The sequence below is a fragment of the Juglans microcarpa x Juglans regia genome, chromosome 2D, assembly GCF_004785595.1.
Source record: "Juglans microcarpa x Juglans regia isolate MS1-56 chromosome 2D, Jm3101_v1.0, whole genome shotgun sequence".
Classification (NCBI taxonomy): Eukaryota; Viridiplantae; Streptophyta; class Magnoliopsida; order Fagales; family Juglandaceae; genus Juglans; species Juglans microcarpa x Juglans regia.
The window spans coordinates 27,578,947-27,651,035 of NC_054596.1; the positions used below are offsets into that span (position 1 = coordinate 27,578,947).

General features: G+C 35.9%; 2 protein-coding genes across 4 annotated transcripts; both read right to left on the reverse strand.

Moving 5' to 3' along the window:
* Positions 1 to 3,379: 3,379 nt before the first annotated feature.
* LOC121249413 lies at positions 3,380 to 4,677 on the reverse strand. Its single transcript, XM_041148122.1, has 2 exons — positions 4,552 to 4,677; positions 3,380 to 3,724 (listed from the first exon to the last, which is right to left on the reverse strand). Exons 1-2 carry the CDS (start codon positions 4,675 to 4,677, stop codon positions 3,380 to 3,382), a joined length of 471 nt encoding a protein of 156 aa, XP_041004056.1.
* A 5,566-nt stretch (positions 4,678 to 10,243) lies between these two features.
* LOC121248042 (glucan endo-1,3-beta-glucosidase 12-like) lies at positions 10,244 to 13,411 on the reverse strand. 3 transcript variants are annotated; one of them, XM_041146400.1, is made up of 4 exons: positions 13,020 to 13,411; positions 11,174 to 11,691; positions 11,023 to 11,053; positions 10,244 to 10,947 (listed from the first exon to the last, which is right to left on the reverse strand). In XM_041146400.1, the coding sequence occupies exons 2-4, from the start codon at positions 11,664 to 11,666 to the stop codon at positions 10,701 to 10,703; spliced, it is 771 nt and encodes a 256-aa protein (XP_041002334.1). In that variant the 5' UTR covers positions 11,667 to 11,691; positions 13,020 to 13,411; the 3' UTR covers positions 10,244 to 10,700. The 3 variants fall into 3 exon arrangements, with proteins under 3 accessions (XP_041002334.1, XP_041002332.1, XP_041002333.1); XM_041146398.1 differs by having other exon boundaries at positions 11,174 to 11,686; positions 13,020 to 13,408; XM_041146399.1 differs by having other exon boundaries at positions 10,244 to 10,919; positions 11,174 to 11,686; positions 13,020 to 13,405.
* Between the last annotated feature and the right edge of the window lie 58,678 nt (positions 13,412 to 72,089).

Sequence of the window (72,089 nt, forward strand, 5' to 3'; positions counted from 1 at the left end):
TGTTGGACGGGGGGTGGGTACCTAGTCCGTGGACTTGGGACCTTACCCCGCAGCGAGTCAAGGGACCCGTCTTCTTGTGAGTGTAAAGACTCATTTTAACAAGTCAAGGGACATGTCTGTTTGCTAGTGTAAGGACTAGGCTTTGTTGGACAAGGATCGGGACCAAGTCCTGAGTCTTTCCCTTACCCCGCAGTGAGTCAAGAGACTCTTCTTCTTGCGATTGTAACGACTTGACTTTGTTGGAGGGAGTCAGGACCAAGTCCTGAGACTCGCCCTTACCTAGAATGAGTCAAGAGACTTGTCTTCTTGTTAGTGTAATGAGTCGTCTTTGTTGGACAGGGGGTCAGGAGCAAGTCCTGAGACTTGCCCTTACCCCGCAACGAGTCAAGGGACTCGTCTTAGCGAGCCAAGATACTCCTCTTCTTGCGAGTGTAAAGACTCGGCTTTGTTGGATGGGGGCTCGGTACCCAGTCTGGAATTTGGGACCTTACCCCATAGGGAGTCAAGAGACCCGTCTTCTTGCGAGTGTAAGGATTTGGTTTAGAGAGTCAAGGGACCCGTTTTCTTGGGAGTGTAAGGACTAGGCTTTGTTGGACGAGGGGTCGAGACCAAGTCCTAAGACTTCCCCTTACCCCGCAGCGAGTCAAGGGACTCGTCTTCTTACGAATGTAACGACTCAGCTTTGTAGGACGGGGTGTCAGGACCAAGTCTTGAGTCTTGTCCTATGGCTTGCCCTTACCCAGCAGTGAGTCAAGGGACTCGTCTTATTGAAAGTATAAAGACTCAGCTTTGTTGTACGAGGATCGGTACCCAATACTTGGACTTGGGAGCTTACCCCACAACGAGTCAACGACCTCGTCTTCTTGCGACTGTAAAGACTCGGTTTTGTTGTACTGGGGTCGGTACCTAGTACTTGGACTTGGGACCTTAGCCAGCAATGAGTCAAGGAACCCATCTTCTTGTGAGTGTAAGGACTCAGCTTAGTGAGTCAAGGGACCCGTCTTCTTGCAAGTGTAAGGACTAGGCTTTGTTGGACAGGTGGTCGGGACCATGTCCTGAGCCTGGCCCTTACCCCGCATCGAGTTAAGGGACTCGTCTTCTTGCGAGTGCAACGACTCAGTTTTAGTGGATGGGGGATCGGATCCAAGTCCTGAGATTTGTCTTGAGACTTGCCCTTACCCCATAACAAGTCAAGAGACTCGTCTTCTTGCTAGTGTAATAACTCAGCTTTATTTGACAGGGGGTCGAGACCACGTCCTAAGACTTGTCCTAAGACTTGCCCTTGCCCCGCAGCGAGTCAAGGGACTCGTCTTCTTGCAAGTGTAAACACTCGTCTTTGTTGGACGGGGATTCGGTACCTAGTTTGGAAGCTTAAGACCTTACCCCGCAGAGAGTCAAGGGACATATCTTCTTGCGAGTGTGAAGACTCGGCATAGGGAGTCAAGAGACCCGTCTTCTTGCGAGTGTAAGGACTTGGCTTTGTTAAACGGGTGGTCGGGACCATGTCCTCAGACTTGCCCTTACCTTGCACTGAGTCATGGGACTCATCTTCTTGCGAGTGTAAAGACTCGGCTTTGTTGGACGGGAGGTCAATACCCAGTCTGGGAAGTTGGGACATTACCCCGCAGCGAGTCAATGGACCCATCTTCTTGCGAGTGTAAAGACTCAACTTTTTTGGACTGGAGGTTGGTTGCAAGGGTAAGGACTCGGCATTATTGGACGAGAGCTTGGTACCTAGCCCGGAGACTTGGGACCTTACCCAGCAGCCAGTCAAGGGACTCGTCTTCTTCCGAGTGTAAATAAAGACTTGGCTTAGCGAGTCAAGGGACCCATCTTCTTCTGAGTGTAAGGACTCGACTTTGTTGAACGGGGGGTTGGGACCAAGTCCTAAGACTTGCCCTTACACCGCCGCAAGTCATGGGACCGGTTTTCTTGTGAGTTTAAGAACTCTGCTTTGTTGGATAGAGGGTCGGTACCCAGTCCGAGGACTTGGGACCTTACCCAGCAGCGAGTCAAGGGACTCGTCTTCTTGCGAGTGTAAAGACTCTGCTTTGTTGGACGAGGGGTTGGGACCAAGTGCTAAGATTTGTCTTGAGACTTGCCTTTTCCCCATAGCGAGTCAAGAGACTCGTCTTCTTACAAATGTAACGACTCGACTTTGTTAGACAGGGGGTCGGGACCACATCCTGAGACTTGTCCTAAGACTTTCTCTTACCCCACAGCGAGTCAAGGGACTCATCTTCTTGCGAGTGTAAAGACTAGCCTTTGTTGGAAAGGGGTCGGTACCCAGTCTAAAGGCTTGCAACCTCACCCCGCGACGAGTCAAGGGACTCGTCTTCTTGCGAGTGTGAAGACTCGGCTTAGCAAGTCAAGGGTCCCATCTTCTTGCAAGTGTAAGGACTTGGCTTTGTTGGATGGGGGTTAGTGCCAAGTCCTGAGACTCACCCTTACCCTGCAGCAAGTCAAATGACTCATCTTCTTGCAAGTGTAAAGACTCAGCTTTGTTCGACGGGGGGTCGGTACCCAGTCCGTAGACTTGGGACCTTACCCTGCAGCGAGTCAAGGGATTGATCTTCTTACAAGTGTAAAGACTCGGCTTTGTTGGACGAGGGGATCGGTACCCAATCCTGAGACTTGGGACCTTACTCTGCAGTGAGTCAAAGGACCCATCTTCTTTCGAGTGTAAGGACTCGACTTAGCGAGTCAAGGGACCCATCTTCTTGCGAGTGTAACTACTCGATTTTGTTGGATGGGGGGTCGGTACCTTGTCCAAGGACTTGGGACTTTACCCTGCAGCTAGTCAAGGGACTTGTCTTCTTACGAGTGTAAAGACTCTGCTTTGTTGGACGAGGGGTCGGTATCTAGTCTGGAGACTTGGGGCTTTACTCCGCAACAAGTCATGGGACATGTCTTCTTGCGAGTGTAATGACTCGGCTTAGCGAGTCAACGGACCCATCTTCTTGTGAGTGTAAAGACTCGGCTTTGTTGGACGGTCGGGTCGATACCTACTCTGGAGACTTGGGACCTTACCCCGCATCGAGTTAAGGGACTTGTCTTCTTGCGAGATGAACATCCAGGCGTTCTCATTCATTCATAGTTGTTCGTACAAAGTGCTACCTTACATTTCTACACATACTACTTCTTTATGTGTTCGGCATTTCAGGGGTGGTAGCTCATGTCCCTGGCTATTTTTTAGGCGATAGCAACCGGGTCGATTGCTCGTAGTTACTACGTACAGGCCCTCCCATCAGGGTCCCAACTTTCCTTCTTCGGGGGAAGTTATCCCAATTTGTCGCAACACCATGTCGCCTATCTTGAAGGAGCGTAGCCTGACCCATTTGTTGACTTATTGCTCCGCTTTTCACTTGTTATTTGTCGTCTACATCATTGCTTCTTCCCTTCTCTCCTCCAGGACATCTAAGCTCTCAGCTAGCCTTTCATTGTTAGCGTCCGGGTTGAAGTGTTGGACACGGAATGTGGGCATCCCGACTTCTACAAGAATTACCGTTTCGCTGTCATAGGTGAGGGCAAATGGTGTCTCCCCAGTAAGGGTTCGGACAGTGGCCCGATATGCCCATAACACGCTTAGGAGCTCCTCGGTCCATGACCCTTTGTGTGCCCCGATCTTTTTCTTGAGGGTGGAGAGTAGGGTTTTATTAGTTGCATCGGCCTGTTCGTTAGCTTGAGGGTGTCTTGGCGAGAAGTACTTCACCTTAATTTCGATCTTTGTGCACCATTCCCGGTAATGTGTGTAGTCGAACTATCTTCCATTGTCTGATATGAAGCTCTGAGGTATGCCAAATCGGTAGACCACTGACTTCCACAAGAATTTAGTGATGGTTTGGGTGGTGATGCTGCAAAAGACTCCACTTTGACCCATTTTGTGAAGTAGTCAACTATAACAATGACGAACTTAGCTCCCCCCTTACTACTGGGAATGGGCCAATTAGGTCCAGACCCCATTGGGCAAAAGGCCATGGGGCTATGATTGATGTTAGCTCCTCTGCGGGGCAGTGTGGAACCGGCCCATGCTCCTGACACTTCGGCTATTTCTTGGCAAAATCTTCTGCATCCTTAAGGGAATGGGGCCAGTAGTATCCGGCCCGGGTTACTCCCGTAGCCAGAGCCCTTCCTCCCAAGTGGCTTCCACAAATTCCTTCGTGAATCTCAGCTAGCACGTATTGGGTTTCGTCCGATAATAGGCATTTGAAGAGCAGCTCGGAGAAACCTCTTTTGTACAAAATTCCTTCTAACACAGTGAACCGAGCTGCCCTGTTCCTGACCTTTCGTGCTTCTTCCAAGTCACTAGGCAACTACCCCTCCTGCAGGACTTTCTAGATGTCCGTTGCCCACTCGGGAGGTGCAGGGGTCGTGACAGACACTTCCTCCCCGATGGAGGGTGGCATCGACTATTCTGAGTATAGTGTGTTTTGGAAGGGGGAGTTCTTCCTGCCCCGACGCAGCCCTTGTCAGACGATCTGCCTTATGGTTTTCCCCTCTCGACACCTATTGAAGGCAGAAGTAGCGAAAGCAGTCGCGCTCGTTGCAGACCAGCTGGAGATACTTCTTCAGCCTTTCTCCTTTCATGGGGAACTGCCCCAGTACCTGGCTAACTACCACTTGGGAATTTGCCCTCACTTCTATTTCTTCAGTTCCTAGTAACCGTGCAACTGTCATTCTGGCTAAGAGCGCTTCATACTCAACTTCATTGTTGATCGTTTTGAAGGTCAGCTTGACTGCATAGTTGTGCTCCTCTCCTTATTTGGTGATAATATGCACTCCCACTCCCCCACCAACCCAGCAGGATGAGCCATCCACGTAGACCTGCCAGGACTGTCCTTAGGGTGCGCTCGAAACTTCTTCCAGGAAGTTGGTGAACTCAACAACAAAATTTGCCAACACTTGTCCTTTGATTGCTGCTCGGGGCTAGTACTCCATATCGAATTTGCTGAGTTCAATCACCCATTTTGTGAGCCATCCAAAGGTGTCTGGCTTCTGCAATACTTTCTTGAGGGGGAGATCGGTGAGCACTTTCAATGGTTGGGCCTGGAAATACGACCTTTATCTCCTGGTCGCGATGACTAGGGCGAATACTAACATTTTCGTTCGGTGGTACCTTGCCTCTGCTCCGCGGAAGGCCCGACTCATGAAGTAGATGGACCGCTGCCCTTCTTCTGTTTCCCGGACAAATGACAGTATTCGGGGTTTCTCCTCAACCCTTCTCTCAGAGACCATGAACCCCAGAAACCCACCTATCTCCACTCCAAACCTACCTGTCTCCATTGCCAGAGGATGGAAAATGCTTCTCGTAGATCTGCCAAATGTTGTCTGGGCTCTTTGCTCTTCACCAACAGGTCGTCTACGTACACTTCCATATTTCGGCCAATCTGCTGTTTGAACATTCAATTAACTAGCAGTTGGTAGGTAGCCCTCGCATTCTTAAGGTCGAACGGCATTGCTTTGTAGTAGTACACGCCTCGATCCATTACGAACGTTGTCTTTTTTTCGTCATCCAGGTTCAACTTGATCTGGTTATACCCAGAATAGGCGTCCATAAAGCTAAGGAGGGGATGTCCTGCCTTTGAGTCCATGATCAGGTTGATACGGGGTAAGGGCAAGCTGTCTTTCGGACAAGTTTTATTCAAATCAGTGAAGTCAACACACATCCGCCACTTCCCATTAACCTTCTTCACCAAAACTACATTAGATAGCCATTCCGGGTAATGGACCTCCTGAATGAAACCTGCTGTTGGATCAACGCAAAGCTAGTGCTCAATGATGGAGTTGTCAATCATTGACATATCCTCATGGCTCCAAGCGAACACATCTCGGTGTTCGATAAGGAGAGATATCAGTGTCGTTCTTATCCCCAGGTCCAGCTTAGTCCCGATTTGGACACACTCCAAGGGCTCGTTGGGTTCTGCTTGTCGAAGGGCCTGTTCATCATGGATTTCTTCATCCCATTTGGTTAGGGACAAAGGTGAACCCTGCTTGGGAATTTCTTCTGTCCTTTCGATGGTCGCAACTACCTTGACTTCGTGTCTCAGCTCACAGTCATAGCATTCCCGGGCCAGGACCTGCTCGCCACGGACTTCACCCAACCCCCAAATCGGTGGGGAACTTCATTTTGAAGAGGTAAGTGGACTTCACTGCCCTCAAGCTGTTCAAGGTGGGGCGCCCCAGTATGATATTGTACGAGGATGGGCTTTGACGACTAAGAAGTCGGTCATGGTGGCCGTGGTCTTGGACGCCTTCCCTGCCAGGATTGAAAGAGTGATGGCTCTCATCGGTTGAACGACATCTCCCGTGAAGCTCTTAAGCGGCATTGGAGCTGGGCGTAGTTGATCCGGATTGATGGCCATTCTGAAAGGTTGAACGACGTCTCCCGTGAAGCCCTTGAGCGGCATTGGAGCCGGGTGTAGTTGATCATAATTGATGCCCATTCTGACAAAGGCTTCCCAAAATAGGATGTCGGCCGAACTGCCGTTGTCGACCAGGATCCTCTGGGTTTTAACGTTTGCCACTTGCATCGTTACCACCAATGCATCGTCATGTGCGTGGAGGATGGCTTCTTCATCCCTTTCATTGAAGGTTATCGTGGTGCCTCTAGTGCACCGTAGGGGCTTGCTTGATCCCCTTTTGGCAGCGAATACTTCCTCGTAGCATGCCCTTCGAGCGTGTGCCTTTCGGGCCGGCGAAGTGGCTCCACCTCTAGTACATCCTCCGGTGATTGTGCTGATCTTCCCGAGTGGTATGTTCTCCACTTGGGGGTCCTCCGTGTCTCATCCCTTGTTCCTTGCCTTCTTGGGCTCATACCCCACCGAAAACCCTGGCGCCTAACTCCGCTTCAGCCCATCTGGTCCTCCAACCGGCGCGTCCGGTTTCGCTGCTCATCCTCCTTTATTCTCTTCAGGGCATAGTAGTCTCGGGTGCTATGTCAATTGTTCATGTGATACTTGCAATATGGGTGTTCTCCACATCTCAGGGTCATTCTCTTTTGGGGCTCGAGCGTTGGTTCCCTTCCACAGCCAGGTTTGTGTGAAAGTGGCTCCCCCTGGGGTCGAGCCGACGCTTCTCCCATTCTCTTCACATCTGGTGCTCCCCTTTTTCCCTCTCCACAGTCGCAGCCTCCTTGTTGCCCTGACGCCTTCAGATCTGCTTGCTCTACCTCGAACTGTCGTGGGGCGGTCAGGGCCTCAAGGGTGTCTTTAGCGTTGATGAACCCATCTACGGTCCATCAACTCCCTTAGCGTGGTAGGAGTCTTTCGTACTATCTAGGCCATAAATAGTTTTTGAGGCCAGATTCGTCCCAAGAGGGCCGCCAACGTGATCTTCTCATCTTGGTCGTTTGTGGTCATACGCTCCTGATTGAATCGCGAGAGATAAGACTTCAGATTTTCACCGTCTCACTGTTTGACAGTAAGGAGGTATGTAGCCAAGCGTTCCTCTTACAACTTGCCAGAAACTATGTCATGAAGAGGCGGGCGAGCTCCTTGTAGCTATCTATCGTCCTTGACGATAGTGACCCAAACCAGGTCTGGGCGGCCCCTTTTAGTGTTAGCTGGAAAGCTCGACAGGCAAGTTCTCCTGAAAAACCATGCAAGGTCATGTGGGCCTTGAACATCTCCAAGTGCTCCAGCGCGTCTATGGACCCGTCGCATGCTTCCATCAGGGGGACTTTGAACTTGGGGGGAAGCGGTACTGCCATGACTCCCACAATGTATGGGAGGTCGATATTAACGAGTAGCTGGCCTACGGTGGATACAGTGTCTATTTTCTTCTCCATTTCTACACATTTGTCCCGAAGCTCTTGGATTTTGAGGTGCATCTTGCGTCTCTCTTCTTCTGCCTCGGTGTCCATAGGGGCCGCCGCGAATCCACATGCTTGTTGCCACTCGGATCTCCTTCCACCGCCAACTCCTCGTTGGCGAGCCTGAGGGCCTCGTTCTCCTGGCGAAGCATCCCAGTTTCCTCCGTTAGCTTTCTTATTGTCTCCTCCATGCTCGCGAGTCTTGCTTCCATCGTTCCCTCTTCGTAATCCTCCCATTTGTGTAGTTTGGGACAACGTTGCTGCCGGCATGCGAAGTACACACTTTTATGGAAAAATAAATCCCACAGGCGATGCCACTGTTGATATTGTGTTTTGCAGCCCGAGCAATACCACGATAACCAAGCTCCACGCCACCTGCAACTAAGAGGGAGAAGAAGTTACGAAGACGTCCGGGGTCACTCTGATGCCAAAGTCAATAAACAATCCTCTAGTGGCGAGTAAAGCTCAAAAGATAAGAGAGAATAGTAAATGGTTGCCAGAGAGCCTCCCCGTAGAAGGGATGGCTGCTATTTATACCTGATTCAGGTTCCACTGTCGAGGGAGATCGTGGCGTGTAAGTCGTACTTGAGTCAAATCCGCTAGCACTCATTCCCTACTGCAACAATGTGTCAGTCCGCAGCTTAGGCGGCTGAGGGAGATCGTGGCATGTTAGGTCATGCTAGGTCAGACCTACCTCCACCCTTCTGCCAGGACTGGGTGTCAGGTCGTGGTCGAGCCTTCCTACACGCTCTGGGGGCACACTGTTGAGTGTCAAGCCTTCTGACACATGCATTGAATGTGACGTGCCTTGAGTCTAACGAGACCATGATTGGGCATATACAATCGTCCGTGTACAATACGTCCTGCTTGGTGCCATACGGTAGGGCTCGGTAGGTTGCCGAGTCCCGAGATGATCTCCTTGGCGTATCCTAGTTCGATGTTGAAAGGCCTTCCCGAGTTGGTTTACGGTTGCAGGCTCGGCACGGGGTCCTCTGGCCAGGGCTCACAACCCACAGCTGGGTTTCGTCTTTCGGCATGGGGTTCCGTACCTTGACTTCCTTGGGCCTAGGCCCTTCTAGGATGGCCCCTCCCTCACAATACCCTTTTGTATCTTTGTTCTAAAACATTAGACTAAGCCATAAAAAAATCGAACACTCTCACTCTCTCAATCTCATGCCATCATTCGTTTCTCATCATCTCTTGCCACTATCCTTCCTGCCACCCAAAACCCTGAAAAGGATCTAAAGCATCCAACTGTCACTTTTCCTCATTTGTTGAGGATGATAGTCTCTCGATTCTTCAAGCCCAGTGTCTCTCAATTTCTTTAGATTATTCTCGATACTTCCTTCAGTTTTTCTTGACACTTCATTCTCAGATGTACCAGAGGAGCAATGGTCGGTTTCAAAGGACCTTCAAGCTTGAGTTTATTGTAAACATTATATTTTACGTTATTTCATTTATTTGGATATTGATTTTAAACCTTACGATTTTACCAAACTCATATGCTTTATTTTTGGAATCCCGAATTGAAAATTTGCTTGGTTCCCTTGTTAAAAATCAAATCCGACATCCGCTCCGTTTTTTGGGAGTCGAAATGGAGCAGATTCACTGCACATGATCGAAGGCGAAGTTGGAGGCTGGAGTCAGATTTCGAGATTTCAATTCCGACAAAGTCGATGCACAACCCCGACATGTATATTAATTCTGAAAATTCTAACAATATCTACGTAACTATAATTGATGAAGAAAGTATTCCACCTCTTAACTCATATCATTTTGATTGGTCAAACTTATGACATAATTCTTACCCACGTCGTTAATGTTTTGTTGGGTGTTTTGAAAGAATCGTTTTACTTGCAAGTCGGTGTCGTAATCATGGAAGGGTTCTTGATGAGTCTTGTTTAGTCACCTTGGGTCGTGATTAAAAAAAGAAAAAGAAAATCATTAATAGCATTTAAAAGACTTGGACGATCAGCATTTTTTTATGTGTGAAAAAGTAAGGAGTGCAACCGGAGATAATCTCTTTATCTGATAAATACGTAAATATCGTATAATTATTTTTTTTAAAAATAAGGTTTATTATTAAAAAATTAATATTTTTTTCATTTGAATCTTATGTTTTATTCATTTTTTTCAAAACGATTAGCAACAGTTGCATAATTTACGATTGTAAATATATTTTCTCTAATCATAATAACACCCTATCGGTAGGGAATGAAATCTTTTTTTTTTATAGGAAATAAACTTTATTTCATCCATGAAAAAAGTATGACTAGTCAATACATAGAAAAGCTCCAAATACAAGCCAAACTACACATTTGTTGTACACCTCCCAATTTATTTGCGACAGACATCTTAATTTTTAGAAACTCTCGCAAGAGAATATCTTGTATAAAACAGAGATACAAAAAAGACTTGAAGCGGGTAGGAGGGTCAGATAAAAAGCTTGCTTGTATGTATGGTTTAGAGAATCTGTACAAGGTTTATGGATTCAGTACCATATATAATTACAAGCTCCCAACCAAGTTTGAAGAGCCCAATCGTATGTCTCTGTTATAACAACACCGAAAATAGAGAGGAGGAAAAACAAAAAAAAAAGGAAGGAAAAAGGAAAAAGTAAGAAACAAAACTATACTATTGGTTTACTACCTCCTAGAAAAAGCCTCCAGAATTGCTCCCGCCTTTCCCCACTACGAGGACCCTCTTTTATCACTAACATCTAATATACAAATCAAGTCCATGAGTAACCCCAATTCAAAATTATGGCTGCAAAAACCATGTGTCACTCTCTCTTCAATGTATTGAATGCCATGATGATAGTTGGCCAGTAACATGATCAGGAGACATGTCATGATGAACAAATTTGGTAAGTTGTCTAACTTCGCATCTCCTAATTGGGGGGCCAGAAGGAACTGCACTTAAAACTATTGAGAGTCCCTCTCAGAGATGAAAATGGGCCAGCAACATGATCATGAGAGATGCCATGATGATGGAATTTGGTGAGCTGTGTAACTTGGCAGCTGCTAATGGAGGAGAGGGGCCAGATGGAACTGCACCAAAAACCGTTGACCCGCTTGAATTTGTTGTGTTCAACACTGATGAACTTGTGCTGCAAGCATGCAATCCCAATCCAAACACTAATAAGGTTTTCTTTCCTGCTCAAGTGGTTGCGGCAAAATAAATGAAACTAACAGCTAGTTAGGAGATTTCACCTAGTGGATGGATACTGACAAGTCCCTGCACCTGCGATGAGGGTAAAAAGAGTACAAAAGGACAGCATAATAATCCAATGTTACTAATTTGAAACTGCTTGATGTTATAAAACAAGAGCTTGCACCAAAAGAATACAAAAAGACAGCTTACTTGGATCACTGCTAGTGGTAACAGCTGTTCCTCCAAAGTTACAGCTATTTGGAACAGGGTTCTTTTGATAATACACATTGAACGCATATGATGCATGGTCACGAATGTTGTTGGGGTTGTAACAACTTCCGCCAGGCTGAATTGCTGAACAATCAGCACCACCATATCCACAGGCATAGTCTAAAGCTACTTGCAGCGCTGTTTTGGAGGCACTTTGACTGGCAACGCACCAGCTTGCTCCTCCTGAATATGCAGGTGGTGTAGGTGTAGAAGCAACTGGGTTTGCAATTGGGGTAACGGTGGCTGGAATGACTGAATCTGGGGTTGAGCTTGGATTTATTATTGGTGTTGTTGAAGAAGGTGTGGTTGGAGTTATTGTAGGAACCGTTGTGATTGGAGTGGTAATGTCTTTCTGGGTTGTGGAAATCGGCCGTGAAGTGAATTGTGGCTGTTTTTCTTCTTGGACTTTTGCCTTGACGCGCCCCATTGACATCTTGTTTGTTAAAGTGGAACCTGTACTTGAAGTTTAAAATGGAGGTAAACTTTAGTTTTTATCTATAGTACTACTTTCCCAACATATATAGAGAATTCCTCGTGCTAAATCTCATTTGGTAGACTATATTGACATAAAAGTCTAATTAGTGTTCTCTCTTTATTGTAATACGAAAAGCGTAAAAACCCATGAGGTTTGTTGATACTATTTAACGCAAAAATTAAAATTTACTTTTATGTCATTTCATACCAAACACATGACTAATGTTGAAGCTCATTACATCACTAGACATAACAATATATGTATCTTAAATATACTCACGGGTAACGTGTTTGCACATAAATAATATATTTACATGGTGTGAGTAAAATATGATTCTAAAGTCTCCAATTTGTTCGATAGGAAGAAAAATGGGAGCCTAAATGGACCTAGCCATTTCTCTTTTTTTTTTTTTTTTTTTTTGAAAGGAGTTTCTAAATCCAGATCTCTATTTTAAAAGTTGAGAATTATTATTTCTATGTCTCATAGTAAGTGCCCAATTTAGCACTTCGACCGAGATGATTATGGGCTGATAAACCCAATCCGACAGCTGGAACGAACTGTTTCAATAAGAAGAAAACGACACGAAATTGAAACAAATAGACTTGTGATGTGGAAAATCCCACTCCACGGAGGTCACAAGTATTAAACAACATAAAAAAAAGTCACAAAATCAGTAGGAAAAGGTCAAAATTTTGAAATCGAGCAAGCAACATCATTGAAAATTTGAAAAACCGAATAATTTGTACTAAGCTGTACCCAATACGATGAGATCAATCTGGTGAAAGAAAAATCATTTTCGAACAGAAAAATAGAGAGAGAGAGAGAGAGAGAGAGAGAGAGAGCGCAGCAGCAGCAAAGCAAAGCAAAAGCAAAGAGATTCGAAGTCCAACATTTAAAGCGTAAGAAGTATGAATTCAAAGCATAACCAGAAAAAACAGGAATCCAAGCCATAAGACCTGCCTTTGAATTGACAAAACGTTCATCCACAAAATCTGATGTTTCAATAAACCTCCCGGATCTGACGAAATAAGAAAATTGAAGGAATAGATTTATGAATTCAAAGAGTAACAACTGAATTCGAATTATCATCTTTCTTCTTAGGAACCCCTTTGATGCCCAAGGACTGCCAGATAGAGTAAGAACTAAATGAACATCTGAGGTTTAAGAAATCCTTTTGGTGCTAAGGAACAACGGAAATAACATATGAATACAAGCTAAAAGAAAGAGAGTCAAGTATTAAAGGGGGAAAAAACAGCCAAATGGAGTTTTGCTAATGAAAAGAAGCAGAGCAAACCAGAGAAAGCAGCGCACCTGAACAGAGGAAATGACCTAGTAGGAGAAATATGAGACAGTTAAAGCCCCTTTCATCCATCCTCAATCGAGTCAATCCTTGTGGCTTCTCTGTATCTAATGCCTTGTTCTTTGTCACCTGCTCTTCCTCTGTTATTGCTCTAAGATTATCTACTTCTGCCTTTCACTTGGTTAGAAATAGAGAAAGCGAAGCAATGATATCTTGAGCATCAATCATTGTGTTGGGAAGAAGAGGGCGTGTACCCATTGATATGAACATTAAATATATTTTCTAGAATAAGTGTATCGAAATGGAGAGAGAGAGAGAGAGAGAGAGAGAGAGAGAGAGAGAGAGAGAGAGGGAGGGTGTAGGAAGTTGCAAGCAAGAGGTGGTGCAAAAAGGAGGGAAAAGTTTGGAAGAAGATTGAAAAAAGAAAGTAAAGAGACAATTTTATGGAATATAGGTTTGGTATGTGGGCTGATTAGTGATGATTGTAATGATGGCGATGATGTGTACATTTTGCCTTTCTTTTCTTTATGCTTCTCCTTTTACTGTTTTATAGGACGACTAATTCCAGTAACCACGACAGAATTAAACAATTGCTGCTTCTACATTTTGTCTCCAGTAGGACAAGTGATCTACTTCAAAGGTTTTGCACATTAAGCACTCCCAATTATTTATTAATTCTATCTTTTAAAATATATTTTTTCTATTTAACATCTTAACTTTTACAATATACTATACATCAGTTTATTTATTTTTTCTTTACGTCATTTAAATATTATGTTATTTAATAGTTTGTTGAAAAAAAAGTACAAGGAGAGAAACTATTTTGGGAGACAAAGTACATGAAAAGAGAAAAAATAAAAAAATATTTTTACATTTGTATACAATGTAGCTGAACACTATAGCAAATTGGAAAATAGATTTGAAAATACATGATCTATTGGAGGCAGTTTTGAGCTACATTTCTTCAAATTTTACATAAAAATGAATTTTACAAAACCCATTGAGAGTGCTCTGGTAGCTGTTCAAGGAAGACGGCATCTATGTATTCATCAAGTTCCAAATGTATAAATTTTATGTTAGTTTTTTATTAAAAGAAAAAAAGTGGATGCTCTGTAGAAAAATATGAAAAATTCATTTTTTTTAATGGAATAATTTTTATAAAATACTTGTATATTTAATACTTATAGGTTCACAAATTTAAAACATTCTCTATGCTTAGCCTCTCAAGATTCACCCCCTCCTCGCCACTTCCCCACTACAACATGATCCTCGCTTGCTAGTATAATGGTGTGTCTCTAGGCGCCAATAGAGATATGGACTATCTAATCCTTCCCACCATTCCTATTAAGTTATCCCTTTTCTTGAATTAGGAATCAGGTTATTGAAATTGAAAATATTTAATGAATTTATCAAAATAGCCAATCGCAATGTCCCTTTATTGGTTGTAGCTAGGGATGTAACTAGTCCGGTTCAGTTCCTGTTTTGGACACAATTTAGGACCAAACCGGTATCTACCGGTTTTGCATTTTTCAAAACCGATTACGCCCCGGTTACCCTACTAAACCGGTACCTTCGGTTTCCGGTCCAATCCAGTCCAGCTTTTTGATTTTTTTTAAAATGTAAAAAATATATAATAAAGTGTTACTTTTTATGATAAAATGTTATTAATAATTTAATATATATATATATATTATGTTTAAAGCATATGATCAATTAAATTTTCATCTTTAAAATTTAAAATTTTATTTTATAAATTATAATAACATTATCTTATATATAATTATATTAAGAATATATGATCAAACAAATTATAAATGTTCATATTTAAGATTAATATTTTATGTTATAATTTATAAATTATAATATGAAATTATTGCATATATGATATATAATTATATATATTATATATAAAAAATTAATATATAATTATATATTATATATAAAACTTATATATATATAATATTTTGTATAATATATAAAATTAATTTATATATATTTTTTCCAACCGGTCTGATCTGGTCCCTGAAACTATGGAACCGAAACCAGACTGAGTCCAGCCGGTTTACATAATATAGGAACAGGTTCTGGACCAACCGATCCAGTTCGGTCTGGTCCGGACCGATTTTCCGGTTTCTCAATTTAAATTTACACCCCTAGTTGTAGCTTCAAATCAAAAGCATTCAGTTCCCCAATTAGATAATAACAAATGGTCTATTTTAGTGGCCATAAGTTCATTGCCTTGTTTCTAATCTTCTTTTTTAATATAATTTTTATGATACCGGAGTTTTAGTTGGAGATATCTCGTCCTATTCTCTCCTATCCAAATTTGTATCCCTCTCATGTCTACTTAAGATTATATTTCATGAGTTAAAATGTATGTGATCTGGTTGGCATAACTCCCAACTTCTAAAATTGAGGTTTAGAGTTCGAAATCCCTATCCTCCAAATCGAAAAAAAAAATTATATTTAATGTATGATTGCTTAAAACACCAAAGAATAGAAAAGAAAAGGGGGAGGTGTCACGGAAAGGAGATACTAAAATAAGTTCTGCTTTTGAGCGGTCCAGCTGCTATTGAGGGATAAACAACTACTAATAGTATTACCCCACATCAGCAATTGCAGAGAATTTACAATAAACTCATTATACTAGATTTTCTCTTATTACAAAAAACCTCACCCTTCGTAAACTTTCTAAGCCCGCAATACGGAAAGGAGATACTAAAATAAGTTCTGTTTTTGAGCGGTCTAGCTGCTATTGAGGGATAAAAAACCACTAATAGTATTGCCCCACATCAGCAATTGTAGAGAATTTACAATAAACTCATTATACTAGATTTTCTCTTATTACAAAAAACCTCACCCTTTGCAAACTTTCTCAGCTTGCAATATCTCACACCTTGCTGCTGCAACCAGGAATCCTTCGCCGCAACCCCGGGTTTTGACTAGAAAAATCATTCAACCCACTTTGGCACTATTGAAGAAGCTCCAAACCAAACTTGAAAAAATAAAAAAAGTGAAAATGTATAAGTTGACTGAAATCCATAAGGGGCGGTTTGAAGATATGAAAATTGTGGAACTTTTGTATAAATGAACAACAAAGCAAAGGGAAATGGAGATGTGACCACAATTGCAATTTTTTCTTTGTGCATATTCTTTCTCACTCTATTTGCAGTCTATCTCATCTTGTTAATGGATCACATTAATAGATTAGCAGATTCACAATTTCTCTTATCACAAAAGATATCCAAACCCAAACTACATGAAATATCACAAAAAAATAACCTAAACCCAAAAATCATTCCAAATTGCAATCACTATTATAAGAAAGTTGCATGTGTAGAAGGTTTCAATTCTAAGATTTTATCGACAACCAAACAGACAAAATCCAATACCTCACTCTCATAAATTTTATCGACAATCACATTCATAAAATGAAGAATCCAATGCCTCACTCTCACAGAAACCAGATTGGCCGTAACCTTGTTGCTAGAGACGGTGTTTCTCTGGGTGTGGCCGAAAGCTGTGGTCTGGGTATGACTAAAAGTTATGCTTTGCAAGCAGTACAAGTAGTGCGAGGGATGCAAGGGGTGGCCGTGTCGACGCGACAGTGCGATGGTTTGGGCGTGGCCGTGTCGGCAAGGGGTGCGAACGAGGGATATCCAGTTTCTGAATGAGAGGGATGCGAGGGTTTTGAATGGAAATTTTCTGATGTGCAACCACATGAAACATATGGTGTGATGTCTATGTGTCATCATGAAATTGGGAGCTGTTATTTAGAGGTTAGACCTATCGGTTATAAGATTTTCTCTACTAAAATTGGAGGGGAGGTGTCACGGAAAGGAGATACTAAAATTGGAAGTTAAGTTTTCTTCTCCCGAGCTTTTTTCTGTTTTTCTTTTCTCTTTTTCTTATGGTCGTTTAGGCGAGGGCTCGCTGCGTAGTTAGATGACCACTACTACCAACTGCGTACTCAAGAATGTCACATTTCATTTTCCTTTTCAGCTTTACAATCTTGTCATATATTTTCACTTTTACTGATTACTTGTTTGTAAAGAAAGAGTGGTGACTGGTGACTTGACGTTCAAGCTCAAATCATGTGCCACAGCGACACAACCTGTCCCACACAATTTTGTCAACAAACAGCCTTTAACCTCTTTTTTAGTACTCACTTTTTGTGACACATACTGCTGCCCTTCCATTCAACCTCTGGTAGTCTAATCAGTCCTCAGACTTGCTTCTCAACTCCTCCTAGAAAACTCATAGCAGGCATCCACCATTAATCATTAACTCCATGTGAATTTCAAAGATTTATTTCGTTTCCTTGGTCCTACCTAAGTAATTCACAACTTTCCCATGAATATCACCACCTCTTATTATATTTCCATTAGTTGTTTATCGGTACAATTACCCAAAATTAATTTGAACCTCTCAATTAGATATTGTTTGTTTTCACAATTCATTTCATTTTATCTATTTTAATCTAATTATTATAATTTTTTTAAATTTTTACACAAAATAAAATAAATAATTTAATTTTTTCAAATCATAAAATAAAAATAATATTAAAAACATATTTTATTAATATTTTATTTAATTTTTAATTTTAATTTTAATCCATCTCATCCCATTTCTTCCGTAAAAATAAATATGTTTTAGTGTTCGATTGCCGTTATAATTGGGACGAACATGGAGTAGATGCCTATTTGTGGGGGCCAAAAGTCAAAAAGCAAACTAAATTGGAGAAATTTGTCCTCAAAGTGGCCCATCCAAAACTCAATCCTATGCGTGCACTTTTGACCAATTGGATTATTAATATGCATATGGTCGTAGTATTTTTCTAGACTCCTTTGTTTTAAAAATTATAAATGCATATATAAAAAAACAAAACCTCCACATAAAGGCTCTTCTTGATTGTTGATCACATTAGACAATTCATTTGATCATGTGCCTTGACATAGACTATCAAGTATAAAATTGTTAAAGACGTGTGAATATTAATCAACTAACGTAATTGCCTCACAGCTATCACAAAGGTTCTCTGTTATTTTTTAAAATTTTAAAATAAAAATAATATTTTAATAATATTTTATTTAAATTTAAATTTTTATCTCATCTCGTTTCATCCGTATAACCAAACGAGACATAATGCAACATAGATTAAGATACAATGTACACCCACTTTGTATTTCATTTTCTGCACCACGTCTTGTACATGTAAGAGAGTCCCAGTAACAGGACACCGCGTAGAATCTAGTTTTACACTTTCCGGCTTCCGGTATTAATATGAAACGTTAAAATTTCATTTTTCTTTAATGAAAGTTAAGCTACACACTATAATTCTTTATATTCTATACCACCCGTAAGTTTTCACATGCGAGACACGCAAACCATGCATTCTGTGCAAAATCTAAAGCTAGAACCTGTGATATACACAGCCATATTTATAGTGTTCTGGCTACATACATACATACATACATATATAACACTTATGTTTACCATTATAGTGATATTAATAGTAAATTGCCTTGTTATAAAGGAAGATTCTCCTAGTATCAATCACCTAGTTGCGAGACATAAGAAAGCCATAAACGATAAAACTGCTACCCCATTTGAATAGGGAAAAAATCATTAAAATCGAGTTTAAACTATTGGATAACCATGCCATTATGGGGTCTATAATAGAACAGAGTACCGCATCATGAGCTTTGGACTTGGGCTGCAGTCCATCGGATTCTTCCATATTCTAAATTTTCAGAAAGTCATCTGTCTTAGCTTAATATTATATGAGGTCAAATTTGGGCTGACGTGGTTTTGGACAAAATTTCCAGTACCTTACAATTTTAAATTTCGTAGATGATAGATCATATATAATATATTTAATGAGTAGGTAGGATACCTTTACCGATAAATATAACCAGATCTCTCTCTCACTTCTTTCTTTCTTTCTCCTTTAATTTTTCGTAAATGTAGAGGAAGTGCTTGAAAGAAGAAAACAAGCGTTAGCATTATAGCGTTATTTCACCAGGGAGAGTCGAACAAGAATAGGACTATAAAAAACATTAAAGAAATATACAATGAGAGTTAGCGAAACAGGGCATGCGCCGAAAAGCAAGGCCAGCCTAGAACCATAGCATGGAAATTATATATATATTCAATCCGAACTACCATAGGACCATGTTAAAACTTTCGGCTCGTTTTTCTTAGCCACATTCTAGATTGCTTTCTTGGTAATCGTGCCTCAAGCATGGGTGTTTTTTTTTTTTTTAATACATCGGGAGAGGGGGATCGAACCCATGAAAATCATTTTGAAGGTGTGAGTATTGTGCTATCAGGCCAGCTCAAGTAGGGTTTTAGCCCTTTATTAATTTACATACCAGAAATTCAACAACTCTAGAGGTATCCTCTTCCTTTGGTTTCTTTGTTCCAACTTCCAACCGTTTTATTTTTTTATTTTTTTTTATAAGAAAAAATATTTTCTACCATTTGAAGTCAGTCAAATTACACCTGAGAATGAGTCTGTACATTATTAGAAATGAAATCTGAATAGGAATCCCACTAGAGCATCTCATTCCGCAAGTATGGGTCACTTTATAGGATCTGAAGCTCTTGAGCACTTGTCTAACTTCAACCACATTTCCCAGATGGGAGTAGATTGGTTTATCTCAATTTATAGCCAAGACTATTGTTAGAACTGCGTACTCTAATGAGAACACATCACCTAGTGTCGGCTTAATTGTATTATCCACTTGAGATCTTGTGAGGACCTTGCCTAATCAAAGGAAGGAACTCCCCACAAGAGGGCAAATGCAACCGTGAGAAAGACAGAATGGAGATACTTAAGCATGTAATGAATGGAGTACCAGACGGGACAACATGACATGAGGACAAAGTGAGTTGAAATATTGGGCGAGCAATCCAAAGGAGAGCAATACGTCATGGTGAGCAAAGACACCAGACAAGAAGCATAAGTGAGCAAGTCGAACGTCACCTTGGGCGAGCAACGAACAAGGCAACCAAAGAAATACATGTTCTATATCGGGCGAGCAAAAGGCATGCTGACAATACATAAGGCAAGCAAATCCAAAAGGAAACAAAAACAGTCATGCGTGTAGTGTAGAAGTAGTTTGTGGCAAGCCACAAACAACCCAGTATGGGAATTGGAACGATGAGAGATAGCATAGGAGTGCTAAAAAAGTAGCAGGTAGTTTATCATTATTATACTTCAATGGTGACGTATTAACCAAAGCATCATTTGTTACTAAGTCATTGGCGTGGTCGTTATCTATGGTGTGGCTATGGGTGTAACCGGTCCGGTCCAGTTTTGGACAAAATTTAGGATCGAACCGGTATGTATCGGTTTTGCATTTTCCAAAACCGATTATGCACCGGTTACTCTCTTAAACCGGTACTTTCGGTTTTACCGGTTTCCGGTCTGGCCCCTTTTTGGTTTTCTTAATTCATCTATCAAAACAATTAGGATATCACAATTAGTAGATTTTCTGAATTCATCTATCAATTAGTAGTACAATATTTAAATGTTTCAACTTTAATTACATAAATTCCATCGCATCAAAACAATTAGGACTTTCTTATATCGTTAGGATATCACATTCTTATATTCAAAAATGATTATGGGTCCAAGAATTGCTCACATGCAAGATAATGTACAAAATATTATCTAAGGGGTTAATGTCAGTTGTCACTGTGATTTTATTAGATTTAATAAGAAAATGGGGTTTTATTAATTCAAATGATAAGGTTCAAATACTACCTACATGATTGAGCACGAAGATTCACACTTGCATGCTCATTAATGTATTAAAATCTTTTGTACATAGTTACAAAGTTAATTTTGTTATCATACATATTTTTTTCTTACGAAAGTATGTAGATTGCAGACTTATTTTTCTTGTTCTCTTTTTTATTCTAGTTATATAATATATTAGACTATATAATAGTATTAATATTAAACTATTAGTATTAGTTATATATTAGTATTAGTTATAGTGATTTAGTATAACTATATTAGTATAAGTATAACTATAGTCTATATTAATATAACTACTAATGTTATGTACTTATTAAAATTTAGTAATAATATTTGAATGATTTTCTTTCTTTTTATATATTATATATAAAAAATATTTTGTATAATATTAGTTTTGTATAAAACTTATATATATATATATAATATTATCATTTATTTATTTTTTTCTTCAATCGGGCCGGTCCGGTCCCGAAAACCACGAAACTGGAACCTGATTGGTTCCGGCCGGTTTGTGAAAGTAAAGAACCTATTCCGGACCGAAAAATTGAAAAAATCGGCTCAACCGGTCCAGTCCGGTCCGGTCTGGACCGGTTTTCCGGTCCAAACTTACACCCCTAGGTGTGGCGGAGGAAGCCAAGGTGTGAGTGCGGCCATTGAAGAGGAGTCGTAGTGACATGTGTTAACAAATGGGTGTGTGTGGTGGAGTGATTCCACGTGTGGATCTGGAACCTAGGGTCTAGGAAATGCTATGATATGTTAAGAGTTTATTTGGGCATTGGGTGATCAGTAGGGGTGTAACCGGTCCGGTTCGGTCCGGTTTTGGATAAAATCTAGGACCGAACCGGTATGTACTGGTTTTGTATTTTTCAAAATCAATTACGTCCCGGTTATCCTCCTAAACCGGTACCTCTAGTTTTACCGGTTTCCGGTCCGGTTCGGTCCGGTTTTTTCGATTTTTTAAAAATGTAAAAAACATATAATAAAGTGTTATTTCTTATGATAAAATGTTATTAATAATTTAATATATATATTATGTTTAAAACATATGATCAATCAAATTTTCATCTTTAAGATTAAACTTTTAATTTTATAAATTATAATAACATTATCTTATATATAATTATATTAATAACATATGATCAAATAAATTACAAATGTTCATATTTAAGATTAACATTTTATGTTATAATTTATAAATTATAATATGAAATTATTTCATATATTATATATAAAAATTTAATATATAATTATATATTATATATAAAACTTATATATATATATATAAATATTTTGTATAATATATAAAATTAATTTTTATATATATTTTTCCAACCGGTTCGGTTCGGTCTGGTCCGGTCTTGAAAACTACGGAACCGAAACCGAACCGGAATCGGCCGGTTTTCATAATATATGAATCGGTTCCGGATCGGACCGTTTCAAAATCGGACCAACCGGTCCAGTTCGGACCGGTTTTCCGGTTTAGCGGTTTAAATTTACACCCCTAGTGATCAGTGTTGTTTACTATAGATTTGGGTACTGGGTACTCGGTGATGTTTACTGGGCACTATATAGACGCTTACTATCTGCAGAACACTCATATCGATAAAATTATTTGAACCCTTTATTTTGATATTTTGATTTTTTCAATTTATTTATTCAAAAAAATGATGAGTATTTCATCCCCTACTAATACCTTTTACTTTCCACTGTGAATTTTATACACACAAGTGCTTAGCATATGAGGACACAAGGTTCATACGTTATGTTAAGTAATGTAGCCCATTTGGTTTGCATCCCATGCACCGCGGTTCCTTGCTAAACCACAACCGAGGGTCGAGGGTGCCGCAAATATCATACTAGATGGAAGGACGAACCAGGAAAGCATAGCCTTAGGCGAGCAAGATGATGAGCGAGCAAGGTAATAGCGAGCAGGGTAATAGCGAGCAAGGTTGAGGGCTAGCAAGATGATAAGCGAGCAGGGGAATGGTGAGCACGGCATTGGGCGAGCAAGGTCGAAGGTGAGCAGGGGATAGGAGAGCACAACATTGGACGAGTAGGGTCAAGGGTGAGCAAGATAATATGTGAGCAGGAAATTAGGTGTGCATAGCATTAGGCAAGCAAGATGGAGGCCGACCAAGATGATATATGAGTAAAGGATAGGTGAGCACAGGATTTGGCTAGGAAGGATTTCGCTAGCTTTGTACAGGGCAGCATGTCAGTGGAGTAGTACGCCACGAAATTTATGGAGCTGAGAATGTTTGTCCCGCATCACATTTCCATGGAGGAGATGCGAGCTAAGAACTTCCAAGAAGGATTGTAACCACAAATTTGGACTCAAGTGGCATGCTTGCAGATTTAGAATTTTTAGAGGCTAGTGGAAGTAGATCCCTCGTCAAGCTGGAACAATGCAGCTTGATTGCCTTATTAATGAGACAGAAACGAAGAACTTAAACTGGGAAGAAACCAATTATGGATGGCCCTAGAATATTATGGCTAGATCAAGGATGCGCCCACTAGTGACCTTGGGAAGTCGCATGGGTGGTCAGACACCTTTAAGCAATCGATGCAACAAGTCTCAAGAGGAAGAGTGCTGGCTGGGTGCGACCACGTCTTTTAGATGTGGGCAGTTCGGGCACATCGTCGAAGCAAGGGAAGAGACCTGTGACACTTGCAGGCTCCGTTTGGGATCAGACAGACTCTGGAGCATCACGACATGAAACACAAGGTTACCTGCCCCGTTCATAATAGATGAAGATGCAATGCACCTAGCACGATATGCAATATACCCAACATATAATTTTGTTTCTTTGGCTAAACAATCACTATACCAAATACTATATCCCAGAATATCATACGATACATAACTTTATAATGAATTGATAACTGTAATGATACAAAGCTTGTCCGTCATAATTAAGTACTGAAGAAAATGCTCCTTAAGTACAATATTAAAAGCATAACTATTAAACTAGCTCACTGAGCCACTCACGCAACTCGGCTAAGATAGCCATGATCCTATCTAAAAATTAGAGGATTGAAGTGATGAGCTCCTCGTCATTGCATCGTGGCCTAATCAAGTAATCAACCTCATCCAGTTGATCCTCAACTGGCTTTCCACACCCTAATATATGATCTACCTTCTAGAGGGAAATGGTAGTTGGGACTACCAAGTGAGATTTGATTACAAATCTCAGCAAGTTAGCAACCAACCTAAACTAGCACTATACAAAATGCATGCATGATATGTTCTGACATAACTTGAAAGCTGACATGGACTGAGCTGACATGAACTGAAACTGACATGAACGTGAAATTGACATGAACTGAACTTTGTTAATAAAATATACAACATCGTAAGATCCTGACAATCAGAATGATTTTGCCAGTTGTTTCATCAAGAGTATTTGAAAAATTAGAATGATTCTGCCTAACGTATTTAGTCAAAGATACTCAAAAATTCAAAATGATTACGTTATGAGTATTTTAACAGAGATACCTGACAATAAGAATGATTGCGCCAAGAGTATTGTGTAATAGTTTTAATGAAAATATTCTGACAACCAGAATGATTCTGACAACCAGAATGATTCCGACATGAGCATTTTAGTAGAGGTACTCTAACAATCAAGATAATTACGCTAGAAGTACTTTGTATGAATTATCAGTAGAGATACTCGGACAATCATAGTAATTACGCCACGAGTATCTCATTCATGACTGTTTGAGAAAATACTTCTTGATGGATTCATGTGACTCATGACATGTATCCATTGTGTGTAATTGATAACTATGTAACCGATGACATGACATGACATTCATGGCATGTAATAGATAAACATGTAACAGACATGATGACGTGACATTGTGGCATGTGATGGATAAATGTGTAACAATTAACAATGACATGTCATTCGTGACATGTAACTGATAGACATGTACTTGAAATAAATCATGGCATGGCATATTGGAACATTCACAATAAGCATAAATGACAATAATATGACAATTATAACTTACCATCGCACATACAAAGATATATAAGAAGTTAGAGGCTAACTTACTCATACATAAACATGTACTTAAAACAAATCAAGGCATGACATATTAGAACATTTATAATAAGCATAATGAACATGAAAAATAAATTATTATCACCACACATACATTAATGTCTTGAATGTAAATTAAAGGCTAACTTATAGTGATTGTAATGTAACATACGTAAAAGTAGTGGGAAAATAATGTATGTAGTGGCAGCAACTCAGCCCATGGTATTCGGTTGTTATTGCCAAGAGGGGTGGTGGTTTGGCCTCCCATCAACTACTATTTTGGCTAACAATGGCAGCCATAGTTCACCTAGGGAAGTGTGGGAACTTCCTCAAGAAGCCATGTATGGATGGTGCTTTTCAGTGGGCCTTAATCAATTGGTGCCCATTTTGGGGTATAAAGAGGGTTTGGTTTGGGGTTTCGTTTTTCAACAAGTACAAATCTAAATCTTCTTGGCCCAATGAAATTACCAAAATATAAAATAATCAATGAGGGTGTAATAAAATGAATTTGAGTAGTTAATAGCATGTAAATGTGATTTAATGAAGTGACTAATCACTTAAGCTAAAACTAGAAAAATAGTATTTGGGGTAACCATTTGGGAAAACCTTTTAAAGTTTCGGCTTCCACCATGGTTTTTGGGGTTTCAATTGGATCTCAATGGTTTGGGGTTTCACTTGGGTTGAAACCCTCTTTGGTTTGCTACAAAGTACTTGGTTGGATGGAATAATGTTTAGCTTAGTTGGCATGGCCACATTGATCTAAGACTAATGGCGCAAACCGTTTCTCAATCTCATATTCCTAAGTACCTTAAATAAATAAAACAACGCTTTTGTCACCATAGTGGGTAAGAAACTAATTATCTTAACAAACTAAAACCTAAATGATTGCTTGATCTATGAAAAATTTCCATGGTTTTCACGACTTTCTTAGAGTCTAAAGAAATTCATCCCACGGGTAAGGTGTTATGGAGGATGAGGCAGCGGTTAGGCAAAGTGCAACTAGTCCAAAGTAGTGCAAGCAGCAATAAGTAAAAAGCCTAGTTGACACATCCCATCACCTTTGACACATCCCAACACTAGGTGATAAAGGACTTCTCACCCCGTGACCGGTGAGCAAGGACTGTGTTGACCGTACTCAGGCGAGAACGAAGAACTGAAAAGGTTGGTGGTTTTGGAAAAGAACAGTTTGCAGCAAAGGGGGAGCTACAGGTGAGGGAGAGTAACGTTCAAAGGACAAATACTGGTCAAAGACAAGACCGATATGGATGTTCTTCAGGGATTATGCAGAGATGCTTAGAGATAGCAGGTGTCATACGCAGAGGCCCATACTCCATAAGAGACATCACATTTGGAGTAAGCTTGCGGAGAAAAAGATTACGAGCCTACAAGCCATATCGTCTGGTTTCAGAGATATGGTCCAGTGCCACTTGGGAGATCCTTATTAAGGGAATGACTGTGGGATTGGACCTAAGGCAAGCCATAGGAACGTGAGTGCCTTGGCCCATCAGTCATTTGGCCTCTACAATTCTTCAAGTCAAGAGGGTAAATGGATGGCTAAGATCAAAGGTCTCCTATTTATGGATATCAGTAGTCATAAGGATGTCAGAAGGATGTCAGAATGACACTTGACGGTTTCACCCTATAAAAGTCTTTGGAATGGGACAAAATCTCATGTTTGAGATCCTGAAGTGTCTGATCTTCTTTGGAGTCAGAGTTTTCAGAGAAAGCAAGTGACTTCAAGCATGCAATGGGAACAACAGTGCCAGTGCCACCATAGTATTTTATTATTTCTTCTGACACCTCATACTTTTCACTTGGGATTTGGTGGACTCTGAAGCATCGGGACATGTAACATAAGGTTACATGTCCTTGTTCATGACAAATAAAGATACAATGCACCTAGCATGCATCTAGCAATATGCAATATTCACAATGAATAATTTTTTTCTTGAGCAATACTATGTACCAGATATCCCAAAATGACATAAGCATACTTGAAAATCATATAATAACAGAAGTCTAAAAGTTGTAGTGCTTGTAAAAAAGAACTATAACAGCATGTGTACTGGAGACAACCCTCATTAAGTATATTAATTAGCTATCATAATTGCTAGGCTAGCGCGATGAGTAGCTCACGCAACTCTAATAAGATATCCATAATCCTATCTAAAAATTGGTGCATCGAAGTGATGAGTTCCTCGTTGTCACATCATGGCCTAGTTGACCTCGTCCAAGGGATCCTCTGCTGATTCTCCAGATCTTAATACATGATCTACCATTCCGAGGGAAATGGTAGTTGGGACTATCAAGTGATATTTGATTACAAATCTCAGCAAATTAACTACCAACTTAAACTAGCAATATACAGATGCATGCATGATAGTAAAAAGATGTGAATGCTGATGTGAACATGAATAACGTATTGTGTTGACAAAATTTGAGCTAACATGGACTGAACTGACATGAACAATAACAAACTTGAACTGAACGAACAAGAACTATAACTAACTTGAACGTGAATTAACATGACGTGGACTGAAAACTAAACATGAACTTGGAATCTTGTTCCATAAAAGAATTGGTTAATTAAACATGATATGTGCTAAATACATGACTAAACACAAATGTGACATGACATGAATGAACTGAACTTAGCATGAACTAAAATTGACATGAACGTGACATAAACTGAAAATACTTGACATGAATTGAACTGACATGTACGTGAAATGCCCTGACAACTAGAATGATTTCACCAGTTGTTTCATCAGAAATAAGTGAACAATCAGAATGATTCCGCCCAACATATTTTGTCAGAAATCATCAGACATCCAGAATGATTATACCATGAGTATTTCAATGAAGATACCCTAATAATCAGAATAATTATGTTAGGAGTATCTAGTAATAATTTTAATGAAAATATTCTGACAATCATAATAATTACGCCATGAGGATTTTAGCAGAAGTACTCTAATAATCAGAATGGTTATGCCAGAAGCATCTTGCGTGATTTATCAATGAAGATACTTGAACAATCATAGTGATTATGCTACAAGTATTCCATACATGACTGACTGAAAAAATATTTCTTGATGGACTCGTTTGACTCATGACATGGTGTAATGTGACGTGACATGTTTGTGTGACTAATTGCATGGTATAATATGGCGTGTAAGAGATAAACATGTACTAGAAAATAAATCATGACATGATATAACATAACATGTAACAAATAGACATGTATTAGAAATAAATCATGGCATGGACATGGTATAACATAACATAATATTTATAATAAACATAATATATGTGAATGATGGTTTCTTACAACAACACAAACAAAAATCCTGAAAGTAAGTTATAGGCCAACTTACAGTGATTGTAGCGTAACATACATAAAAAAATATGAAAGAGAAAAGATTGAAATGAGATAATTCTAAGGGTTATAATATCCCATTAAATACTTAGAAAAATAAAACTTACTGACTTATAGAAAAATTACCATTTTGCCCCTCTATATGTGAGAGAATGATAATTTGGCCCCTAAATTAAGAGTTTCACATACGGACTCCAGATTCTACCAAAATTTACATTTTTCATGTAAATTTTGTCCTAAGTCCAAATATGAAATCATAAAATTTAAAGCATAACAAAAATATAAACCAACTAATGGCCGAAACGTACTTACGGCAAAAGTTGTGATTTTTGTTGCAATTATTTCCAACTTCAAACTGTATACTCAGACCGATTTATGCAATATTAAAACTCATATCCTATGTTTTAAAATCATGCTAAGACCATAAAACATACACTTAAAAAAAAAATACACAGTCCTCATAAAAAAAGTGTCAAAACACTATGTCTTAGAACAACTCCTTCATGAACTTGATCTAGAAAAAAACTATATGTTGTGTAATCAAGTCCTAAACATGACTCTATCAATAGATCCAAAAATCATATGGCAAAAATTTCATAAAAAGTTCAAGCAACCCAAAAGCTTCAACATTTAGCCATACCTGAACCTTTTCATACAAAACGTACTTCCAATAATTATTCAAACCAACTCTTTTAAAAAACAACCTCTTAACATCTAAATGAAAGTCTTAACAACATCATATAAGAATAAAGGTGAATTTGGTTCGGTCTGGTTGGTCTATAGGGGGTTTTTGGGACCAGATAGGACCTCTTCGGTCCAAGAATTTCCCACCTAGACCGGACCGAACTCCCATATGAATTGGACCAGACTGGAACCATTCGGTTCGATTGGTTTGTCGGTCTGTTCAATCCGACCCAATTGACATTACTAGTCAAATTTTGGCCTAAGTCTCGACTTTTATCCCATTTTCAACCTACTAACATACAAAAAATAGAAAATAAAAACTTGTTAAAAGATGCCATATGCCAATAACATCCAAACTCTAAATAAAAGAAAAATATAGAAAATAGGGAAAATATAAATAAAAATTATCCATATCCATCCAAAAAGGTTATCAATCAAACTAATAAAATTAAAAACAAAAAACTAAGAAAAAGAATTTTTTTTTAAAAAAAAAAATCCCTAATTATCCAAACTCCAAATAAAAGAAAAAAAAAGTTAAAAAACCCAAAGAAGTAAAGGAAATGACACATAAAAATTATTACAATTTATAATCCATGCATCTAGCCATAACCAACTTACTTACAAAGTAATATTACAAATTACTAGTTAGTAATTAAAAAAAGAAATGCCACAACTCAAACTCGAAGTCTCCTAGTCCAAAACTACAAGTCTCCACAACTTTACTGCAAAAACATAACAAACAAATAATAAATATCTTAGTTTAAAGTTTTTTTATGCTAACGAAAATAACTAGTTTAGTAGTATATTTTTCTCACCTTATTCATCTTCATTGGGAGTAGGCATTGTCACTACAACATAATTACTTTTTAGTGATTGTTGAAAAATTGTGATAGTCTCCAAACCTTCACTAAAAAACATTTTTCGTGACGGTTTTTGAAAATTGTCACTAAAGATAGAAGAGATTTTTTTGATGTTCGAACGGAGGGGAAAATTTACGTTCGAATGTCACATATAAGTTCGAATATTGAGGCTACTTATGTGTGAACATGAAATGTTTTGGCACCAACGTTCGAACGTTAGTAATTAACTTTCGAACGTTAATTGTAAATTTAAATTAGATATGACTCTAATTTAAAAATTATGTGATTTTTATAGTGCACAATTTGTGAACAAGTCTAAAAGATTGTAATATATATTTATATATACATAATTTGTAAAATATAATTATATATTTATACATACATATATAAATATGTATTTATGTTTATATATATTTGAAGTGCGGTGATTTAGTATTAAAGTTAGAAAATCTAACATTAAAGAAGATTGAGAATTGAAATTAAAAGATAATAGATATATTAAATACTATTGTTCCTTACATATATTCAAAGTAAAATACAAAATATGATAGAATTTTGTAAACAACACTCAGACGAATGCGTTGTTCACGAAATTCGTACTCCATATCTCCTCAGTCAAGGTATCAACCTTCTCATTTAGGATATATACATGATGGGCTATCTCGACGACAGACTCTTCTACAACCACAATCTCTTGATCGATATGAGCAGTCAGCTGTGAGACCACCGCATCAACTTGAGCTGGCCGCGCATCTCCTGTAGATGTACTCTTCGGCTACTGACTACTACCCCCCACACTGGGCCCTGGTTGCGTCGGAAGAACTAGATTTGCTCTAGGGGGTGGCTGACGTCGAGGATACCTCATCGCCTGTCCAATGCTACATCGATGCATGCTCATTTGATCTGTGACCCGCTCCTCCGGCTAGAATGGCACTCTCTGAGCAAGTAATAGCCTACTGATGATGACACCGTATGAGAGGTTGTTCACGATGCTCGCCTCGTAATAGATCCTCTCAAAGATGCGCAGTGACAAACCGATGGGATCTCCACGTGCCACTCGTATAAATAACTATGCCTGAATCCGAGTAAATGTGGTCTTATGTGCCATAGGATCCAGGTTTCTTGCAACAATAAGTTGCAACATGCGGAAGAAAGGTAGCAGATGTCTTTGGTTGAAGGCGTTCTTCCTCTTGATCTATGTGCAATCTCTCCTGGTAAGGATATAGAAATCCTTGTCTCGGTCATGATCCCGAACCTCATAGTCAATACCCTCGGCCTCTAATTGGTTTGCATCTCTGGCTGATGATGGCTCAACTAGGCCAGTAGATGATGCATAAGTGCCTACATCTACATCGAGTGTACTGTGTGCAGATGTAGATGTGCGAACCATGGATGTGTTGCCAGTCTGAGAGTCAGCTGTAGTCGATGTCTCAACTACTTGATGAATCCCGAGGAGCTCGGCAATGACATGCGATGAAGTCTCAAACGAAACACCGCGCACAGTCACGGTGTGAGAGGATGCGTCTTGAGACATGGAGCACATCCTAATATAGAACTCTTGAACCATTGAGGGGTATACCTTCAACCTTAATGTGCGGATATTTCCTCAGCCTCTATTGATGAAGACATCTCTAAGGTTTGTTTGCTCCCATTTGAGCTCGTCGAAGTCATTGATTAGGACCTCTCACTCCACCATAACAGTACAAGCCCCGATCCAAGCAGGGTCCTGAGTGACTCATTCCCTCTCTCGTTTCCTAGTATGCAAAGGATGAGCTATATCCTGAAAATGGAAAAGGAAAAAAAATTATTAATACTATTGATGCATCTTTCGTATTAATTTTAAACTGCTCTGCATTAACATTCAAACATAATATAGCATATGTTCGAACGTTTAGATAAAATGTTAGCACATAGGTGTTTAATGTTCAAACATAACAATTAACGTTGAAACATATAATATACACGTTCGAACGTTAAGGGCATAATGGCTAAAAATGTTGAAATGTGGTGCGTTCGAACGTTATGCCTTCCACATTTGAACATATGTGTTTTACGTTCGAACATAAAATATACAAGTTTGAACATGAAAGGCAAAATGACGAATAAAGTGAAAAGTAGTACGTTTTGAATGTTAACATTCAACGTTCGAACGTAAATGCTACAAAAAGTAATGTTTGAATGTACAAAATATACGTTCGAACGTGGAAGGCATAACGGCTATGTACTTGAAATGTTGTACATTCGAACGTTATGACACAGAATGGCTGAGTCGATTTAGCCATTCTCGAAAATCACGTACCCGGTTCTAAGTGGCCAAATGTTACCATAGAAATGAAGTATACATTTCAAGAAACTTTTCTACGGTGACTATTTGGCCAATGACAACCCGTGGTGGCTGGAAAATAGAGTTGAAAATCCAGACACTACTAACGATCGATTTATAAGTTTCCTACTAAATCTTAAAAAAAAAAATGTAAGAGGATAAAAGAGGAATGCCTACCCTTTTGCAACGGTTGTGGTGGGGTTTGAAGGCGGTGGCGACGGTTTAGTGGTGGCATGCAACAGTGGAGAAATAACAATAACGACGTGAAAATGACGTTTTCCCGTTTTGGTTTTGGGCTTATATACCTGAAACGTTCGAACGTTTCACGATTGAATTTCCAAAAATAGATTAATAATATATTATATTATTAATATATGTTATATATTATAATGTATACTATAACATATAGCATACTATATCTAATATTATATTATAATATATATAGTATAGTATAGTATATATATATATATAGTATATAGTATACAGTATATATATATAGTGTATTATATATATATAATGTATTATATAGTATATTATATATATAACGTATATTATATATTGTTAATATATAATATAAAATATTATGTTTCATAGTATATATTATATTGTATCTGTAACAAAAATATTAATGTACTTTCAAAGCAAGAAATTATATTAGAATTAATAGACAAAATTAGAAACCTTCAAGAAAGAAAAGAGTACTTAGAAAAGTTAAAAGACACTTTTAATAATCAAAATATTTCGGTAACGTCATCTTCAACACCTTACAATTTTTCAAAAATAATAGAAAGATTTAAAACTGACAAACAGAAAATTACGATACAAGATATACAACAAGAAATCAATGAGATAAAACAAGAGATTAGAAGTTTAAAAACATACAATCTTAAATTAGAAGTTTCAAATAAACAATTATTACAAGAAATTATATTATTAAGAATAGAGGAAAACGGAAATAATTTTCATGATAAAGAACATAATAAAGAACAAGGAGAATATTCAACATTAATTATAAAAGATGAAACAGACAATTTCATTAATAGCCTTGATAAGATAAATTTTCAAAAATGGTATGTTGAACTAACAGTTTCAATTACTCAAGAATTTTCTTTCACTACAATTATCCTATTAGATACAGGAGCAGATTTAAATTGTATACAAGAGGGATTAATACCTTCTAAATATTTTTAGAAAACAAAAGAAACATTATCCCAAGCCAATGGAACAAAATTGAATATAAATTATAAATTATCCAATGCACATATTTGTAAGAATGGAATTTGTTTTAAAACAACATTTATTTTAGTAAAAAATATTAATACCAAAGTAATATTAGGAAATCCTTTCCTTGCCCTACTCTATCTTTTTTCTGTAACAGAAGAAGGAATTTTTACTAAAATACTTGGACAAGAAATTCAATTTAAATTCTTATTTCCCCCAGTATCAAAAGAAATTAACTCTTTAAAGAAAATCTCATTAACCAGAGAATTTAATTTTCTAACAAAAAATAGAATTAGAAGAAAGGAAAACTAGATAAGTTTTTTAAAATAAGAATTAAAATATAAAAGAATTTAAGAACAATTAAAAGATCCATTATTAACCCAAAAAATTGATAATTTTAAAACTATAATTGAAAATGAAGTATGCTCTAACCTGCTTAATGCTTTCTAGAACAGAAAACAACATATAGTTGAATTACCCTATGAAAAAGAATTTTCTGAGAAAAATATTCCAACCAAGGCTAGACCTATTCAAATGAATAATGAATTATTAGAATACTGTAAAAAAAAATTAATGATTTAAGAACAAAAATGATTAATAAGGAAAAGTAAATCACTATGGAGTTGTGCTGCTTTTTTTGTTAAAAAACAAGCAGAATTAGAAAGAGGAGTTCATCGTCTGGTCATCAATTATAAACCTTTAAATAAAGTATTACAATAGATTAGATACCTAATTCCTAATAAAAAAGATTTATTATCCCGACTATATAATGCTACAGTATTTTCAAAGTTTGACATGAAAAGTGGCTTTTGGCAAATTCAAATTGCTGAAAAATATCGCTATAAGACAGAATTCACAATTCCCTTTAGACATTTTGAATGGAACGTTATGCCTTTTGGATTAAAAAAATGCTCCTAGTGAATTTCAAAATATTATGAAAGAGATATTTACCTTTTACTCATTTTTCGATAGTTTATATAGATGATGTATTAGTATTTTCTTAATCTATTGAACAACATTGAAAACATGTAAATACTTTTGTTCAAATTATCAAACAAAATGGATTCCAAAAATAAAATTATTTCAAGAAAAAAATTAGATTTCTTGGACATAAAATCTATCAGGGAACTATTACACCAATTAGTAGAGCAATAAAATTTACTGATAAATTTTCATATGAAATAAAAAACAAGAATCAACTACAGAGATTTTTAGGGAGTCTCAATTATGTTGCAGATTTTTATCAATCTCTCAGGCCATTATGTAAACCATTATTTAAAAGATTAAAAAAGAATCCACCTCATTGGACAGAAAAACATACTAATATTATAAAACAAATTAAGGCTCATGTTAAGAAATTACCATGCTTAAGACTCTCATCTCCTCATACTTTCAAAATTGTTGAAACAGATGTCTCTGATCTTGGATATGAAAGAATTATGAAACAAAAATTATCAATTAATTTGAAACAGATTGTTCGATTCCATTCAGGATGTTGGAATCCTGCCCAAAATAATTATAGTACTATTAAAAAAGAAATTTTAGGTATTGTATTATGTATTTCCAAATTTCAAAATGATTTGTTGAATCAAAAGTTTTTTCTTAGAATAGATTGTAAATCAGCTAAGGAAGTTTTGATTAAAGATATGAAAAACTTGGCTGTTAAGCAAATATTTGCTATATGGCAAGTTATATTAAGTATTTTTTATTTTAATATTGAACATATTAAAGGAGAATTTAATTATCAACCTGATTTTCTATCCCGAGAATTCTTACAGGAAAAATCATGTCATCTTCAAAGTCAAAAGTAAAGTCCAAATCTACATATGCACGACCACCATCTCCTCCCTATTCTTCACCTTGTCCTTCTACAACTTCAAAACTATATATCGTATTAGGGTCATTACCACAAAACATTAGACCATCTTACAACTCATTTTCATCATTAGCTTCTCCAAAATTACTAACCTACTCCAAAACTGTTTCCCCTTCTTCATCTTCTCCTTTCCAAATTATTAATCCTCCATTATTATCTCAGCCTTCTTCATCTCCTATTATCATCAAATCTCATTGGCACCCAGTCTACCATATTGAATTTGAAATTCAACACATGTCTGATCCCCAAAAATTATTTGATGCATTTCTTTTACCAGATTGGCATTATGTTCTGCAAAATATTAAGAAAATTCAGCATTTTTATGAATTCATTTTAGTAGACATCGACTCAATTATTCTCTCTGAAATTCCTCGTTCTCTTCAAACTCAACCTTCTCCACCTGCATCTCCAATTATTGCTTTTCATAAAGTCACCATTAAACAGGTTCTCATTTTTAAACAATGGGGAAAAAATCTCTATTTAACAAGAAAGTTCTCTTATCCTTGTGATCTTCCTTATTATGATTATTATGATTATTAGCAAGTATGGAAAAAAATGTTCCTAAAACAAAATAAAAGTTTGTTTCATTCGTGGTTTCTTCATTTTGACAAATTATAAGAAATCAACACACTTCTGAAATGGTTCTCACAATGGTGGAAATATTACGGACTCGAACATCTTCTCCTTCCTCTTCCCCTCTAGGAGAGTCTCTGAGTTTTTACTTCATAAAATGACAGTCCACTAGCATTAAACCATTGTTCATCAGTTATACTCTTCATTCTCAAAACAAAATTAAATTGGATTATGAAATGGGAATACGTCATCAAACCTCATCCCTCTCTCAAAACTAATATGTTTCTAGCCTGTCAAGTTTTTGTCAAATGGTGGAAAAAATACAATTATGATCATGTATTAAAAATGTTTTCAAAAGTTACCAAAACTCCAGAAGTTTGAGTCCAACACAGTATATTTTAAGCATAATTAGCATCCATTACCAACAAGAAGGATTTGAAAAAATTGGCCAAAGCAATGTCACAAGTTTTAGACAGTGACGATGAAGAAGAAGCACAACATCTAGCCAGATTATCTCCACTACAACAACCTGCATTATCATCAGCCCATCAGACCTCTCCTTCTCAACAGGCCTCTCATTCTCAGGGTAACCAAGCTGCCTCTCCTTCTCAAGATTACTCACCCTACCATCCAGTACATTTGATGAATTTCCAAAACCCATTTGAACTGGAATTAACAAATTATGACTCTCAGATTATGTGATTCCAGAAGATTACTACTATATTGTTATATTGTTTATTATTTTGCTTTTATATTGCTATTTTTTTCCTGCTGTTACATATTTAATGATGGATCATTATTATGCTCATAGTACTGGTTTTCATGATTTATATGAGTTAAAATGTCTAGATTATAATTTAAGACTTGAATTACAAATCTTGATGAATAACATAAAAGATCTTAAGAGACAACAATAATTGATGAGATAAGATTTTACATTAATGATGACTAAATATCATGTATATCAAAGTAGACAAGCGGCAATAAAATACTATGAAACTGATTGCACAATCTTAAGAAACGAAGTTAATAGTGTAAGAAATCATTTGAGGATCCTTGCTTTATATATATAAAAAAGAATAGAGTAAGAATCACTGATACAGATTCTTACAAAGATAACCCATAACTAAAGAGAATGAAGTATATTGGGAAACTTGTGTTGGTAAGCCATGAAAAATCGATAATCAGCCCATTCATGCTAGAAGGCTTTAAGGGTGGTCCCGATGGTATTCTCTCAAGTTCTTAATCTACTTATTTTATCTTTGGATATAGAGAATCTTTGCTTAAAAACCTGTCTCAATGAATTCTTTATTCAAACCTAAGGAATCCACTACTAGTATCCCCATTGAATCTGATAACATCAACCAAGAAGATTACAGTATAATAGATATAGAAACAAATCTACAAGACTGGACAATTCGTAATGTTCCAAAAATTCAAATATACAAACATTCTACTTTTTCTTCTAAATTATCATTTCTTACAAATTATACAATTAAAACAGTGTAGAAAAAACTATAAGTTTAAATAATGATTATGAATCGTTACAACTATTAACAAAAGAAGTAATTAAACATCACAAAGAACAAAAATATTCTTTCATACATATTGGATTAGTACAAGTAGCTATAAAACCACTCACTAGAAATAGATTAAACACCTCAGTATTATTCTGTTTAAGAGATGGAAGACATTATAATTTTCATGATTCATTACTTGGAATGGTAGAATTAAGCCTGTTCGAAGGACCAGTTTATTTTAATTGTTATCCCAATTATTCTCTTTCATTATTCGATGCTAATATTTTACACGCTTTAACATTAAATATTAAAACAAATGGTTATCAAATGATGAAATGATCACATCCTTTAACAATAGCTTATAGGATCCATTATAAATTAATGAAAACAACATTAGAACCACAAGCTCTTATTATCAGTCCAAAATGATATACATTATTATTGCAATCTAGTGCACAAAACTCTAGCATACAAATTCCTAAACAAATCAATTGGAATCAAATTACTATTCTTAATGAATAGCAGTTAGAGAATATTATCCCATTACCTAAGATAGAAAATAATTCTAAAAATGAACTTGAATATATAGATAAAAAAGAGGACGGAACAGTCCAAATAGCTTTTCAACCTTTTAGAAAATCATTTTCACATTATTCTTCTCTAGCACCCTCTAGTTATCATACACCCAGATCTGTTCTTACATCAATTTCCAGAAATAAATCCCAAAATTTTGACACCAGATCTTTTGATACTAGATCTCAGAATCTCGACACACAGATTCGGAAAATTATTCCTGGAAATATTATTGATACATCATTATATATTGTTAGCCATCCTGATAAAGCATCCACCTCTCATAATCTTGAAAAAGAACATTCTTCTCCAACATATTCACAAGTAGTTGGAGATGATGCCCAAATATATACCCTGAATAAAGAAGAATTTAAAATAACAAAGAATATCTCAAACAAGATTATATGAAAGAAGAAAATAGTCACAAAAGATTAATATTTTTCTCAACCTTTACAAAAATAGAAAGAGATTATATTCAAGAAAAATATTACGAGGATTTAGAAAAAATATAGATTAATATACCTTTCTTTACATGGTTTGAGATGTATAAATCAAATCAATTGTCTACCATAAACAAGACTACTAACTAATGGGTTAAAGGAGAGAATAATCAAATTATTTATGAATAATATCTCCCTTTTGAAGTCATCAAGTTCAATTAGAGGAATACTCTAATCTTGGCTTCACCAATAAAAAAACATAATATTACAAACACTGATAAAAATCTTGATAGTATAATCCAATAAAACAATTACACCAATTTATATCTAAAAACCATGGGTAAACAATTAGAAAGAATTGAAGCCCAAGTATCTCCTATAAAACCCACTATTAAAGAAGTAAAAGAAACTCCTTTATTTGTTCCCCATGAGATTCCATCCCATTTAAAAACTATATTTTCTAAAAATAAAAATGATTTATTGGAACAAATCTCTAGTAAATTAGAAAAATTAACTCTTAATAATACTACATCTACCTCAAAACAACCCCATATTAATGTATTAAGAAAGACAGACTCACCTGTAATATCTGACCCTGTAATTAGTAATATTGAAAACTAATTTAAAAACCTATATTTACAAATAAATAAGATTAAATGAGATCATGTTAATAGTTTTTCAGCTAGAGATTCTAAACATCATGTTTCTATTACTCGTAATTGGTATCCGATGCATACTCCACCGGATATGCAATTCGAGGAAAGAGAACATATAGTAAGATTTGCTTTTGTACCGGATGTATTATATGAATGGAATATAGATGGATTATCTGAATATGAAATATTAAATCATTTTCAAGAAATGATCATGGTTGTTAATGTCTATAAAAGTAATAGAAAAATTGATCACCAAGTAGCACACATTATTGTCACAGGGTTTGCAGGCCAATTAAAAAGTTGGTGGGATTACTATCTTTCATATGAAGAAAGATCACAAATATTAATTGTATATAAATAAAATGAAAACATGCAAGTGATTAAAACAGAAAACGATTTACCTTTAGAAGATGCTGTAAATACATTAATAGATGCATTAACTAAACACTTTGTTAGTGATCCGGTTCAATTCAAAGAAAGAACTAGTGATTTATTGATTAATTTAAAATGTATAGTATATTATATATAGAACGTATATTATATATACCATATATATAGAATATAGTATATATATAGAATATAGTATTATATATATATATATTATATATATACTATACCATATATATAGCATTATATATACACTGTATAATGCTATATACTATATATAGTATATTGTTGTTGTTAGTTTTATTAATTATAGCCAAATGTCTATGTTATATATTAATTTTTTTCTCGTTAATTAAATATATAATGTTTTATTTCTAAATGTGGACATCATATTAGTAATTTTAAATAAAGCAATTTATTAAGAATTTTGAAACTTATGAAATAGTGTTAATAATGTTGAATAAATTATTAAAGTATAAAGTAATGGAATTAAATATTAATGAAAATATTATTTTTTTATTAACTATAAGTAATAATATTAGTAAAAAAATTAACATTTTTAGTAATTTCAAATTTATTAAAAATGTAAAAATTAAGTCTCAATAATTGATATTAGATTTTAAGAATATATTATGTTCTTAATAAGTTGTCTAAAATTATTATATATATTACAGTCTAATATAATAATAAGAAGTATATTTGTACGTTACTATATACTTACTATACACTAATACTATATATATAATGGAAAAATAATTCACAGTATAATACATACAATCATTTTTATAATCTTTTCGTAGACCATATTTTAAATGAGGAATATTTTTATCAAATAATTTATAAAAATAACCATATTTTGCAAAAATATTCTTAATTTAAAACAAAATTATATAATTAATTGTACGAAAATACAAAACTGTTCGAATGTTATTGGTGACGTTCAAAAGTAGAAATGTTGACGTTCAAACGTTGAAATGCTTCGTTCAAATGTATATGGAGTAACGTTCGAGAGTAAATGAAAAAATAGTGGGAAATTTCCCGCTCGATTTCTAGGAACCATAATTCCACCAATGTCCGAATGTGAATAGACTACTGTTCGAATGTTTTCAAAATTTGAATTGGGTTTCAACACAAAAAAATTGAATAATGTTTTCAAAAGTAAATTGAGAAAATCAATAACTATTAAAAAAAAATTAATAGTTATAATATTAGTTATAACATATTATATTAATATATTATATGTTAGTTATAATATAGTGTACATTATATATTAAAATATTTTATATACTACTATATAGTGTATATAATATAATATAATATAATTATGTTGTGTTATATAATATATATAACTAGTCTATTAATAAATACTAACTATTGAATAATGTCATCCCTTTACGTTCGAGCGTACATTATTTACGTTTGAATGTGAAAAACAATGTGGAAAATTTTCGACTTGATTTCCTCAACTCTGTGATGAGCTCAAATGTTCAAATGTTCCAATTTAACGTTCGAACATGAATGGATGAAATTTGAGAGAAAATTTATAAACGTTCGAACGTTAAATTATATATGTTCGAACACGAGAAAAAAAATGCAAAAAATTTTTTGCTCGATTTCGGGCTATGTCATGAGAAGTAATGTTTTAATGTTACAATTAAACGTTCGAATGTTTCATCTGAAAATTGGGCAGGATATGTTAACGTTCGAACATACCATCAAATGAAATATTTATTGCATGAATACATGCACGAGAGGAAGCAGAGTCATTTTTGCTACTTCTCTCGTGCGTGAAAGAAAGAGAGAGAGAGGTTCATGGATTAGAGAGAGAGAGAGTTAGAGTGAGAGAGGGTTAGAATGAGAGAGAGTAGAGTGAGTGAGGTTTAATATTTTGGAACTCTTCATTGATTTTGGTAAGGAAAAACTCTTTTTCTTTTTTTTTTTTTTGCAATTTTGTGATATTTGCAATTTTTTGTGATGTTTTTTGATTTTTATATATATGTCTCGTGTTTTTTTTTATATATATATATGTCTCTAACAAGCTAGTGTTGTATTTTTTTAAAGGATTTGGTTGTTTTGGCAAGTTGAAAGCATTTTATTTATAAGAGGATATTATGAGTGTTAGGTATATTTCTAAACTTTAGTAATATGTTTATACATTTTGTTGTGATTTTATTGTGAATAATGATGAATATGAGATGTGTATAATGTGAGTTGATTGTAGATTTTGATGAATTGGATATGGGTCGAATATTGTGAGTTGAGTAGTGAATTTTGATTATATATATAGTGAATATGTATCAAATGGGTATTGATGAATTAGAAGGAAATCTTTGTGATATGGATTGTGTAATATGATGAATTAAAATGGAAAATTGTTTTGTGTTTATGCTTACTCTTGAAATATTGTGATTATTGTTTGTGAATATTTTGTGAATATTTTGTGAGTTTATGGTGTTTATTGATGAATTAATATGTTTAGAAATATTGTTGTGGGAATATTGTGAATATGTTGTGATATGGATTTGAAATATTGTGATTATTATTTATGAATTTTGTGAGTTTATGGTGTTTATTGATGAATTAATATGTTTAAAAATATTGTTGTGGGAATATTGTGAATATGTTGTGTTATGGATTTGAAATATTGTGATTATTGTTTGTGAAGTTTTATTGAATATGTTTATATCGTTAGAAATATATTGTGTTTAGTTTGTGGATTTATGTAAATTTCTTGATATAATATTTTTTGATGTTTTTTGAATTTGTCATTTCTTAAGAAAATTATAAGTTTAGGAACTTAAAGTTAAAATTGAAAACATTTAATATACATTTAATATGGGAATAAATATTTAGTATTTAATAAGTATATATAATATATTCATACTAGTTTAATTAGAATATGATTATTATGCAACATATAAGTAAATAACTTAACTATATATAAAGTATTATATACATATAATAACTATAATTAATAATAACTTATTAAATGTTCCTACCATTGTGAGGTTCCAAATCATTATATTATTAAATATATATATATAAATAAATAAAGTAAAATACTCTTCAAGAAAGAAGTCTTGAAGCCACCATATAAGCAGAGAGTTGGAATAAATAAATATACTTATTTAAAATAAAATAGAGAGTAAATAAATACTTAATTAGAAATTATATACTTATTATCTATATAAATAAATAACTCACTCAATTAAGTATATAAATATTAGTAAACATTTTAGACATAATAACTAATTATAACTAATATGTTCTTATTTTCTTAAGTAATTAAAATAAATCAACTTATACTAAGTTATAATATAAATAATAAGAAATAAATAAGTATCAATTATACCAACAATTATATAATAACAATTAAAATTAGATAGGTATCAATTAATAATTAACTAAGATATATAATAACAATTAAAATTATAATTTAGGAATAATAACAATTATAATTATACAATAACAATTATAATAACAATTAAAATTATATAATAACAATTATAATAACAATTTAAATTACATAGGTATCAATTAATAAGTAACTAAGATATATAATAACAATTAAAATTAAAATTTAAAAATAATAATCCGAGATTAATCATTATAGTATTTCGCATAGGATAGCCCCAACTAATCCAAGATCACTATAAAATACTTTGTTGCATGTTGAAAAATCTGAAGCTTCTTTCTCATAACTAATAATTTTTATTTTATTTTTATAAATTAACAATGTCTAACAAATAGTAGTGTTATATTGTTAAACTAGAAAGAGATGAAAGAATTTGCTCACAAGCTTCCTGTCTTGTAGACAACGTGAGAGAATTATCTTGAAGAAATGTCTGTCAAATTGCTTGACTGTCAAAGTTTCTCTGGCCTTGAGAGTTGTCAAGGCCAGAGAGTTTGTGATAATTAAGTTATTAAACTAAAATTTAAACATTTCTTCAAGATCATTCTCCCTCGTTGTCTACTGACAGGAAACCTTTGAACATATTTTTCCATCTCTCTCTAGTTTAACAATACAACACTACTATTTGTTTGGCATTTTTAATTCAAACTACATGGAAATATTATTTGTAATGTCTTTTTGATAGATATTGTGTGATATTGCATAGTAGTGTTGATATGTCCAGTGTGGACAGTTTGAGATTATATTATCTGTATTGCACATTCTTGTTACTCCTACTAAACATGTTTAGTATGAAGTTTCGGTGTATTCCTTTATTGTTCTTTGGGTATACTATTCATAGGGTCACAATCCCTCCATCTGAACATGTATAATTGGAGAACTATGGGGAGGTGCTGCCAAAATTTCTATTGACGAGGAAAGTAGTAGAGTGATGGAATATGTGCAATATGGACAATATAATCTCGAATAGGATAGGACCAACTACCTTATCAAAAGAGTAGTGAGAATTGAAGCATGACATGCATGTAAATTTTCTATGTATGTGTTACTAATAGATATATGTTTTTAGAAATGGACAAAAGTTGGATGTGTCTAGGTGATAGACTTGGAAAGGATTACGCACCCAATGCGCGTGGAGTAAGAACTTTCATTGATTTTGCTCGGGCCTCTGTTGATAGTCGTGGTTACATTAAATGTCCATGTTGAGGGTGTAACAATTTGTGTGCAATAGGGTTGGTTGAAGGTGAAAGTCATATATTTGTGAACGGTATGGATCTGGGGTATACCCGATAGGTACTGCATGGTGAACTATATACACAGTCAGCGGATGCATTGTTCGATCATCCGAATTATTTGTGGCACAAGGATGATGATTATGAGCGAGATGAGATGGAGGAGATGTTAGGTGACATCGGAGCAGGGATGTTTATGGATGAGGTTGACGACGATGTCTCAAGTGGTTGAGAGACTGATTTTGAAAATTTCTATGCAATGTGGGAAGATGCAAAGCACGAGCTTTATCTAAGCTGTACAAAACATTCCAAAATGTAGTTTATTGTGTGGTTGCTTCACATTAAGTCATTGTGTGGGATGTTGATGAAAGTAATAAATATGGTATTGAATTTTTTTAACGAGGTGCTTTCCGAAGGGTCTGCATTGCCAAATAAATTTTATGAAGTGAAATAGTTGAGAAAGAGATTATGGTTTGAGTACAAGTCTATACATGCATGCAAGAATGATTGTGTTTTGTTCTAGAAGGAGAACGAGGAGAAACATGCATGTCTTGTATGCGGAGAGTCGAGGTGGAAGGGTAAGAAAAACGTGCTGGTTAAGGTGTTGCGATATTTTCTCTTGAAACCTAGGTTGCAAAGACTATATATGTGTAAGAAAATAGCTGACGATATGAGGTGACACGAGGAGAAAAGAGTTAGGGATGATGCATATATGAGGCACCCAGCTGATTCACTTGCGCTACAATCTTTCGATGATCAATACTCAAAGTTTGGGATAGAAGCTCGGAACGTACGCTTGAGACTCACAAATGATGGATTGAACCCTTTCGAGAATATGAGTACAAGTTATAGCATTTGGCTCGTAGTTTTGATTCTGTACAATCTTCCACCATAGAGGTGCATGAAGGTGCCTAACTTTTTGTTAACTTTACTTATTTTCGACCCAAGATCACTTGGGAATGATATTGACGTATTCATGTAGCCGTTGATTGAAGAGCTAAAAGATTTATGGGAAACAGGGAAGAACTTATAATGCATCCACATCGACATCTTTTTAGATGCATGCTGCGATAACGTGGACGATAAATGACTTTCGGCTATATGGGAATCTTTCCGGTTGGAGTACTAAAGGGAAGTTAGCATGTCCGACGTGTAATAAAGTAAATGCTAGTGAGTGGTTAGAATATTCTCAGAAGTTTTGTTTCATGGGTCATCAACGTTATCTACCAGCAAATCATGCATGGAGAAGAGAATGCGCTAAGTTTGATGGGAGAGTAGAGGACATAATTGCACCAAATGAGTTGTATGGAGAAGAGATAGTGGAACAACTGGTACATGTTAGAGCGAACAATTTTGGCAAAGTTTGGGGAAAGAACAAGAGAAAATGAGGCGCAACAGAATTGAATTGGATAAAGAGTAGTATATTTTTTGACTTGTCGTATTGGTCATCGTGCATGTTGCGACATAGTTTGGATGTAATGCACATAGAGAAGAATATCTGTAATAATATACTGGGTACATTGATGAGCATTAACAAAAAGACGAAGGACACGATCAAGACGAGGAAAAATCTTGAGAGAATGAGAATTTGACATAATCTACATTTGTGGGTAGAAGGCAATAGGGTAATCATGCCGCATGCATGTTTTACAATGACAAGGGAGGAGATGATGGACTTCTGTAAATGGTTGCAAGGTATGAAGTTGCCAAATGGTTATGCTTCAAATATTGGTAGATGCGTGAGCCTTGATGACTGGAAAATTAGTGGATTGAAAAGTCATGACTGTCACGTATTTTTGCAGAAGTTATTACCGGTGGGAATTTGTGGGAAGCTTATATCTAATGTACATATCGCCATATCTGAACTCTGTATGTTTTTAAGAATTTGTGTGCTCGGGTAGTAAATCGACATATGTTGCGTAAGATGGAAGAAGACATTGCTACTATACTATGTAAATTTGAGCAGATCATTCCACTATCATTTTTTGATGTCATGGTCCATTTAGCAATACATTTACCCCGGGAGGTATTGTTGAGTAGATCGGTGCAGTTCCGTTAGATGTATCCAGTTGAAAGATATTTAGGTCGACTCAAACGCACTGTTGGGAATAAAGCCAGAGCTGAGGGTTCAATAGCAGAGGCCTATATACACGATGAACGGTTAACGTTTTGCTCTCTATATCTTCGTGGAGTTGAGACATGATTTAATTGTCAAGAGCGAAATGCCGATCTTGCTGCTCCACCTCGTGAGCTATCGGTGTTTTTCCAGAATGTACGACCTTTGGGTGCACAAACGGATTACTATTTAATTGATGGAAAGTTGGATAAAGTTCGTTGGTACGTGCTAAATAATTGCCAAGAGATTAATGATTATCTGAGGTATGTCGTTGCATGCTTCGAATAATTCTAGTTAAAAAAGTTTAACTATAACTTTTGTGCTCAAAATAATATTCTTTTGCACTTATATATAGTGAGCACGTGGACAAACTTAGGGATGTAAGGCGTAGAGAATATATAGGCAAGACATGAGGAAGAATTTTTCGGATCGTTTGAACATCATGTATGAACTAAAATTACATATATGTTAGATCTTGAAACTTTTAACTCTAGATAACTTTTAATAAGTATATATTATTTCAATTGATAGATTTTGAAACAACGTGCTCGTGATCCCAGATTAGTTTCTCCTGAATGTTATGCACTGGCCTGTGGTCCCTCAAATAGAGCACTTCGATACATTACATGCATGGTTTGAGGTTATAGATTCTATACTCTGGACTGTGAACGTAATAGAAAGACTCAAAACTGTGGTGTGTTGGTCGATGGCAGTCATGGAACAAATGATATTGACTATTATGGTATTATACGTGATATTATTAGATTGAAATATCTGGATGGGTCTGTAACATGTCTTTAAATGTGATTTGTGGGATCTAGGCAGTGGTCAAGTTTCGATACATAGGGATAATCACTTTACGAGTATTAATACTACATCTAAATGGTACGAAGATGATTCATTCATATTAGCTTGTCAACGTACCCAAGTCTGTTACTTGATTGATCCAATGAAAAGCGCTGATGAAGATATTGGAGAGATAACTTGGCGAGTCGTACAAAAATTTATCCCTTGAAATATATATGAAGCAGGAACGAATGCAGATTACGAGAATAGTAGAGATGAAGATGACAATCCAATTGTTGAGGCCTACCAAGAAGATGGAGAGAGTATTAACTTGTTTGTTGATCTCGGTGCACTCGAGTTGCTCCCTTTGTGTAGAGATGACGTCCTACCCGTCTGTATTAAATGATCATTCAATTCATATAAGTGAGGAAGAAGAAGAAGAAGAAGGAGAGTCAGAAGAAGAAGACGAAGAAGAATCAAGGGAGGAAGTGGATAGGAAGACGAAGAAGAGGTTGATGATGATGACGAAGATGTTATTGAGGGAGATTCTAAAATAGACATGGAAAATACATCTGAAGATGAAGAATAAAAGTATTAAATATTTTATTCATATAGGTGACTATAGAATATTATACTTTTCATAATTTCTTCTAATTAATTTTCTTTATCATATAATAATTTTCAAGGATACTGCCAAAACGACAACGAAGAAATGTGCCTCTTCTACCAAGTCCAAGTCTCGAACCCATTGAGAACTCCCCACCCGAGGAATTCACTCCTGAAGATCAAATTAACATGCAAGAGACGACAGCCAGTCGACACCTACCAGTAAGGAAATGTCGTTGATAATTAATTATATATTAATACTTTTGTCTCAATAACTATTTAACTATAATTATACTATTATCTATTAGTTGATGCATTTGCTCATCGCCGTCGTGGCTATACACGTGGCATTTCTCTTGAGAAAAATAGAAGATACGGAAAACTCAAGGTCACCATTCCCGATAATTTAACTGGAGGAGTGGATGATAGTGCAGTAGCGCTTTCCTCTTATATTGGCCCAATAGTCCGAGCTTATGCTCCATTTAATATGCGATCATGGCAAGATGTTTCGAATGAGATTAAAGAGCACTTTGAGAGTACATTTTTTTCACCTAGATTAGTATATCATATTTTTGACGTCATTCACTTATTAGGATGAACTCGACCTCGACTTTGGCTGTAGCGAGGATTCAAGAACTGTGAATGAGTTGATGGCTACACTATTCCAACGTTACAAGGGATGATGTCATGATCACTTCAAGAAGTTTGAGACGTTGGAAGAGGCTGCACAGTCTCCTTTTCAGTAGATGAAGTTAGACTTGGAGAAAGTTTTGTGATCTTTTTACAACTCCAGATTATAAGGTATTCTAGATTTATATGCTTTAATTATTTACATTTATATTCGTTCAATATATTATTTGTATATATATTACAATTAAAATTCTTAATTAATTTTGTAGCACTTAAGTTCTACAAATGCACATAATAGATCCGCTCCGATTGTCCATTATCGTGCCGGTTCAAGGTTAGTCTACCTTCTTGTTGATAAAATGGTAATTAATAAATTATAGAATTAATTTATTTTTCTAATATTATTTTATTTAAGTACTAACATTATCTTTTTAAAATTGCTAATGTCGCTTTGTTAGAAATGTGATGATCCTGAAAACTATTCCCTCATTCATGTCTATGTTGTTGCTCACACTAGTGAGTGTAGTGAGTGGATGGATCCTGCCACTGTAGATAATTATGTAAGCAGTGTTAATTTTGTTATATAAATTATGCAACAAGTGAATAATTTAGTTTTTATTTGTATTTCTTTTAATACGTTACTTATTATGTGTTTTCTTTCAAATTGTAAGAAAAAATGATAGAGATGCAGTCAGCTTCTGGAGAATCCTCTCCGAGTGACATAGACATATTCATGCAAGTACTCAGGCCCAAGTCTAGTATTGCAACAGGTTTGGGACGATCTTTCAAGCATTCCAATTCATCCTCCTCAATCTCATTGGCTTCACAAATTAATAATCTTACCAAAGATTTAGAAGTTGTACGGCACAAGAATGAGTATATGAGGTCGATACAGCAAGAGTTGGAGTCCCTCTTAGAGCGTTAGTCTCATTTAAAGACGCGTTTGCAGAACTAGCAGAGAGACCAAGAGGAAAGAATACTCAATGAAGTCCAAGAGGAAGTGCAGCGGGAGATGATGGTGCAAATGGAGCTTGTTACGTCATTGCAATAGAATTGTGGTAGGAGAGGAAAGAAGAAGAAATGAATTTTATCAATTTTATCAGTGTATATAAATTTTAATATTTAATTTTGAAACATTATAAGACATTGTTAATTGTTAAATGATGGTGTGTAATATGATACAATTGGTATGTTTTTTAATTTTATGAAATTAATATTTCTGATCTGTACGTTCAAATGTAAATAAAAAATGTTTGAACATTGGTTCACATCGAACCAACGTTTGAACGTAATTACACAAAATTATAACATAACGTTCAAACGTACGACTCAACGTTCGAACGTACTCACCCTGAAACGAACAAAACATTCGAATGTTTAAACGATTAACTTTCGAACAAATCTCCGAACGTACCACTTGCGTTCGAACGCTTCTTCATTAACATTTGAACTAACGTCCAAACGTTATACCTGTTACGTTCAAACATTGGTCCTTTAACGTTCAAATGTTTATTGTAGTTAACGTTTGGACGTATAAACGTTCAAATGTAAATATGATACGGTCAAACTATAATAAACGAACATCAACTTCTGTCATTCAAATCCCAATTGGTCGGGTTGATGTTTAAACGTTCGATTGGACGCCCGAACATTACTTTTTGTGATAGATTTCAACCGTCACAAAAATGGGAACGTTCGAACGTTATACCAAACGGAACACTTCCAACCATCACTAATTTTTTTCTGTGACGCACATTAGGTGACGATCATGGTGACGGTTTCAAACCGTCACCAAATGTCTTTAGTGACATTTTGGTTATTTTTGGTGATGGTTTCCTCTGTCACAAAAGATAAATTGTGTTGTAGTGTGTATTCGATGCCTTCATAGAATTTTGAACCTCCCAACAAGTTCTATACATAAAAGATAAAATAAAACAAATTATATAAATTTACATAACATATAATTCAATGTATCATTAAATGATATAAAAGGAAATAAATTTATTACATATCCATATCTAGCTGCTTCTCAAAATCCTTCACCTCATTCAACTAAGTCCCAAGGCTAATTGGAGTAGAAGAAGAACGCATGTCAATTCTGTGTACAAATGAGGCCTCTACTATCATTGGAGATAAACTACTTCAAAAAGGATCGAGTACATAATCTGTGGTGCTAAATGGAGATTCAGAGACCACTGTAGATACCAGTATTGCAAGAGCATAGCGTGCAACTTTTGAAAGTATGCGATATCTAACTGAATTAACCTTCCACCAACTTAGATTGTCAAAACTCGTATCTTGTTCCTCACAGCTTTAAGTTAGGTATCTGTTAACATCTGACTTGCTTTCCAAAGTGTTTTTCGACTATAACCATGGCTTAAATAGGGCCATTCTTTGTGCATTCCTATCCTTAAGTCTACTAACTATAGTATTTATATCTTCACGTGGAGGACTTGTACGCTGCTGTTGTTAACCAGAATTGTTCCCTTCTTCATTTTCAATGTATGCATCATACATGTGGGTTAAATCATTTTTCACCATCAAACTCAAATCAACTGCTTTTGTTGGATCATGGACATACATTGATTCCAAAGAAAATTCAAAATATTGCATCTTGTACCGAAAATCAAGAATAAGCCCAACATACAACAACATATTCATATTATTAATGTTGCCCCAACAATTGTTAAATTTTTTCCTCATATTTGTTGCCAATAATCCCACCACGGGGCTTCCTTCTTCACACTCCATGTCAATCACATCTTGAATTGTAACTCACTCCATAAAAAAAGAGTTGCAACTTACATATACACCTCTCAAGAAACGTAAAGTTGCATCATGAAATAGTTAAAGAAACCTCACAAATAACCCTACCTTCTCCCACTCGGAATTGTTGGGAGGCCTTAACTTCCTTGACGTTCTCCTCATCGCATCATCATCGTTATCTCCAATACTACTAAGGAATCTTGAATCTTTTTCCTCTAATCATTCAAAAGCTTCTCTAAATTTTTCAGCTCTCTCCAACATAGGATATGTGGAGTTCCACCTAGTTGGTACATCTAGCCAAACATGACTTTTGCAAGAAATCTCTTCTAGTTTTTTAAATGTACTCCACCTTTGAGTTGAGGATTTAATGTATTTCACAACACCTCTCACTCTTGCAATAGACTCATCATATTCTTTCAATCCCTCACAAACAATTATGTTTAAGATGTGGACATAACATCAAACATGTAAAAATTCTTGTCCCAAGACAGTGTTCCTCCTATGCTTAGTTTTATTTTTCAAATAAGAAACTACTTTGTTCTTAGAACTTGCATTATCAAGAGTGATTGCAAGAATTTTTGGTCGCTTTCAATTATGCAAGCACACTTCAATGGCCTTACCAAGTGTATCATCCTTGTGATTTTCAGCTAAAGAAAAAGAAATAATCCTCTTGTGTAGATTCCAATCATCATCAATAAAGTGTACAGTTAGGCATATAATTGAGGTTTCGCAGGGATATCCATGTATCCATGATAAGGGAAATCTGTTGCTCTTGAAGAGCACTTCTCAAATACTCACTAAAACAATCTTTTGCAACCGTAACACGAGATGGAATCCTTACCCACTTAGGGCAAACAACAAGCATAAACATTTTGAAACCTTCCCCTTCAATGAACCTAAAGGGCAACTCATCAAGGGACAAGTCCCCCACTAGCACTTCCTCCATCCTCGGCCTTCCAACCTAAAATAGTTTGAGACTTATCCATCTTATTAATCGAACATTTCTTGCATTATTTTTCAATGGGATACTTCATGAATTTTGTACAGTTGGTTTTCGTATCACATGTATATGAAGCACTACAGTAATTATATGTAGCCCTAGGTTTAGTTGGATCAACTTTGGTATTTTTGTTAAGTTATCCCAAACCATTGACCTAATTCTACTGCCGCTACCACTAGCACTCGATTTAGTACTCACATTGGGTGAGAGTGGAGGAATGCCTTGCCCTTGTGATGACTCGTTAGCATCATCCATGGTAGTCTCCCGGAATCCTTTCTTTTGTAGGGTCCATCTAGAAAAATAAACCCAAAAGGAAATTTTACATTAAACCCAAAAGGAGAAATAGTATATATAGAGATACTCTGTGACGTGTCAGATAATGTAGATATTGTCAACAACATATTGCATAGAGAGAAATATCATTGAATGTTGATGGACCAAAACATAATTAAAAAAAAAAAAAAAAGGCCCCTAGGTTCACATTCATAAAGGCATATATAAATGTTTGGAAAGCTTTTTTTCATGGCATATTTATCGTTGGAAATACATGTAACTGAGAGTTAGCACAACTAATGCAATGGCAACGAGGGAAAATAAAATTCAGTTCTCACACACTCTCTTTAAGAGAAATATGAGGAAGAAAATATAGGCATGAGAAGCACAAGCTAGCACAACCATAAGCTTGCAAACTTAAAAACACCTTGTGATTTTAAGGTCTCGGATCTTTCCAACTCCTAATGTGGCAGAGAAATTTTTTTTAATAAAGTATTATTTGTTTGATGAGTGAAAAGAATTGCCAATAAAGTATTATAGGGGAAAAAGAATAAAAAGAACTAGGAAATCAACAATGCCTCGCCATGTTTATAAGGAATAAATATAACAAAAAACCATTAAAAAAGAACATAATAAGTACATCACTAAATATTGGAAATCAACCAACAGAAGGATCGAAATAGAAGAAAAGAGTGGTAGACTCAACAAGAACCATGTATAAAATCAGGTTCTAAAAATGGTTATGATGTGGAACCTCACATAGGCAAAGTCCTTCGAACCTGCCATTAGGATAAATCCAAGATATACCCATACGCCAAAGTTGTGTATCAGGTAATCTAAACAAACTTATTATCTATAATTGAACCCAGGGTGTTATAGCCTACAACTTATTACTTGATTTGATAATCAAGCAAAAAAGTATATTGGCAATCATGTCATGTTTATTTTAGATCACTTAATAATTCAATTGCATTCAACAAAAGGGAAAGTAATATAGATGAAAAAACAACATTAACAACCACACTTCTTAATGTCTTCATCAAGATTAGAACAAAGACAACTCATTAGTCATTATTCTACGACTGTGTTAGAAAATGCAAGATCGTACCTTAGGGGTTGCAACGGTTGCGGAAAGTGGAGGGTTGCGATGAAGGGGCTGGAGAGGGGAGGGAGTGAGAGAATGGGGGGATTCCCCCCGGGGGCCTGGGGGGGGGGGGGGGCACCCACAGAAGTCATGGGGCGTGTGTTGAAAAGACGTCGTTTGGATTCAAAATAACCCTAAACAGTGCCATTTCAACATACAGATTTATTTTTTTAAAAAAATTGAGTTGCATGAAATGACGTTGTTTCACGCAACTCAGTTTATATTTTGATTTCCATTGGAACTAAATGGTGCCGTTTCGGTCCAATTTTACCCTAAACGGCGTCATTTGTTTAATGAGTTAAAGCCATTTTTTTTATTCTTTTCTCCTTTTGGCATATAAATTAATTAAAAAAATTACTTAAATTAATAAAATTAAAATTAAGTAAACTATTTAATGTGGGTTATGTAATTAACTCACTAAAAAATTAAAATCTTATAAATATATTTATAATGTTAATTACTAATTTGTTACTAATTTAGAGTATGTAAATGTATAATGATAATTAATGAATAATGGGCTATATTAAAATTTAAAAATTTTGTATATAATTAATGAATAATTGTCATTGTGTAACACCTCGCTTCCCACAAAGACATTTTAGAATTTTCGGGAGCTAGTGTGCTACTACTAAACTTAAACTTAAAAGCTTTTCTTTATAACAAACTGCCAGATGCGAAAGATTTCCATAAATAAAGCAAACTTCAATAAATACTGAAAATCTAAAATAAAGTCTGCAGAAGCACTTATTGAAAAAAAAATACGAAAATCTCATGTGCTTATCAAAATAATTTATTTAAACCTTAAACCATAAAACTAATCGTAGCATAATTTGTCTAGGCCTTTACCTCGCCTCCGGGGATCAAGTCCTGTCTTGCAGTCTCATCCCCATAAATGTCATCACCTGGATGGTTTAAAAACATAAAAATATAAAAAAATGAGTCGAATACTCAATAAGCAACACATCATACAGTAAACATAATAAACATAAGGTTACTTGGAAAAACGTGCATACTCACAAATACATATGTAATTAACACGAACATGAATATAAACTTATCTTTTACTTATCATAGGCCGTTACCCACTATTGAGCCCCGTGAGTTAGGGTTAGCGAATCTAAGTAGATTCTGATTCCGCCCGTGGCCACGGGTTGTGGAATCCATACATAAAGAAGACATACTGGGTGCACTATCAGCATGCACGACCTAGCAATGCAATATGCCCGTAACATAGGTACCGTCTTCATATCATAACATAGGCTATTACATATTTTATCATAATCATACTTGCATACTTGTCATTTCATAGATTTCAAAATAAATCACATACATACTTGTCATATCGTATCATAGATTTCAAATGAAATCGCATTCTTTCATAAATATCGTGATACATGTTTCCTCACATAAATTCATGATTGTTTATAGATAATTTTATGCATAACTCTCACATAAAATAATTTTATGCATAACTCTCACATAAAATCATGACTTTTCATAAATAATTTTATGCATAACTCTCACATAAAATCATGACTTTTCATAAATAATTTTATGCATAACTCTCAAATAAAATCATGCATTTCATAAATAATTTTATGAAATAACTCTCACATAAAATCATGATTTTTCATGAATAATTTTATGAAATAACTCTCACATAAAATCATGATTTAGGTACGTAAAAAGGGGCTTCCCAAGAAGGGCATACATGCATAATATCTTTTTATAAAAAAGACAAGCAGTTTATCATACATACGTGTAAGGATATGATCATGCTACTTACCTTGCAATGCTAATCCACTATTTTCAGCGCGTAGTCGATTGCGGGAGAAGACCAGCTTGTGCTATGCTCACCAAGAGAGAGGCTGAGTGCGATGAAGGGTCGTGGTGGCTGGTCGGGTTTCACGGTGTCTAGGAGTGGTCGGCGTCGGGCTGAGATTCTCTGGGCAGGATGGTGCGACGCCGAGAGAAGGAGGGGGGAGAGCGGAGAGAAAGTTTACGCACCATGCAGCGTGCATGGGGGCTACGGGCGGTGGAGGCTTGATCTTCGGTGTCATCTGCTGCTGCTGACGATGTTGTCGCGGCCCAACAGTGGCAAAACATAGCTCTCGGTTTGGGCGAGAATGCTCTGTCTCGATGGCTTCAAAACAGTGCAGCTCCAGCTTCCGCTTTCTACAGAAGATGATGATGGTGGCTACTGTGTTTGGGCTGCTTTTGAGGGTGGAGAGGAAGAGCTATGGTTGCTGCGTGTGGGAAAGCTGGTGGTTCTTGGTGTATTGCCGTGTGTGTGGTTGTGCGGTGGTTGGTTGTGTGTTTGGAGGTGGATAAAACCGACTCTCTCGGCGATGGACTCGAGGGTTGTGTGGCTTCTCTGGTGCCGAGGTGAAAGGCAACGGGAGGAACGGCTTGGAGGAAGAGGCTCACGGTGGAGGAAGGCTGTGTGCTCATGGCTTACGAGGTGTGAGCTGGGCAGCGGCGTTGAGGAGATTAAATTGTATATACATATATATATATATATATATATATAGGTGATAGAGAACGTTCAAAATAAAACCTAGGGAAAGAGATGTGCAACGAGTGAGATGACTAGATGTGCATGCGGAGGAAATGGATGCGATGAAGCCGTGCATGCAGTGGTTTGATGCGTGAATGGAAGACTCACGGTGGAGGACTTGGGGAGTGCGGCTTGTAGTTTTGGTGAGTGTACCATAAATATATATATATGATTGAGAACCCAAAAGAAAACCCTATATAAAAAGAGACGTGAATGTGCATGTGAGTGGATTGTTTGAAATTCATAGAAGAAAAATCCGGTAGGGAGGAGTTTTATTATGAAAAGGACTCATGAGCTTGGAGAGAAAATAATAATAATAATAATAATAATAATAATAATAATAATAATAATAATAATAATAATAATAATAATAATAATAATAATAATAATAATAATAATAATAATAATAATGGAGCCTTAATTTTAAAAAAATAATCAATCCGATAAATTCTCTAATGGGCACAAAATTATCCGTAATTTATTTCTAAAAAATAAAAATATGAGATTGGGTCATTACACATTGACTCATTGACCATACATGCTTTATACTTGCAGCTTAGGTATTTTACAAAAATTTATCTAATAACTTTAATTAGATGTAGATATTAGTAATTAGTTAATGGTGATAGATTAGTTAATTGATATAATATATTAGTTAATTGATGTCATATTACATGTCGATTTTTCTGGTCTGGACCAAGCTCCATATAGCCCTATATAATAATTTCATTGCCTTGAAATAGGTTTTAAGAACCAAACAACATCAAAACCTCAAAACAGAAATTGTTTTGTGTGTTCTAGTTTCAACTCTAAAGAAAATATGCATAACTCCTTAATAAAAATGTTAACATGTTTTGGATCAACTCATAACATGCCTAAAAACGTGTTAGAATTTCATCATATCAATATCAAGTCCTAAATTTGACAAAACGTTCATCAAAACATCAAGATCTCACAACATCATCCAATTTATCGCCCAATATGACCTCTAGGTGTTCAAACTCACTTTGTACCAACTAAGTCTTTAGTAAAAATTATAAAACAATATATCAATAGAAACTAGACTCAAAGAGTAACAATTCATATGAAGGAAATTTTGTGAGAATCTACTTACAAAGGCTTCAAAAGATTCAAGCAAAGTTGATTAGAAACACTACTAGAAACCTCCTTTCGAGTTTTCTCCAAGAAAGTGAAATGAAAGCAACAAAAAATGAAAGGGCTGGCATGGATGACTTATATAGGACTAGAGGGTTGTGGAGGATGTGAGAGTTACCATTTGATGGTAGTTTTGTCAGCCAAAACTAGGTGCAAAACCATGGGCAATAGCCATGGTATTCAGCCTTGGAAAGAGCAGTGTGATGGGGGTGGCTATTTGACCTCCTATAAGCTACTATTTGGACTAAAAAGGGTAGTGAAAGTACACCTAGGATAGTGGGGAAAAATTTCTCAAGAAGCCATACTTGGGTGGTGTTTGTTGGTGGGTCTTAATGGGCCTCACTTAGGGTTTAAAGAGGGTTTAGTTTGAGATTTTGGTTTTTAACAATGCCGAATCCAAATTTTCTTTGTCGAATTAAATTACCAAGATATAAAAAATAAATGAGGGTGTAATGACATGAATTTAAGTGGTTAATAGCAAGTGGAATTGATTTCATCAAGTGATTAATCACTAAGCTAAAACTGATAAAAAATAGGGTTTGAGAAATCATTTAGGGTTTCAGCTTCCACCAAGGTTTTGGGGTTTCAATTGGATCTCTATGGTTTAGGGTTTCGCTAGAATTGAAACCCTCTTTGGTTTGGTACACAAATGTATGGTTGGATAGAATAGTGTTTGGCTTAGGTGGCATGATCACAGTACTTAATGTTTCTTTCTTTGCTTCATATTTTCATCTTATGGTTCCTCTTAGTGCCAAGTTTGTTATAGTACTCACCAAGTGTGGGTAAGATCTTTTCAAATATCGAAATAAAACCTCTATAGACTTAGTTGAACAATCCACATTGTGGTTTGAAAATCGACTGGACTCAGTGCCACATGGCACTATCATGGATGTTACCATTCATTTCGAAAAAGGCAAAAATAAACAATGCACCATTAAATCCTAAATAATCATACAAACCTAGTGGTGCAATTTGTTTCGTAGAATTTGACTCCTCAACCCCTCGATTAGATCAAAAGGCATTTTTGAGCAGTTATCATCCATAAAATGGAAATCGTATTATTGCGCCATAAAATCATAAATATTCATCTACGACTAATGTCAAACCATTTTCGAATCTTACACTTCTAACTACCTCAAAAAAATAAGACCACATTTCTGTCAACACAACGAGTAAGAAACTAACTATGATGACAGAATAAAACCTAACCAATTGCTCAAATCGTGAAACCTTTTTGGGTTACCATGATGTTCTTAAAGTCTAAAGAAATTCATCCAATGAATTTATGGCAAGCGGTTACAATTCAGGTAGGTTAGCTCCTATTATTGTACTGAGAATGTCGAGTAAATGTTTGTGAGTATGTTGTAAGATTAGGCTTTACATATTCTATAACTTCCCCTTTCTCTACATGAAAACAATATATATCTTCTCCATTATGTTTAGGGATTATCTTTACATTGATCTTGAAATGATGAGTTTGAATAGTGTGGATTGGTGGTGATTATGATTTTTAGGTGCATGAGTCTTACCGTGTGTCTATCTTCATGGAAGGGTTGATAAGTCCTCATGCCATTCATACGACACATTGCCTTGAGTCTCATATGGGTATAGAGATTTCCCGGGTTGATCATGTGTGGTGTCCTCATGTTGGTTGACCGGGTAGAGTGATTCCACGAGTTGATCATGTTGTTGTCTTTGAGTGTGTTGACCGAGTTGAGTGATTCTCCATGTCGAACGGTGGAATGACTCCTTGCTTGGTATTTGTATGATGAGATATGATGAATTTTGTCTTTTGATAAGAGGGTGGTTCCTCACCTTGATGATATTTACGTATACTTGAGATTTGCTCAGAGGGTGATTCTTTGCCATATTTATAGACTTGAGTTTTATTCATAGGTTGGTTTCTCACTATAATTATGAATACTCGTGTTTTTGCTGGAGCGCGATTTCTCGCCAAGCACAAACATATGTGTTCACAGATCATTTACATGAAATAGTGCGTGCATATTCATTTGCATTGTCTCTTATTAGTAGTATTGTCATAGATGTTTAACCTACATATGGTTTCGTTTATTGGAACCATAGGCCTTGATGCAGACGTAACACAAGAGGAGTTTTCCGAGAAAGAAGGACAAATCCAGCCTGGGTCATAAAAATGGAGGCTTGTCTCCATGATTTTTTGTTTACGTTTAGTTAATATGTACTACTTGGTCAGCAACAAACTCGGTCCGATTTATCGTACCAGGAAGTAAGTGATGAACAAATAGTGTTGTATACTATTATTTGGGAAATAACAGTGACAGGTGGATATTATTATTATTAATAGATGAATCTTTATTGGTTTAGACCTCTGGCTAAACTTTTACTTATTCCGTTACGAATTATTCTTCTTACCGCGTATTTGATCCATAATTACGTGCCTAGATCATATAGTAACATCGGGGTGTTCCCGACTGACTGGCATCCCTAACACCATGGATCCTCACCATACTCTTTACCTAGGAATGGGGTGCCACAACTTGGTATCATATATTTATACGGCTCTGGGTAGATCCACGATGTCATGTAGGGACAACACCAGAGAAGTAGGGATTGATCTGTAGGAACATACGCTTGAATTTAGGCATGATTGGGTTTGATCTGTAGTAATTAGAGGAGAGATAGACTAGAAAGTAATAGACATGGGTTGTATGGTAGGATACCAGTATGGTGCGATCGAGAGTCACACAAAAACGGGCGCCCAATGCTTAATAGTGGGGAAAATGAACCCCATGGCGAAGGAGACAACAAAGTAGCATGGGCAATTAACCATATTTTAGATATACTCCAACAGGAACAAGAATACTTCCAACGCAAGATATAGATACAACAAGTTAACCATCCTAGGCACAAACAACAGGGGTGCACATATGAACAATTTTTAGTTTATCATTATCCAGGATTCTTTGGTAATGAGGGACCAATGAGAGTGGAGAGATTGATTATGGCCATCGAAAGAACTTTTGAAGTGTGTGATTTTACAGGGGACTAAAAGGTGTTGATGGGAGCTATCTGCTCCAAGGGGACGTGGTGATATGGTGGGGGTGCCAACAGGCAAGTTAGTGAACATAGATTCTATTTGTATCAAAAGATAAGCCACTTGGGATCCATGACAAGTGGCTTATCTTTTGATACAAGATTTTCAGAAGTTAGTGAACGTGGCTTCTTTCACACAGCATGTGACGCCCCCAAATTTCGCTTGGGATCGGATGGACATTTGAAGTGTCGAGACATGCAACACAAGGTTACCTGCCTCTGTTCGTGACATATAAGATGTAATGTTCCTAATATGCATCTAGTATTAAGCAATATCCACGACGGATAATTTTTTTCTTTACCAATACTATACACCAAACTGAAAATATCTCAAATACTTAAAACATGCTTCATACTAAAGGACATATTAAACAACTGAGATCATAATGCTAGTCCAAAATAGCTATGATTAAAAGACTATTGGAGATACAACTCCATAGTACAAGTAGTAATTTAAGTTAACTACTATGCTATCATCAACGTTGCACTGTCATTTAGTCGACAGTTTCCAGTTGGTCGATTCCTAGCTCTCCTTCAAATCCTGTAACAAGATCTACCACATTGAGATTTGATTACAAATCTCAGTAAATTAACAGAAAACCTCCACGCAGGTTAATGATGCATGCATGACACTAAAAGCATGTATGTATAATCAAAGTCATAAGTAATCATAGCATAACTTGACATACAATATAACATAACTGATATAATTTAAACTGAAGTGTAAACTGAACTTGACTTGCTTAAACAGAATTGGACTTAAACTGAGACTTGACTTGACATGAATTTGATCTGAGACTTAACTTAACATGAACTTGATCTGAGACTTGACTTAACATGATCTTGAACTTGAATTCTGAAACTTAACTTGACATGAATTTGAACTTGAACTTAAACTTAACTTTACACGAACTTGAACTGACTTCTTTACTTAATATGAACTTGGACTTGAATTTTGAAACTTAACTTGACATGAACTTGAACTTGAACTGAAACTTAACTTTAGATGAACTTGAACTGACTTCTTTATTTACATGAACTTGGATTTGAATTATGATAATAAAAAAGATTACGCCAGTCTTTTCATCAGGAATAGTGAATAATCAGAATGATTCCGCCCAATCAGAATGATTCCATCATGAGTATTTTAAATGAGATACCCCCACAATTAGAATGATTAAGTTAGGAGTATCTGCATAACTAAACTTGAACTGAATTCTGACAATCAAAATGATTTCGCTAGAAGTATCTCGCGTGAATTATAAATGGAGATGCTCAGACAATCATAGTGATTACATCGTGAGTATCCTAGATATAACAGACTTGAACGTAACTCAAAAGATATAACTTACTTGAGATAGAAACATTTCGTAATATGGCATAGCATGTAACAGACAACATGCTAACATGACATACTTGCAACAGTGAATACTACATGACATGACATACATGTAACAAATGACGTACTTAACTTAACATGACATACTTTCAATGTATAGCAATATGTGACAGAATATCTTGTGTAACAGATGAATAATTCGTGGCAAAATAAATTATGTGTAGTAGATAAATATGCAATAACTTGTCATGGCACATATGATAACATACATATATACATTGTAGTTCCTTTACTTATCACTCATACACATTAAATTTCAAGTAAGTTAAAAGCTAACTTACCTCGGTCTTCGCATTTCTGGACAAAATTCAGGCGTGATCACGAGGAATTCAAAGTAGTTATTTCTAAAAATTAGAACTTAAACACTAACAATTAGAAATATAGAAAAATATCAACTTAGAGTGAAATTACCATTTTACCCTCTACATGTGGAAAATGATCATCTTACCCATAACTTAAGGATTTTGCATCCTAACTCCAAAAATCACAAAAATTCATATACCTCATGTAAATTTTATCCTAAAATCAAATATCAATTCATAAAAATTTAAAACTAAACACTACCATTAAAACTCTATAGGGTCGAAACTTACGCAGGCTAATTCCCTTGATTTTTGTTAGAATTCTTTCAAATTTTAAAACTCATGATTAAACCAAAAATTTTATTCTAATATACTCATAACATATTCCTAAGAATAATCATGTTTTGAATCATGAACAAAAGTCATTAAAATCACTAGAAGCAAACTTGAACATTTCAGTTTTTCTTCCAAGTTCAAAACAAATTTTTGTTTCTAACTTGTTTTGATCATTCTTTTGATCCAAGACTTAAAAAATGTGATCTTCAAATTAAAACATCACATGGTTTAGAAAGGTATGTAAAACAGATCTAAGCTTTAAACTCAAGATCACATTGTTAAAAATAACCAAAACATGGATTTAACCAAGAACATCAACACTTTAGCCTAACCGAATATCCTCTTTCATAAAAATTTATATATTTGAATCTAACATCAAATATCACCAAACTAATATTCTAACATGTATATAAGAGGTTTAGGATCCTCAAATAAAAATATCAAAACCATTGGAATAAGATCAGACCATAAAACATTTAAACATTCTAAAAACAGAAATTGTTTTTCCTCTTCTATTTTCTATGTTTCTAGATCTAAAAAAAATTTTCACCAAAACTTTTAATCATGCAACAAATCATCAACAACTAATCATATACACATGTTAAAAATACTCCATAAAAGGTTTGGACCAAGATTTATCCATTAGCTTGGTAAAAAACTCCAAAATATAACACACTCTCCAGTTTATCACCCAAAATGACCTTTCTGGGGTTCAAACAAAATTTGATAGATCAAACGATCTTCCAATGGAAAAAATAAGATATCCACGTACATTAGACTAAAACAGAAATAGCTTCCATGAAGGAAAATTTGTGCGAAACACTTAGAAAAGCTTAGAAAGCTATCTGAGAGTGTCTTTTTTGTTCTATCAAGGAAAAGTGTAAAGAAGGGTTGTTTTTCGTGGGAAGTGGACTGGAGAGCCTCTTACACAACTTATGGAAAGTGATAGGACTAAAAGAAAGCTTGAGTGTTGGCCTTTTCTCCCCATTACATTATACAAAAATCAGCCTAAGATATCTCTCTTGGTGGAGTGTAGAAGTGAAAGAGTGAGGTGGCCCTTTTGCCTTTTACTTCAAGAACCTTCTAGGCATTCTTAAAAAAATTTGGTTAGGCATGTGGGGAGTGAACTTGCTTAGTCAAAAATCAATGCTAAGATGTCCAAATTCGTGGGCCTAAGCCGAATGGGCCAAAATTTTAGGGTTTTAAGAGGGTTTGCGTTTCTATCAAGCCCAAATCCAATATCTTTTAGCCCAATCAATTTTTCAAGGTTAACAAGGTTGGATAATGATGTTCTAACACAAATTTGAAGGATTAATATCACGTAGAAGTAATTTAATCAAGCGATTAATCATAATGCTAAAAACTGATTCATTTAGGCTTTGGAATTCAACTTTATGGTTTGCATAAAACTGTTTAGGATTTCAATTTCAACCATGCTTTTGGGTTCTCACTTGGATTCCAACAATATAGGATTTCACTAGGATGGAAATCCACTTTGGTTTGGCACAAATTGATTGGTGGAATGGAATAGGGTTTATGCTTAGGTGGCATGATCTTACACACTGATTCCTTCAAATCCATGAAACATTCCTCATGCTGCCAAGTGTCTAGCACTATTCATTATGTGTGGCTACGATCTTGCCAAGTGTTCAAATAAAACTTTTCTAATTTAGTTTGGACATTTCACATTGTGATTTTAAAAATATTACACTCGGTGCACTTACCGAGGTTACTATTCACTCTAGAAAAATGAATAATAAATTTATTATTGCAAAATTCTAAATATTCATACTTACCTACAATGAAAATCATTTGCCAAAATTCAACCCCGAAGTGTCCTTAAAAATAATTTGATAGTTTTAAACAGGCGTTTTGTCTGAGAATATGAAAATGGACTTGTTGCGTCATAAAGTCCTAAATAATCAACTGAGTCTAATGGCGCAGACTATAATGCATTTTGACATTTATAACTACCACAAATAATTAGAATCGTACTACTGGAACCATAGTGAGTGATAACTTTGGCTATACTGACAGACTAAAACCTTTGTGATTGGTCGATTCGTCAAAACTTATGGGGTTTTCACGAGATTCATAATGCCAATAGAAATTCCACCTTTGAATTTCGAGCGGGTTGTTACAATCTCCCCTCCTAAAAACAAGATTTTGTCCCCGAAATCGACGCAAGTAACCATCAATAAGATAAGGAGAAAATGATGCTCACCAAACCTACTGTCCATCACTGAATGTGTTGTCCTTTGAATCATACACCACGTTGCCATGGTAAGCTAGGTCAGGATGCTGTATGACCTCTTCATCTTAGCTCTTTGGCTTGCTGATACTCAACCAGCAAACGTCCACGGTGAGTTGATGAAATGGATGAGCCTGACGTTGCTGCCTTAGCGTTGGCGGCTGCAGCAGGCTTCCTTGCTGCTCCGTTGGACTATGTTTGGTCCTGTGCCATCCTAGCCTTGAATCTATTTCAGTTTACCCACGTAATCGAGTGTAGAGGCAGGTAACGTTCTTCATGAGATAATGCCTTCCTCTCGTAGTCCATACTATTTTTATTTATAACCATCACATGGTTACACAAAATAACTATCACCATAAGAGGGAAAAGTATACTCACAAAGGTTATTGCCTAAACTTAATGACTTCTAGGCTAACCTTCTAGGACACTGAATTATTGCTTAAGTGAAATCACTACTTTCCTTACTGCTCAAAGAGTTATTCACCACAAATATTTCCACCAAGGAAATTTTGCCATTCCTTAAGTCTCTCACTCTAATCAACAATTGGTAATAGAGTCCTTCCGCAAAGTAGGTTGAGTCAAACTGATATACTCTTTGAATCTAAAACTTCAAGTGGATAATCTTCCAAAACTTTTTCTTAGAAAAATATAAGCGATACACTTCAAGTGGCCTTGTAATTTAGTTGGAAAATTTTAAACCAGACATAATTGAAATCACTTTCTCTAATTCCTCAAGGAATTCCATCTGTCATGGACTAGCTTACTTCTTCATAATCAAAATGAATTGTTCCACCTTTTAGGTGGTACCTCAATAATCGTTTAGGTAATAATCTAATCTCAAGCCTTTCTCTCTTATGATTGACATAACTCTTCTATCCATCATAAGCTACCTACGTGTGTCCCACCATTTTCCAGCTTCTCCTTGGAATAGGTGGTATCCAGCATATAGGACCTTTTGGTCTTTACTACATCCACAAATCTCGTATGTCCTCTTGATATCCATAATCCATTTCTCAGGTCTCAGTGACCCTTCATTACTAGAAACATTTGGGTAACGGTGAATCACAAACTTCTCTTATGGACAACCCCTAACTTTAGGTTTGTGTACGTGCACTTGCTGTTGTTGCTGATGTCTAAGCATGTCAGTCAGCATACAAACAGCTTCAGCTAATCCTCCATCGATCGAGGGATTTTGATTCTCTTGATTTTTGTCTCCCTTAGGGTTCTGAGGTATTCTACTGCAAGTCATGTGTCCCGTTCTGAAACACACGAGTACACGTATTATAACCTCGTACTATCTTTCATACTTTAAGAACTTCAAGCCTAACAAAGACTAAGATTTCAAGTCTAATATTTGATGCATTTCCTAAGGACATGTGGACTTAAACCTAGAGACATATTGCTTTGATACCACACTGTGATGCTCCCAAATTCCGCTTGGGGTGGAACAGACATTTGAAGTGTCGAGACATACAGCACATGATTACCTATCCTTATTCATGACATATAAGATGTAATGTTCCTAACATGCATCTAGCAATGCAATATTCGCAGCTAATAATTTTTTTCATCAGCAATACTATGCACCATACTGAAAATATCTCAAATACTTAAAATATACTTCATAGTAAATGACGTATTAAACAACTGAGATCGTAACGCTAATCCAAAATTGCTATGATCAAATACTGATGATGCAACTCCATAGTATAAGTAGTAATTTAAGTTAACTACTATACTATTATTGAAGTCGCATCGTCGCTTAGTCAATCGTTTCCAGTTGGTCGATTCTTGGTTCTCCTTCATATCCTGTAACAAGATCTACCATTCGGGAGAGAATAGTAGTTGTGACTACCATAGTAAGATTTGATTACAAATCTCAGCAAGTTAACATAAAACCTCCACACAGGTTAATGATGAATGCATGGCTGTAAAAGTATGAATACATAATCAAAATCAGAAGTAATCATAGCATAACTTGACATACAACATAACATAACTGACATAACTTACACTGAAGCGTGAACTGAACATGACTTGCTTAAACTGAATTGGACTTAAACTGAGACTTGACTTGACATTAACTTGATCCGAGACTTGACTTAACATGAACTTAATTTGAGACTTGACTTAAACATGATCTTGAACTTGAATTTGGAAACTTAATTTGACATGAACTGAAACTTAACTTTACATGAACTTGAACAGACTTCTTTACTTAACATGAACGTGGACTTGAATTCTGAAACTTAACTTGACATGAATTTGAACTTGAATTTGGAACTGAAACTTAACTTTACATGAATTTAAACTGACTTCTTTACTTAACATGAACTTGGACTTGAATTCTGACAATCAAAATGATTCCGCTAGTCGTTTTGTCACGAATAGGGAACAATCAGAATGATTCCGCCTAACATATTCCGTCAAAGATACTAAGACAATTAGAATGATTCTATTATGAGTATTTTAAATGTGATACCCTAACAATCAGAATGATTATGCTAGGAGTATCTACATAACTGAACTTGAACTAAATTCTGACAATCAAAATGATTTCGCTAGAAGTACCTCGCGTAAATTATAAATGGAGATGCTTAGACAATTATAGTGATTACATTGTGAGTATCCTAGACATAACTGGCTTGAACGTAACTCAAAAGATACGACTTACTTGACATAGAAACATTTTATAACATGTAACAGACAATATAGTTAACATGACATACTTGCAATAGTGAATACTACATGACATGACATACATGTAACAAATGACATGCTTAACTTAACATGACATACTTGCAATGTATATCAATATGTGACATAATATCTTGTGTAACAAATGAATAATTTGTGACAGAATAAATTCTGTGCAACAGATAGATATGTAATAACTTGGCATGGTACATATGACAACATACATACATACATTGTAGTTCTTTTACTTATCACTCATACACATTAAACTTCTAGTAAGTTAAAAGCTTACTTACCTCGATCTTCACATTCCTAGACAAAACTCAGGCGCAATCACGAGGAACTGAAAATAGTGATTTCTAAAAGTTAGAATCTAATCACTAACAATTAGAAATATGAAAAAAATATCAAGTTAGAGTGTAATGACCATTTTACCCCTAACTTAAAAATTCTACATCCTAACTCAAAAAATCACGAAAATTCACATACCTCATGTAAATCTTGTCCTAAACTCACATGAATTCAGAAAAATTTAAAACTAGATACAACCATTAAAACTCTATAGGGTCGAAATTTATACAGGCTATTTTCCCTTGATTTTTGTTGCAATTCTTTCAAGTTTTAAAACTCATGATTAAACAAAAAAATTTCTTCTAATATATTCATAACGTATTTATAAGAATAATCATGTTTTGAATCATGAACAAAAGTCATTAAAATTACTAAAAGCATACTTGAACTTTTCGGTTTTTCTTCTAAGTTCAAAACAAATTTTTGTTTCTAACTTGTTTTCATCAACCTCTTGATTCAAGAATTAAAAACATGTGATCCTCAAACAAAAGCATCACATGGTTTAGAAAGGTACCCTAAAATAGATCTAAGCTTTAAACTCAAAACCTCATGGTTAAAAATCAACCAAAACATGGATTTAACCAAGAACATCAACACTCAAGATCATATTTGAATCTAACATCAAATATTTCCAAAATAATATTCTAACATGTATATAAGAGTTTTAGGATCCTCAAATAAAAATATCAAAACCATTTGAATAAGATTAGACCAAAAAAGATTTAAGCTTTCTGAAAGTAGAAACTGTTTTTCCTCTTCTAGTTTCTATGTTTCTAGATCTAGGGAAATATTTCACCAAAACTTTTAATCATGCAACAAATCCTCAAAAAATAATCATATACACATGTTAAAAATACTCCATAAAAATCTCAGACCAAGATCTATCCATTAGCTTGGTCAAAAACTCTAAAATAGAACACACTTTCTAGTTTATCGCCTAGAATAACCTTTCTGGTGTTCAAACATCGTTTGACCGAACAAAAAATATTTAAATGGAACAAATAATATATTCACGTAAACTAGAATAAAAAAGAAACAACTTTTATGAAGGAAAATTTATGTGAAAACACTTACAAAAGCTTAGAATCAGGTGTACAAACTATTTTAGGAAAGCTGTCCGAGAGTGTCTTTTATGTTCTATCAAAGAAAAGTGTAAAAGAGGGTTGTTTTTCGTGGGAAGTAGACTGGAGAGCCTCTTACACAAGTTATAGAAAGTGATAGGACTGAAATAAAGCTTGATTGTTGGCCTTTTCTTCCCATTACATTATACAAAAATCAGCCCAAGATATTTCTCTTGGTGGAGTATAGAAGTGAAAGAGTGAGGTGACCCTTTAGCCTTATACTTCAAGAACCTTCTAGGCCTTCTTGAACAAATCTGGTTTGGCATGTGGGGAGTGAACTTGCTTAGTCAAAAAGCAATGCTAAGATGACCAAATTCGTGGGCCTAAACCGAATGGGCTTAAAGTTTCGAGGGGGTTTTAAGAGGGTTTGGATTGCTATCAAGCCTAAATCCAATATCTCTTGGCCCAATCAATTTTTCAAGGTTAACAAGGTTGGATAATGATGTTTTATCACAGCTTTGAATGATTAATAGCATGTGGAAGTAATTTAATTAAGCGATTAATCAGAATGCTAAAAACTGATTCATTTAGGTTTCGGAAGTCAACTTCATGGTTTGGATAAAACCGTTTAGGATTTCGATTTCAACATGCTTTTGGGTTCTCAGTTGCATTCCAACCATATAGGATTTCACTAGGGTGAAAATCCTCTTTGGTTTTGCACAATTTGATTGGTCTGATGGAATAGGGTTTATGCTTAGGTGGTATGATCTCACACCTTAATTCCTTCAAATCCATCAAACGTTTCTCATGGTGCCAAGTGTCTAGCACTATTCACTATGTGTGGCTAAGATCTTGTCAAGTGTCCAAGTAAAACTTCTCTAATTTACTTTGGACATTCCACACTGTGATTTTGAAAATACTGCACTTGGTGCGCTTACCAAGGTTACTATTCACTCCGAAAAAGTGAATAATAAACTTAGTACTATAAAATCTTAAATATTCATATTTAGCTACAGTGAAAATCTTTTACCGAAATTCAACCCCAAAGTGTCCTTAAAAATAATTTCATAGTTTCAAACAGGCGTTTCGTTCGAAAATATAAAAATTGACTTATTGCGCCATAAAGTTCTAAATAATCAAGTGAGTCTAATAGTGCAGACCATAATGCATTCTGACACTTATAACTACCTCAAATAATTCGAATCAAACTTCTGGCATCATAGTGAGTGATAACACTGACTATGTTGACAGACTAAAACCTATGCGATTGGTCGACTCGTGAAAACTTATAGAGTTTTCACGAGATTCCTAAAGCCAATAGGAATTCTACCATTGAATTTCTAGCAGGCTGTTACAGAGCATGAGTATCGTAGTTTAGCAGCTATCATGATAGGCCAAAAGCGAAGAACGCTTACGGGAGAAGGCAAGAGATCGGGTTCCCTGCAGAAGTTTGTAATGAGGACAGGGGTATGCCCACAAACTACTCCCAGGGTATGCGTGGGAGGCATACCACCAATGTGTAGTCATTGTTGTAGGTCTCACAAAGGAGAGTGTCATCAGGCCTCGCTCTCATGCTATAGGTGTGGATGGGCTAGACATTACGCCAAAGATTGCTTCTCAGGCAATTTCAACTCAGAGGATCAAGCCAATTGGAAGACGAGGAGACCAAAGGCAGGCAGTACAAGTGAGAGTGTACATTTACCACCAAGGGAGGTCGATGAGGACGCCTTGGAGACTCAAGAAGCAGGCGTCATCACATGACAAAGTGCAGCTAGTCCAATTGGGTGAGCAATACTTGTGGAAGGCTGTGCTGATACACCTCAGCACAGGATGAAATAAAGGATTTGTCACCTGGAACCGATCAAGCAAGAAAGGGCATGAATCGTATAATGGCCATAAACAAGAGCTGGAGAGGTTGGTAGCTTGGGCAAGTTACTGGACTAAGGTGAGCAACGGTCAAGGATAAGACCCATATGGAGGAAATGGATTCTAGGATAACACAGAAACATTGAGAAGGTAGCATTGTCATATACATAGGCCCATACTCCACTTGAAAGGTCACACTTGCAGTGAGTCTGGCAAAGGAAGATTACGACTCTGTAAGTCATATCATCTAAACCTAGAGGTATGGTCCAATGCAATGCCACATGGGAAACCCTTACTTGGGAAAGGATTGCAGACTGGACTAAAGGCAAGCTGTAGGAACATGCATGTCATGTACCATCAATCTGTCTCTGTCATCTTGCAGAGGGATGGTAGAGACTGAAGGGTTCTTATTCAAGCATGTCTGGAGTCAGAAGCAGGCCAGAGGGATAGTTGATGGTCTTGCCCTAAATAAGGGATTGGATAAGGGACAAAATATCACGTATGAGATCGTAAACGTTGGAGTTTCTTTGGAGTCGGAGTCTTCAAAGAAAGCAAGTGGTTTCAAAGAGAGCAATGGAGGGAGCAACATCAATGTTGTGGGTATGTTATGAGATTTAGCCTTGCATATTCTGTAACTTTTCCCTTTCTTCTCACCAAAATAATATACATCTTCGGGTTGAGGAGTTCCCATGCCAATCCTACGACACATTTCCATGAGTTTAATACGAAAGAGTAAGAGTCCTCATGATGATGGGTCGAGAGATTTCCTAGGCATATCCTATTTGGTATCTTTGAGTCGTTTCAAGAATGCATTCAACATCTTTAGCCCCTGCCACTAGGTGGGCACCCCTACATCTCGAGGTCGTTACCATGGCATTGATTGTTTGTCTTCAACCCGTGGGATATCACTCCATATTTAGACACTTCGGAGTGGACTGGGAAGTTCCACTGGAATAATCCCCATTCTAGCTTTGGGGTCATGAGTTTTCCTAAATGTTTTCATGCATCCATTTTAATTTGAAAGATAATGCATCCAGATTTACTCAATTTCAACAATTATGTTGTGTTTCGATGTTGAGCTGAACTGAGATGAATTGAGTTTTTGATGAATAGTAGTGATTTGAGATGGTAGAGTGAGTTTTGTGGGGCCCACTTACAATGAGTTTAGATGTGTTTTGATGTTAAGAAGAGTTTAGATGCATTTATGAAAAGTTGAAAAAGGTTGTTAGTCCCACGTGTAAAGAGGTTTTGAGTTGAAAAAAGTTGTGGGTCCCACGTGTAAAAAAGTCTTAAGTTGAAAGAGGTTGTGGATCCCAAGTGTAAAGAGGTCTTGGGTTGAAAAAGGTTGTCGGTCCCACGTGTAAAGATGTATTGAATTGAGTGATGTTTAGTGATTTGAGAGTTTTGTGTTTAGATGTTGGGCTAGGCTTAAATTTGAACTCAACTTAGATGAGTTCAGTTGCTTTCATGTTCCAAACGTTGCCTAGTGAACGGTCATTCATAGACGATCAAGGAGGGGAGTTCGAAGGTAACTTATCATCTGTCTCTTTGATATAGACTCGCCTCAGCATTCGTGATTTAAAGAAGGAGAAGAGCTGTGTAAAATTGCTCAGATAACAGGCTTGTTTGGGGTCTAAGATGAGACACAAAATTCTCATATGATTTCATTTCATTTCATCTCATCTTATTCCCAAATATAATTTAAATACAAAATTTTCGAACTAATCATTATAACTTTTTCAAACTAATCATTACAG

Coding starts and splice junctions, on each gene's coding strand:
- LOC121249413 (XM_041148122.1), bottom strand. CDS start 4,677: ATGACAGTTGCACGGTTACTAGGAACTGAAGAAATAGAAGTGAGGGCA. Junction 3,725..4,551: donor TGAAGAAGTATCTCCAGCTG/GTCTGCAACGAG, acceptor TGGTGCACAAAG/ATCGAAATTAAGGTGAAGTA.
- LOC121248042 (XM_041146398.1), bottom strand. CDS start 13,080: ATGGATGAAAGGGGCTTTAACTGTCTCATATTTCTCCTACTAGGTCAT. Junction 11,687..13,019: donor AGGTCATTTCCTCTGTTCAG/GTGCGCTGCTTT, acceptor CTTCAAGTACAG/GTTCCACTTTAACAAACAAG. Junction 11,054..11,173: donor TACCACTAGCAGTGATCCAA/GTAAGCTGTCTT, acceptor CCCTCATCGCAG/GTGCAGGGACTTGTCAGTAT.